The sequence below is a fragment of the Lytechinus variegatus genome, chromosome 1 (genome assembly GCF_018143015.1).
Source record: "Lytechinus variegatus isolate NC3 chromosome 1, Lvar_3.0, whole genome shotgun sequence".
NCBI classification, from domain to species: Eukaryota; Metazoa; Echinodermata; class Echinoidea; order Temnopleuroida; family Toxopneustidae; genus Lytechinus; species Lytechinus variegatus.
This window is the reverse complement of record NC_054740.1, coordinates 58,988,325-59,049,899: the sequence shown is the minus strand read 5'-3', so window position 1 is coordinate 59,049,899 and position 61,575 is coordinate 58,988,325. Positions and strand designations below refer to the sequence as shown.

At 35.8% G+C, this 61,575-nt stretch overlaps 2 protein-coding genes across 7 annotated transcripts; both read right to left on the bottom strand.

The window, feature by feature from the left end:
- Window positions 1–17,553: 17,553 nt before the first annotated feature.
- LOC121418346 lies at window positions 17,554–38,549 on the bottom strand. 6 transcript variants are annotated; one of them, XM_041612164.1, is made up of 5 exons: window positions 38,284–38,549; window positions 37,639–37,722; window positions 33,013–33,145; window positions 26,344–26,391; window positions 17,554–18,854 (listed from the first exon to the last, which is right to left on the bottom strand). In XM_041612164.1, exons 1-5 carry the CDS (start codon window positions 38,291–38,293, stop codon window positions 17,699–17,701), a joined length of 1,431 nt encoding a protein of 476 aa, XP_041468098.1. In that variant the 5' UTR covers window positions 38,294–38,549; the 3' UTR covers window positions 17,554–17,698. The 6 variants fall into 6 exon arrangements, 4 of the variants coding, with proteins under 4 accessions (XP_041468098.1, XP_041468107.1, XP_041468116.1 ...); XM_041612173.1 differs by lacking the exon at window positions 26,344–26,391 and having other exon boundaries at window positions 38,284–38,331; XM_041612182.1 differs by lacking the exon at window positions 37,639–37,722 and having other exon boundaries at window positions 38,284–38,308.
- A 1,148-nt stretch (window positions 38,550–39,697) lies between these two features.
- LOC121431211 lies at window positions 39,698–50,955 on the bottom strand. Its single transcript, XM_041628725.1, has 9 exons — window positions 50,662–50,955; window positions 47,313–47,425; window positions 44,511–44,596; window positions 43,674–43,994; window positions 43,222–43,446; window positions 43,034–43,111; window positions 41,416–41,652; window positions 40,228–40,434; window positions 39,698–39,768 (listed from the first exon to the last, which is right to left on the bottom strand). Exons 2-9 carry the CDS (start codon window positions 47,375–47,377, stop codon window positions 39,698–39,700), a joined length of 1,290 nt encoding a protein of 429 aa, XP_041484659.1. The 5' UTR covers window positions 47,378–47,425; window positions 50,662–50,955.
- Window positions 50,956–61,575: the final 10,620 nt, after the last annotated feature.

Genomic DNA, 61,575 nt, shown 5'->3' with positions numbered 1-61,575 from the left:
TCTGATGCTGCTATTATCCGCATAATAGCAGCATCGGGACAAGATTTTGAGTTTATGAACGCATTTCCAAATAATTTCCGGATAATTGCCATGGTGCGGTCACAAGGTCACCCTTTTCCAACACAACCGCATTGGAGGGGGCGTGTCCAGTTGTCATGGCGATTATCCCCCTTTTTCAGGACGGGCGTTCGTAAAAATAATGCGGCTTTATTTTCAGAGTTTATGAACGCAATTTTTATTGAATTATCCGCATTACTCTTAGGCGGCTAATTGAAGGATAGGTTTATGAAAAGGGTATAAAGGCGCCGCTTTTGCGACGGCGAGGGCAGCATCAACATGAAATCTTAACTGAAGGTTAAGTTTTGAAATGGCAGCATATCATAGAAAGTATATTAATTTAGTTCATGCAACTTAAACATAAGGTAAATCAAGTATTACTGAACATCCCGCCCGAGTTTCAGGTCACATGACCAAGGTCAAAGGTCATTTAGGGTAAATGAACTTAGACAACCATGTTGGGGAGTCAATATCAAAATCTTAACCTGAAGTTAAGTTTTTGAAATGTCATCATAACTTTGAAAGTATATGGACCTAGTTCATGAAACTTGGCAATGAGTGTAATCAAATATTACTGGACATCCTCCCTGAGTTTCAAGTCACATGACCAAAGTAATTTAGGGTCAATGAACTTTGGACAAGTGGGAGGTTTTTGTTGAATTACCATCAAAACATTGAAAGTTTATGGATCTGATTCATGAAACTTGGACAAAGAGTAATCAAGTATCACTGAAAATCCTGTGTGAGTTTCAGGTCACATGACCAAGGTCAAAGGTCATCTTAGGTCAATGAACTTTGGCCACAGGCATGTTGGAGATAATTATTAAAATGCTGTCATAACTTTCAAAGTTTATGGAGTCTATGAATTGTGGACATAGGGATAATCAAGTATCACTGACAAGTCTTAAGGTCACATGATTTAGGTCAAATTTTATTTAGGTTCAATGAATTTCATATTGTATGATATGAATGGTGTTTTTTGTGAATAATTATTTTATAGTAGCTTTCAAAGCCAGCACTGCTGCTATATCGAATTGCGTAATGCAGGTGAGACTGCCAGAGGTGCTCCACTTGTTCTTCCTTAGATGCACATTTGAAGTTATACTGTACAGATCTAATTAAGATTTTCCCTAAGATAATGAATGACCTTTTAATATTTGGAATAAAATCTTTCAAGGACGTAAATTATGGGGGCTTGTTAATTGAGACCATGATTATTTATCTTCTCACCTGCAGAGCAGAATGAAGACAAAGTGGTCTGCTTTTTCTTATGGCTGCAAAGGTGCAGTCAACATCACAATAAACCAAGAAGGTTAAGTTTGTGAAAATGTCAAAACTCTGATTACATCATGACATTTCTCTTGTCAAACCAGGACACAAAATTAGTCTATTATCACTGATTGTTTAGCATGAATTTGTGGTCACAATATCAAGGTATAAGGTCCTTTGAGGTAATAAACTTTGAGCACATATCTTTTTTTGACCATTGTGATTAATAGTTAAGATGTTTAATTTTCAAGATTTTAGATTACAACTTTCTTTTCCATGAAAATGAAATAATGTTATCGCATAAATATAAAGCAGATGGTGTAGTAGAATTTCAGGGTCAAAGGTCATTTGAGGTAACTGCCCCACCCCCCCCAAAAAAAATTAAATGAACAAAACACTTGTATTTTCCCAATTCTTTGCCTATGGCGAATTTGAGGACTAACATTGAAAAAAATCACTTGCTGGATTCTGTGTGAATAAAAACGGTTCTGACAATAGGTAAGGTGCCTTACAAGAGAAGGCCACCACACTTTACTCATAAAAAATCACATACAAGATGCTATCCTAGCATCAGGCATGCAAAAGAAATCACGTAAAATGGAAATAATAATGGAAAAGTGCAGAAATTTAGGGTGAATAAGAAGGATCACTGGAAAGGTTTACAAATTGGATGGTATTCTCAGAGAGGTCTGTGTAATAGAAGATGTATGATTTCAATCAGCTGGGGGTTACAGTTTTCTAATTTGTTTTTGCAAGCTTTGCAAAATCTGGTTTACAAATTGGGCAAATATTCAATTTCTGAAAGCATGCAAGCTGGCAGTACAGTTACAGAACATTCTATACATGTATGTGTACAATTATTGTACATGAATGTTTTTTTCCAAATTTTTTCATCAATTATGTTGCAGTCACATTTCTCCCTACAGTGACTGTACGGCGAAATCAAAAAGAGCTGTTTTATTCATTTTTATTCAAACAACCTATATGTCACTAGTACAAAAATGTTAAAAGTGCTGATTTCTACTAGCCGTATGGTCACCGTAAGACAAATGTGACTGCGCCATTACTCAGAACAGATGTATGTAATCCTTTGTATCTTTTTGTAGAATATATATTTTTGGGGTGCTCTTTTAAAAATGCATTATTGATAGTTTTTGTGTGTGGTGGGACATGAATGAAATCAGATAGAATGCACACAGAACAACATGAAAAGGAAAGCATGAGCTTCTATGCTACATACATTTAATAATACGTGTGAATTGGCAAATAAATTAATGAAAGAATTCAAAGAAATAACACCTTTTTACATCTATTTTCTCAATTATATTGATTTAACACTCCTTAAAATAGAGATAAAATAATATACATGCAGTTTATATTGAACATTGAATAAACTTGGTTTCATAGTTTCACCCTAGGCCATCTACCTGGTTTTACCAAGTTAATGCAATCCTGACTATGACCTACTGGACTACATCTACTCCTACTCTACTGTAAACTCATGCACCTGTCAAATATGCTTTTATCAACATCCATCACCACTGTCACCATCATTTTCTTCATCACCACATATTCTTCAAAAATGATCTCCATCAATTACAGTTGCAGAGTTAATCAAGATATTCTTATTGAAAAGTGGAGTAATAACTCAAAATGTAAATGCCTAATAGTTTTATCCTGTGAGAAAAATCCTGATAGCTTTGTAGAAAATTTCCAAACATTAACTTTTCTCAGTGACTGAGCATTAAAAAGACCTCATGTCAACCAGTGTAGAAAAACCTCCATGTCCATTACCTCCAGATATGTCACATGTTTCCCTTTGTAGAGGAAAGAGTTGGGAAATAACAAGAGGTGTATTTTTCAGCATATTGAGCGGTATTTATTTATGTAAAAATTGATTAAGATGTTTCCAGGATGCTGCTTATCATCCATACTTGTGCACACTTGCGTCCATCAGATATTTTTTTGTGAAATTCATGAATTCACTGAGATCAGTTTAGCTATTTAGCTAATCTTGGAAGCATGTCTTTATTTTGCAAATTATTCACAAAGTGATCGTATTATTTGTATAGATAATTATGTATGGTAATTTATGCCTTTTTTGTCAGTGTAATATATACATTTGTAAGTGTAAACACTTAAAACATATTTCTTTATCGTGATTTTGGAGATGTTCAAAGTGGGGAATAAAGAGAAATAGACACAAATGAAGCCTGTTTTTTGTTGTATTGTTTGAAAAGAAGTAGTAGTCTATTATTAGTCAATGTATGTACAGATGATAATGTTTATATGGTATTCCATCCAAGGCTATGACCCGGGGCTATGACATAGTTGGTCAGTTTTTCATTTCATTTATTTATTTATACAGGGAGCTCAGCTAAGCAGGGCCATGTTAATAGAAGCATGCAATTCAAAACAACCCATGTCCAACATAAAACAACATTGATGCTGCATTGGCAAATAATATACACACAAACTAATTTTAACGTGACAGAGGGATGAATAACTAAAACAGTTTCAAACAATAAAAACAATGCATATGTATAACATAAAAGAACATGACATAATGTATAAATAACAAAAATACTCAATACATGTGTGACAAAAAAATAATGGACAAAAAACAAAGAAGTAGGCCTACCTAAGAGATTTTTTTAAGGATAAAAATGACACATATATTCTGAAACAAGGAGCTTCGAAGCTCCTTGTATGAAACAACATAGATACTATGATCAAAACATAAAAGACAAACTAAAATGTGGAGGATCAAACAGGAAAAATTATATGCATCTACAGCTTCATTGAATTTATACAAGACTCGTTCATAAGCATAGTCAACATTGACAAATAATCAATAAATCAATCCAACTAATCTCAGAGAGCTCTTTTTTCAAAGCATTGATAGTTGTTTAGTTTATACATTTCATAGAATAATTTGACTGATGTGACCTAAGAGCATTCTCAATGCGTTTATTTTCAGTCATAGAAAAAAACGGATAGATGGTCAGTGATGTCATTAAATAGGATACCAGCTTTAACATTTTCATCACACACATTTTTAAAAATATCTATGAGAGTCATTGAGTTGATTCGAGAGGGTCTATTGATTAGGGGGCGAAAAGAGTTATAAACAATATTTACAAAGTCATATAAATTACAGTTAAAGAATTCATTAAATTAATGTTAAAGTCTCCCTTTATATAGGTTTCTTAACTATCATTTGTTATTGTACGTAAACATTCATTCAGAGCTATATTGAATTCATAATTGTTTGAATGTGGGTCTGACAGCAACTATGATATTCTTACATTTAAGTCTACTTATTTCAATAAAGAGAGATTCACAAAGGTTGAGAGATAAATGAAAATCTTGTCTCAATAACATCAAAGGTATTATCAAATATCTTTCAGTCAAATAGATTGATCAAGTATATGTAACATGGTCAATCTTGATAAACCATTTTATACATCATGTTTAGAGTTTATTTATAACTTCTAGAGTAACTATAAGGTATTGAAGGTATTTAGTGATTTGGTAGAATATTTGGAATTTCTTAGAATTTTGAGCTTTTCATATATTTTCTTTTTACTACAAACCACATCAAAATGATCCAATTAACTTTTTAACATTGTTTTTTAAAATACTATTGTAATATGTTGAGATATATTGTATCATGTATATAATCTCTTATTGTAAGTTTTGAAATGTTAAGTTTCCTAATGAAATCTTTTCTAAAAAATGTTCATTCCTATTAAAATCAATATGTATTTGTACGCCAAGATACATGCAAACTGTACACCTGATAATGTCATTTCTGTTTACAAAATGTTTTATCTTTATCAATTGTTCTAGATTCAATTAAAATAACCTCACATTCTAATAGTATTGAGAAACATTTATTTCATATCAACTACTTTGAGAGTGTATCATATCGGAATTGATTACATTTTCAATACTTTGTATTGTCTTAAAGGAGTAATATGTACAACTGTCGTCTTGATACAATGATATCCAGCATTTTGTTAATATACAAGCCAATATATCATTTATGAAATTGGCGAAAAGCAAGGGACCTAGATTGGCCCCTTGTGGATTCCACAGGATACATTTCATTTGTCTAATCTTACACCATTTACTACCATGCAATGCATTCTTTTAGAAAAATAGTTAAGGAATCGTGCACATGTCATTTTGTCCAGTCTGATCAGTCATGTCAGTTTGAACTTATTTCGGTGTATAGCATGGTCCAACGTGTTGAATGCTCTAAGATCGATTGCTATAATTTCTACAATTTTGCCTTCATGCATACTTCCTAACTAATCGTTTGAATCATTCAGAAGAGCAGTTGCAGTTGAATGCTGGGACCTGAAAGCAGAATTTTTCACATCAATGATTCTGTTAAACGATAGATGACTTTATATTACATAATTGGTTAAAGATAAGAACTATAAATAAGTTTCTCCATTTTTGTCTCACCTGCGAGGCAGAGTGAGACTATAGGCACCGCTTTTCCGACGGCGGCGGCGTCAACATCAAATCTTAACCTGAGGTTAAGTTTTTGAAATGACGTCATAACTTAGAAAGTATATGGACCTAGTTAATAAAACTTGGCCATAAGGTTAATCAAGTATTACTGAACATCCTATCAGAGTTTCATGTCACATGACCAAGGTCAAAGGTCATTTAGGGTCAATGAACTTAGACCATGTTGGAGGAATCAACATCGAAATCTTAACCTGAGGTGAAGTTTTTGAAATGTCATCATAACTTAGAAAATATATGGACCTAGTTCATGAAACTTGGACATAAGGTTAATCAAGTATCACTGAACATTCTGCATGAGTTTCAGGTCTCATGATTAAGGTCAAAGGTCATTTAGGGTCAATGAACTTTGGCCGAATCGGGGGTTTCTGTTGAATTACCATCATAACTTTGAAAGTTTATTGGTCTAGTTCATTAAACTTGGACATTAGAGTAATCAAGTATCACTGAACATCCTGTGCGCGTTTCAGGTCACATGACCAAGGTCAAAGGTCAATGAACTTTCTCCGAATTGGATGTATCTGTTGAATTACCATCATAACTTTGAAAGTTTATGGATCTGATTCATGAAACTTGTACATAAGAGTAATCAAGTATCACTGAACATCCTGTGCGAGTTTCAGGTCACATGATCAAGGTCAAAGGTCATGTAAGGTCAATGAACTTTGGCCCTGTTGGGGTTTTTTTGTTGAATAACCATCATATCTCTGTAAGTTTATTGGTCTAGTTCATAAAAAGTGGACATAAGAGTAACCATGTATCACTGAACATCTTGTGCGAGTTAGAGTAGTATTCAAAGTCAGCACTGCTGCTATATTGAACCGCGTGATGCAGGTGAGACGGCCAGAGGCATTCCACTTGTTAGGATTTAGATTGGTCGATTATAGCTTCCATTTTTTATTGTTGTCTTTTTGTCAACAGGTATGACTTTTGAACTTTCTAATCCAATTGGATTTATTACGGTTTCGAAACTTACTGATTAAAAATGTAATTTTTGATATTTGCATAATCGCGACTGATCACAAACCTGTGTGTTAACGGCCTTTCATACAAGCTACCAAACATTTCATGATACAAAAATTGCTTTCCCCTTTAAAATGTAATATAGAAATACAATGTATAAAATAATTTTAGATATGCTGCAATAAAGTACTTGTAACCAAATCAGTTCGAGTGATAGTAACTTCATGCTAAGATCGTCATCCTTAAAAATCAAATTACCACCAGTGAAAACCAACTGTGAGAAAAGGGGTCTTCAATATAGGGGAGTCAGAATCTGGGATGAACTAACTAATGATGTAAAAATAACAAGGTTTGACAAATTTAGATTGGACATGATTAATGTAAACCCCCTTAAATTATTTACTTTTATTGTCTCGCCCATTAGAGGTGAAGGCGAGACTTAGGGATCCAAATGTCGTCCGTCGTCCGTCCGTCACAAACCTGTAATGACACATAACTCCAGAACCTTAAGTCGCTTTCCAACCAAACTTGGATGGTGGATAGACTTGGGGGACCTGCATGTTATGCTGCAATTTGAGGTCACATGGTGAGGTCAAAGGTCACTTTCAGGTCAACGTCAAAGTTTACATGCAAGACTCCTATGACACCTAACTCCACAACCATAAGTTGCTTTTCAACCAAACTTGGATGGTAGATGGACTTTGGGGACCTGCATATTATGCTGCAGTCTGACATCATATGGTAAGGTCAAAGGTCATTTTGAGGTCAACGTTAAAGTTTACATGCAAGACTATCTTATGACACCTAACTCCGCAACCGTGTGTCGATTTTCAACCAAACTTGATTGGTAGATGGACTTGGGGACCTGCATCATATGCTGCAGTTGGAGGTCACATGGTAAGGTCAAAGGTCATTTTCAGGTCAACGTTAAAGTTTACATGCAAGACTCTTAACTCTGCAACCGTAAGTCGCTTTTCAACCAAACTTGGATGGTAGATGGACTTGGGGGACCTGCATGTTATGCTGCAGTCGGAGGTCACATGGTTAGGTCAAAGGTCATTTTGAGGTCAACGTTAAAGTTTACATGCAAGACTCTTTTATGACAACTAACTCCGCAACAGTAAGTCATTTTTCAACAAAACTTGGATGGTAAATGTACTTAGGTGACCTGCATGTTATGCTGCAGTCGGAGGTCACATGGTAAGGTCAGATGTCATTTTCAGGTCAACATTAAAGTTTACGTGCAAGGCTCTTATGACAAGTGTTATTCCATCCCAGACATTTCACAATGAAGTTTCGATATAATTCTCTTGCGTGCCCTCGCAAATCATGATATTTCTGGTTATTTTCATACGTGGGTGAGACACAAAATTGCTTTTGCCTTGTTTTTCCTTTTCTTGTTTGTTTTGCTTTCATTTCATTTTGAATTTTCTCTTTATTGTAGTATATTGATGTTAACCTGTACAGTACTCTGAATTGTATTATTTTGTATTGATTTCTTAATTGTATGTACATGTAATGTGGTTTTATTATACTCGGACGTTTTGAAAAACAGCTTTTGGCTGATGTTCTTGTACCTTGTGGAAATGAAATAAATGTTATATAGTACATTACATTACATAGTAATTGCATTACCTTACCCAACTGAATTGTCATCACTGTTTAACTCACTCTTTAATTTTAAGGCATAACGGTAAGTACTGGCAAAGCAAACAACTAATATTAAATCAAACCTTCATAACATGGACCATTCCTTATATTTTCCACACACTTCACTGATGCATGATTTGAAAGGCATCGAGTGAATCCAACTCAAAATTTACAATTTTTGAAGCTATTTCAAGATAGGGCTCGACACTAGCGCCGGTCCGACGGTCCCAGACCGGTAAAAATCACTGTCGGGCAAGTAGATTTTCAGAAATAGCAAGATTTACTGGTCCGACATGACCAGTAAAAATATCATTGTCGGCCAGTAATTTTCCCCAAAATAGGCAAGATTTATTATGGGTCCGACATGACCAGTAATAAAAACGATTGTTGGGCAAGTAATTCTTCCAGAAATGGTCAAATTCACTGGTTCAACATAAACATAAAAAATATTCCATGACTCAAATTGCAAACCATTTACCTCCCGTTAATTTCTGTCATTCACACACAATACACACAGTATGAATCGCATGCAATTTTAATAGGGTAAATTACAGTGTACATGTACCTAGCAAGGCACACAGAGCCCACATGGTAAATTTCTACTGACTGCACGAATGAAGCTTGGCTATCCTCTGCCAGAAATCTCTCACAGAACTCAAAATTCACATTTTACACTAATGAAAAGGTCTTAGAATGTCCATATATCCTAAAAATTGGGGGTAACTGTGTCATGTGTAAGCAGTAAAAGGAGAAATTTTTACTTCTGTTTTATTTCAAACAGATCAGATTCGAGTGATGTCTTTTTCTTACCTTCTTTCTTTTCAATCTTTATTTCTTCCCTCTCGTTTTTTGTTACTGTCATTCTTTTTTTTTATTTTCCTTTGTCTTTTGTTCTTTCTGTCCTTCAAAAAAAAAATCTCTACGTCTTTTTTCGCTTTCTTTTTCTTATTTCTTTCTTTAATTCTTGACTCCATCCATCCTATATTTATATCTTCTTTCTTTCTTCCTTTTCTTCTTTTTACCATTACTTTCCGTAATTCTTTGTTTCTTCCTTTCATTTATCCTTTCTGTACCATTTTGTTTTTTTCTTTGTTTTTCAGTCTTCTTTTTTTCTTCCTTTTATCTATTTTTTTACCTTGTCTTTCTTTTTGATATTGCTTGCTTGCTTTCTTTCTTCCTTCTTTTTCCTTCTTTCAATCCCTCCGTTCTTGTTTTTCTTTATTTCTTTCTTTATTGCTTGTTACATTTCTTTCTTTGCTTTTCTTTCTTTCCTTCATTCCTTCAATCCTTTTTTCCCTTTCTTCTATCCATCTCTCCTTTTGCCCTTTCTTTTTGATTTCTTCTAACCTTTATTTCCATTACTTTCTGTCTTTTGTTCTTTCTTTATTGCTTGCTTCATTTCTTTCTTTCCTTCCTCCATTCCTTTATTTCTTTTGTCCTTTTTTCCTTATTTTGTTCTTTATTTCCTTCCTTCCTTTCATTATTTCTTTAGTTCTTTCTTTTTTCCTTCACATCTATCCTTTCTTTACCTTTTCCTTTTCTTTCTTCCTTCCTTTCTTTTATTCTTTTTTTTCTTTCTTTCTGTCTTGCTTTCTTTTTGTCTTTCATTCCTTCATTTTTTTTTTTTGGGGGGGGGGGGGTAACATGAAAGGACAGCAGAATAAACTCGCGCCTTTATTATGTTTTTATTTTTTGGGGCCAGTAGATTTAGATTCGGACCAGTAAAAAATGGAAAAACTGGGTATCTACTGGTCCGACATGAATTGGTTGACCAGTAGAAAAAAGGGTTGGTGTGGAGTGACTCACTCAGAATTTCATGGTTATGTTGCTCAAAATTTTTTTATATTTTACTTCACAATCATCTAGAAGTCAGAAAGCAATTAGGGAATGACAATTATTGATAGCACCAACTCCTTTACGGTCATTACACATGAGATTAAAGGGATGGTCCGAGCTAAAAGTATTTATAGCTTAATAAATAAAGTAGAATTCACCGAGCAAAATACCAAAAATTTCATCAAAATCGGATAACAAATAACAAAGTTATTGAATTTTAAAATTAGGCAATATTTTGTGAAAATAGTCGTCATGAGGTGGACTGATGATGTCACATCCCCACTTGTTCTTTTGTATTTTATTATATGAAATTAGGTTTATTCATTTTTTTTCCTCCAAGAAATAGAAAACTTGGATTGACAACTGATTTAGTACATTATATTTATTGCTGCAACTTAATTCATTATGAGGGAGACTTATTATTCACACAAGTATGAAATAATGAAAAAAATTATGGTTTATGTAATTACATAAGGAAACGGAAAGTGGGGATGTGACATCATCAGCCCACCTCATGAATATTCATGACGACTGTTTTCACAAAATATTGCTAAACTTGAAACTTCAATAACTTTATCATTTGTTATCCAATTTTGATGAAATTTTCAGCATTTTGCTCAGTGAATTCTACTCTATGTATTAACATATAAATATTTTTCAGCTCGGACCATCCCTTTAACTACAGGAAGCACAAGACATTCTTTGTGATATTCAGTTGGTTTCCTCAGTAGGTTTGGTCGGTATTGATTGTCCTGAGTACTAAAAATGTGAATATTTCTTTTGGCAAGATGTCATAGGAACATAAAGAACATTGTCAATCATCCTGTCTGTGTCTGTCAAGTCAGTATTTCCATGGACTCTACTACGAATAGTATTGCCCTGTGAATTTGTGCTGATTGGTGCACTGTGTGGCAGGTGGCCTTCTCCCAAATATAGACCTTGGTTATCTTGCCCTAGGCTCCTTGCTCGTTCATCTTTTTCGAGAGTATGGTAGAAAGGGGTCATATCTTGGCCCATCCCTTCTTTTTCTTGTTGATGTTTTTTGGGTATGTGGCGTAATCCTTTTGAAACTAATGAGCATGCTTGGGGAAAATTGTTGTTTACTGTGTCCATGGTACTTTCCCTCTGTTTCATAGGAAAATGTGTTGGGCCTCGTGATGATTTTCTAGGAGGCAGAGTTGGCCCTTCGTTGCAGTTAGCAGAGGATGGTCTATGTGGCAAAGGGCGGTATGCCATAGATATACCTCCAGATAGAACTGCTGTTGAGTGTTCATGATCATCAAATGTACCTTCATATTCATGATTAGCCATTTCTATAGCAGACGGTACTTGATAGGCTTCTTCATAACTCAGTGTGCTACCACCACCTACTTCCATTTTTGCGGAGCTAGTGGCATAATGGTATGGATTGACATTTTCCAGCATTATATTTGAATGTACATCATCAGTTGTACCTTCGTATGCGTTATTATAAATCTCCACAGAAGATGGTTCTTGATAAGCGGCTTCCAATCTTACAAAATCAACTGAGTTTTCGGGACTAGACGCGTAGTGATATGGATTGGGGGCACTGGGGGAGGACACATAATGATTAATGCTTCTTTGGTTATTTTGATGAAGCGACGGCAACGTCTGGCTTGACGCATTGCTACCGGTAAGGCGTAGAAAAGGTGGGGCATCTGTATGTAGTGGTTCAGATGTATTCTCTGGTACTGCAAATTGTGTCACATTGCTCAGAGCAATTGTTGTAATGGTGGGGTTTATGTTGGAACTGGGTGACCTGTCAATACTTCCCACTGCATTTTGTCTGGTTGAACCACCCGTGATTCTTCCAGAGATTGCAGAGGTTCCTCCTCGATCGTGTGTTGAAGTGGAGATTGGGCTGTCTGCCTCGGACTCCCGTCTGATTCCTTTCCTGTAGAAAAACGTCATTAGACATTTCAGTTAGAATCCAAAAATGATTATCATGTGGACTATCGATAAGAAATGTACCACTTGAAAATTCACAATTTAAACTTCTGGTGATCCAATTTAAACATTAAAGAGTCTTCTGCCGTCTAGATTCTATGACCTTTGAAATTGGAAGTTATTTACTGAGTTTATCCCCAAATCATTTATATCGTTCGAAAATGTCATATGATAAACTGCTGGCAAATCAATTTAACCCAGTGACCAATATAAAGAACCTTTCCTAAACAGTTAAATCATGATTTAAATCAGGATCCATTTTGAGATTTTGGATAGTGGATAACCAATACAGTGTGCTACATGCTGCCACATATCAAAAGAGTTATAGTATCCAATTTAATGCCAAGATCATAAATACACTGGGTCAATGTACCTGGCGGCTTGTAGTAGATTTTAGAGGGCATATGGGTTCTTATACCATGTTTCCAATTTCTACGGCTTGAATGGTCCAACATTGGATACCATCGCGGTGGCGGGAGTAAATTAGTGTAAGGACTTCTCATTAATTTGCCATGGAATCTACAGTGTCCAGTTTCGGGCTCCATCCGAAAAAATAGCCTACCATAGGGCACCCGTGAAATTATGTGTCAATGAAGCCTAAATCACATTACTGAACCAGTACCGCACCTACAAACAGCTGTATTATTGAAATGACTAACAATTCATAAACATATTTATTTCTCTCTTATTAGGCTCCTAAAGACAAAAAAAAATAAAGAATAAAAATTGTATTTCAATGAAAACGTTTTGGATTGGACATCTGTCCAGCTTATGCAGATCATTGCAGTAATACACATAATCTCGAGCATTGGTAACAATTACATGCTTCAGGTACCTTCAGAAGAGTTCTAACATGCCCGAATCATGGCTGAGGGTAATTGGACCGTTTCAAATATAACAGTGGTGTGTAATTATTCATAATAAATGAAAAATGGTGAGTATATGCATGGAAAGTCTGGGTACTGTATTTGTGAAATACGAATTAGTTCACTGATACATGCCTAGCATATTATTTAGGACATCAATAATAGATCAAATTGACTATTTCGAAGGCCAATTCTACCCTTGAAATCCTCAAAATTGGATGTGGTTGGAACTTGATGATTCTATCATTTGTCATTTGATTGTGAGGTACGAACATATGTATAATTTGTAGATTTATTACGGTTTCGAAACTTACTGATTAAACATGTAATTCTTTATATTTGCATAATCGCGACTGATCACAAACCTGTGTGTTAACGGCCTTTCATACAAGCTACCAAACATTTCATGATACAAAAATTGCTTTCCCCTTTAAAATGTAATATAGAAATACAATGTATAAAATAATTTCAGATATGCTGCAATAAAGTACTTGTAACCAAATCAGTTTGAGTGATAGTCACTTCATGCTAAGATCTTCATCCTTAAAAATCAAATTACCACCAGTGAAAACCAACTATGAGAAAAGGGGTCTTCAATATAGGGGAGTCAGAATCTGGGATGAACTAACTAATGATGTAAAAATAACAAGGTTTGACAAATTTAGATTGGACATGATTAATGTAAACCCCCTTAAATTATTTACTTTTATTGTCTCGCCCATTAGAGGTGAAGGCGAGACTTAGGGATCCAAATGTCGTCCGTCGTCCGTCCGTCACAAACCTGTAATGACACATAACTCCAGAACCTTAAGTCGCTTTCCAACCAAACTTGGATGGTGGATAGACTTGGGGGACCTGCATGTTATGCTGCAATTTGAGGTCACATGGTGAGGTCAAAGGTCACTTTCAGGTCAACGTCAAAGTTTACATGCAAGACTCCTATGACACCTAACTCCACAACCATAAGTTGCTTTTCAACCAAACTTGGATGGTAGATGGACTTTGGGGACCTGCATATTATGCTGCAGTCTGACATCATATGGTAAGGTCAAAGGTCATTTTGAGGTCAACGTTAAAGTTTACATGCAAGACTATCTTATGACACCTAACTCCGCAACCGTGTGTCGATTTTCAACCAAACTTGATTGGTAGATGGACTTGGGGACCTGCATCATATGCTGCAGTTGGAGGTCACATGGTAAGGTCAAAGGTCATTTTCAGGTCAACGTTAAAGTTTACATGCAAGACTCTTAACTCTGCAACCGTAAGTCGCATTTCAACCAAACTTGTGTGGTAGATGGACTTGGGGTACCTGCATGTTTTGCTGCAGTCGGAGGTCACATGGTTAGGTCAAAGGTCATTTTGAGGTCAATGTTAAAGTTTACATGCAAGACTCTTTTATGACAACTAACTCCGCAACAGTAAGTCATTTTTCAACAAAACTTGGATGGTAAATGTACTTAGGTGACCTGCATGTTATGCTGCAGTCGGAGGTCACATGGTAAGGTCAGATGTCATTTTCAGGTCAACATTAAAGTTTACGTGCAAGGCTCTTATGACAAGTGTTATTCCATCCCAGACATTTCACAATGAAGTTTCGATATAATTCTCTTGCGTGCCCTCGCAAATCATGATATTTCTGGTTATTTTCATACGTGGGTGAGACACAAAATTGCTTTTGCCTTGTTTTTCCTTTTCTTGTTTGTTTTGCTTTCATTTCATTTTGAATTTTCTCTTTATTGTAGTATATTGATGTTAACCTGTACAGTACTCTGAATTGTATTATTTTGTATTGATTTCTTAATTGTATGTACATGTAATGTGGTTTTATTATACTCGGACGTTTTGAAAAACAGCTTTTGGCTGATGTTCTTGTACCTTGTGGAAATGAAATAAATGTTATATAGTACATTACATTACATAGTAATTGCATTACCTTACCCAACTGAATTGTCATCACTGTTTAACTCACTCTTTAATTTTAAGGCATAACGGTAAGTACTGGCAAAGCAAACAACTAATATTAAATCAAACCTTCATAACATGGACCATTCCTTATATTTTCCACACACTTCACTGATGCATGATTTGAAAGGCATCGAGTGAATCCAACTCAAAATTTACAATTTTTGAAGCTATTTCAAGATAGGGCTCGACACTAGCGCCGGTCCGACGGTCCCAGACCGGTAAAAATCACTGTCGGGCAAGTAGATTTTCAGAAATAGCAAGATTTACTGGTCCGACATGACCAGTAAAAATATCATTGTCGGCCAGTAATTTTCCCCAAAATAGGCAAGATTTATTATGGGTCCGACATGACCAGTAATAAAAACGATTGTTGGGCAAGTAATTCTTCCAGAAATGGTCAAATTCACTGGTTCAACATAAACATAAAAAATATTCCATGACTCAAATTGCAAACCATTTACCTCCCGTTAATTTCTGTCATTCACACACAATACACACAGTATGAATCGCATGCAATTTTAATAGGGTAAATTACAGTGTACATGTACCTAGCAAGGCACACAGAGCCCACATGGTAAATTTCTACTGACTGCACGAATGAAGCTTGGCTATCCTCTGCCAGAAATCTCTCACAGAACTCAAAATTCACATTTTACACTAATGAAAAGGTCTTAGAATGTCCATATATCCTAAAAATTGGGGGTAACTGTGTCATGTGTAAGCAGTAAAAGGAGAAATTTTTACTTCTGTTTTATTTCAAACAGATCAGATTCGAGTGATGTCTTTTTCTTACCTTCTTTCTTTTCAATCTTTATTTCTTCCCTCTCGTTTTTTGTTACTGTCATTCTTTTTTTTTATTTTCCTTTGTCTTTTGTTCTTTCTGTCCTTCAAAAAAAAAATCTCTACGTCTTTTTTCGCTTTCTTTTTCTTATTTCTTTCTTTAATTCTTGACTCCATCCATCCTATATTTATATCTTCTTTCTTTCTTCCTTTTCTTCTTTTTACCATTACTTTCCGTAATTCTTTGTTTCTTCCTTTCATTTATCCTTTCTGTACCATTTTGTTTTTTTCTTTGTTTTTCAGTCTTCTTTTTTTCTTCCTTTTATCTATTTTTTTACCTTGTCTTTCTTTTTGATATTGCTTGCTTGCTTTCTTTCTTCCTTCTTTTTCCTTCTTTCAATCCCTCCGTTCTTGTTTTTCTTTATTTCTTTCTTTATTGCTTGTTACATTTCTTTCTTTGCTTTTCTTTCTTTCCTTCATTCCTTCAATCCTTTTTTCCCTTTCTTCTATCCATCTCTCCTTTTGCCCTTTCTTTTTGATTTCTTCTAACCTTTATTTCCATTACTTTCTGTCTTTTGTTCTTTCTTTATTGCTTGCTTCATTTCTTTCTTTCCTTCCTCCATTCCTTTATTTCTTTTGTCCTTTTTTCCTTATTTTGTTCTTTATTTCCTTCCTTCCTTTCATTATTTCTTTAGTTCTTTCTTTTTTCCTTCACATCTATCCTTTCTTTACCTTTTCCTTTTCTTTCTTCCTTCCTTTCTTTTATTCTTTTTTTTTCTTTCTTTCTGTCTTGCTTTCTTTTTGTCTTTCATTCCTTCATTTTTTTTTTTTGGGGGGGGGGGGGTAACATGAAAGGACAGCAGAATAAACTCGCGCCTTTATTATGTTTTTATTTTTTGGGGCCAGTAGATTTAGATTCGGACCAGTAAAAAATGGAAAAACTGGGTATCTACTGGTCCGACATGAATTGGTTGACCAGTAGAAAAAAGGGTTGGTGTGGAGTGACTCACTCAGAATTTCATGGTTATGTTGCTCAAAATTTTTTTATATTTTACTTCACAATCATCTAGAAGTCAGAAAGCAATTAGGGAATGACAATTATTGATAGCACCAACTCCTTTACGGTCATTACACATGAGATTAAAGGGATGGTCCGAGCTAAAAGTATTTATAGCTTAATAAATAAAGTAGAATTCACCGAGCAAAATACCAAAAATTTCATCAAAATCGGATAACAAATAACAAAGTTATTGAATTTTAAAATTAGGCAATATTTTGTGAAAATAGTCGTCATGAGGTGGACTGATGATGTCACATCCCCACTTGTTCTTTTGTATTTTATTATATGAAATTAGGTTTATTCATTTTTTTTCCTCCAAGAAATAGAAAACTTGGATTGACAACTGATTTAGTACATTATATTTATTGCTGCAACTTAATTCATTATGAGGGAGACTTATTATTCACACAAGTATGAAATAATGAAAAAAATTATGGTTTATGTAATTACATAAGGAAACGGAAAGTGGGGATGTGACATCATCAGCCCACCTCATGAATATTCATGACGACTGTTTTCACAAAATATTGCTAAACTTGAAACTTCAATAACTTTATCATTTGTTATCCAATTTTGATGAAATTTTCAGCATTTTGCTCAGTGAATTCTACTCTATGTATTAACATATAAATATTTTTCAGCTCGGACCATCCCTTTAACTACAGGAAGCACAAGACATTCTTTGTGATATTCAGTTGGTTTCCTCAGTAGGTTTGGTCGGTATTGATTGTCCTGAGTACTAAAAATGTGAATATTTCTTTTGGCAAGATGTCATAGGAACATAAAGAACATTGTCAATCATCCTGTCTGTGTCTGTCAAGTCAGTATTTCCATGGACTCTACTACGAATAGTATTGCCCTGTGAATTTGTGCTGATTGGTGCACTGTGTGGCAGGTGGCCTTCTCCCAAATATAGACCTTGGTTATCTTGCCCTAGGCTCCTTGCTCGTTCATCTTTTTCGAGAGTATGGTAGAAAGGGGTCATATCTTGGCCCATCCCTTCTTTTTCTTGTTGATGTTTTTTGGGTATGTGGCGTAATCCTTTTGAAACTAATGAGCATGCTTGGGGAAAATTGTTGTTTACTGTGTCCATGGTACTTTCCCTCTGTTTCATAGGAAAATGTGTTGGGCCTCGTGATGATTTTCTAGGAGGCAGAGTTGGCCCTTCGTTGCAGTTAGCAGAGGATGGTCTATGTGGCAAAGGGCGGTATGCCATAGATATACCTCCAGATAGAACTGCTGTTGAGTGTTCATGATCATCAAATGTACCTTCATATTCATGATTAGCCATTTCTATAGCAGACGGTACTTGATAGGCTTCTTCATAACTCAGTGTGCTACCACCACCTACTTCCATTTTTGCGGAGCTAGTGGCATAATGGTATGGATTGACATTTTCCAGCATTATATTTGAATGTACATCATCAGTTGTACCTTCGTATGCGTTATTATAAATCTCCACAGAAGATGGTTCTTGATAAGCGGCTTCCAATCTTACAAAATCAACTGAGTTATCGGGACTAGACGCGTAGTGATATGGATTGGGGGCACTGGGGGAGGACACATAATGATTAATGCTTCTTTGGTTATTTTGATGAAGCGACGGCAACGTCTGGCTTGACGCATTGCTACCGGTAAGGCGTAGAAAAGGTGGGGCATCTGTATGTAGTGGTTCAGATGTATTCTCTGGTACTGCAAATTGTGTCACATTGCTCAGAGCAATTGTTGTAATGGTGGGGTTTATGTTGGAACTGGGTGACCTGTCAATACTTCCCACTGCATTTTGTCTGGTTGAACCACCCGTGATTCTTCCAGAGATTGCAGAGGTTCCTCCTCGATCGTGTGTTGAAGTGGAGATTGGGCTGTCTGCCTCGGACTCCCGTCTGATTCCTTTCCTGTAGAAAAACGTCATTAGACATTTCAGTTAGAATCCAAAAATGATTATCATGTGGACTATCGATAAGAAATGTACCACTTGAAAATTCACAATTTAAACTTCTGGTGATCCAATTTAAACATTAAAGAGTCTTCTGCCGTCTAGATTCTATGACCTTTGAAATTGGAAGTTATTTACTGAGTTTATCCCCAAATCATTTATATCGTTCGAAAATGTCATATGATAAACTGCTGGCAAATCAATTTAACCCAGTGACCAATATAAAGAACCTTTCCTAAACAGTTAAATCATGATTTAAATCAGGATCCATTTTGAGATTTTGGATAGTGGATAACCAATACAGTGTGCTACATGCTGCCACATATCAAAAGAGTTATAGTATCCAATTTAATGCCAAGATCATAAATACACTGGGTCAATGTACCTGGCGGCTTGTAGTAGATTTTAGAGGGCATATGGGTTCTTATACCATGTTTCCAATTTCTACGGCTTGAATGGTCCAACATTGGATACCATCGCGGTGGCGGGAGTAAATTAGTGTAAGGACTTCTCATTAATTTGCCATGGAATCTACAGTGTCCAGTTTCGGGCTCCATCCGAAAAAATAGCCTACCATAGGGCACCCGTGAAATTATGTGTCAATGAAGCCTAAATCACATTACTGAACCAGTACCGCACCTACAAACAGCTGTATTATTGAAATGACTAACAATTCATAAACATATTTATTTCTCTCTTATTAGGCTCCTAAAGACAAAAAAAAATAAAGAATAAAAATTGTATTTCAATGAAAACGTTTTGGATTGGACATCTGTCCAGCTTATGCAGATCATTGCAGTAATACACATAATCTCGAGCATTGGTAACAATTACATGCTTCAGGTACCTTCAGAAGAGTTCTAACATGCCCGAATCATGGCTGAGGGTAATTGGACCGTTTCAAATATAACAGTGGTGTGTAATTATTCATAATAAATGAAAAATGGTGAGTATATGCATGGAAAGTCTGGGTACTGTATTTGTGAAATACGAATTAGTTCACTGATACATGCCTAGCATATTATTTAGGACATCAATAATAGATCAAATTGACTATTTCGAAGGCCAATTCTACCCTTGAAATCCTCAAAATTGGATGTGGTTGGAACTTGATGATTCTATCATTTGTCATTTGATTGTGAGGTACGAACATATGTATAATTTGTAGACATTTTCACGCCAGTGCGTGAGAATATAAAATCATTATTTCAAATTACAATCCTATCGAGGATTACATCTAGTTCTGACATAACTTTTTCAAGAATTTATTCTAGTCAATATGATGCTTGGGTAGACTTGGCCTTTGAATATGATGTATCAAAACAACCAAGGTGTAGGAAAGACATAGACACAATTGCACAAATATGCTTCTAGTGAAAAGACATGCAAGGACAATTTGAGGAAAGGGTATTGGGAGGCATGCGAACGAAGAATTTCTCGTACAACTTGCAATAGATAATGCTGATTGTTGACTAACCAAAAAGAATTACAAGTGGAATGCCTCTAGTTGTCTCACCTGCATCACACAATTCAATATAGCAGCATTGCTGACTTTGAAAACTACTATGAAATAATTATTCACAAAAACACCATTCATATAATGATACAATACTACATTCATTGACATTTGACCTTGAAGATGTGACCTTAAACTTGTCAGTGATACTTGATTACCCCTATATCCACATTTTATTCACTGTATCTATAAACTTTGAAAGTTATGACAGCAATCTAATAATTAAATCTAAAATGGCCAAAGTTCAATGAACTTTAATGACCTTTGACTTTGGTCATGTGATCTGAAACTCGCATGAGATGTTCAGTGATACTAAAAGACTCTTATGGCCAAGCTTCATGAATCAGATCCATAAACTTTAAAAGTTATGATGGTAATTCAACAGATACCCCCCCAAAAACATGACCAAAGTTCATTGACCTTTGACCTTGGTCATGTTACCTGAAATGCGCACAAGATGTTCAGTGATACTTGATTACTCTTATGACAAAGTTTTATGAACTAGACCAATAAACTTTCAAAGTTATGATGGTAATTCAACAAATACCCCCATTCGGCCAAAGTTCATTGACCATAAATGACCTTTGACCTTAATCATGTAACCTAGCACAGGATTTTCAGTGATACTTGATAACTATTATGTCCAGGTTTCAAGAATCAGATCCATAAACTAAAAGTTGTGGCAATTCAACGTATACCCCCAATTTGGCCAAAGTTCATTCACCCTAAACATGCTAAATGACCTTTGTCCACGTGACGTGAAACTCGAGTAGGATGTTTAGTAATACTTGATAAATCTTATGTCCTAGTTTCATGAACTAGGTCCATATATTTTCTAAGTTATGATGTCATTTCGAAAACTTAACCTTAGATTAAGATTTGGTGTAGACCTTGCCTCCGCCGTCGGAAAAGCGGCGCCTCTAGTCTCACTCTGCTATGCAGGTGAGATAAAAATTGAAGTAAAACATTTCTCAATAGCTTTGGATAACATTTCATGTAGTTCCAATTTTCTGCACACCCTCTCCACAATTTTGTTCCTTGTTCTAATTTGGGTTTTAGGATTTGAAACATTGCAGACAGAAAGCAGTGGAAAGGAAACCTTGTATTTTACTGTCAATTATGGCTGTTTAGTATTAGATATTATGATTGATATATTCGTATCTAATTGGTATCTGATTGGAAAATTTGGCTACGAGAGTAGATTGAAAATGCATGCAACGAGCTTTTGATATTTTTTTTCAAAATTAGCAAGCATACATCAATCAATACGAACAAAAACACCAACCTTTACTACCTGAATACTTGTTTTTGCCACCAGGAACTACACGGGGCTATTGATAATTGAACACAATTATGGATAGAATCATGATTATGGTGACTACATACGATAGTATTTTCAATGCACACGTGCCTCCATATCATGCGTCACTCTATAGCTGCAACAGTTCCATCGTGATCCCGACCCACAACCATGACAACTATCATGACTATGAAATATGAATACAGCAATGATAGAAAGCAGTGAGGACTTTAATTTAAAAAGAATATACAAGAAATTCTAATGAATCGTCGGAAAGACATATGAATTCATGCTAAACATCTATTCGCAATCTTTTAATATTTCACATGCTGCATGTTGGTTCATTTGTGGCGATCGTACAAGGCTACATGATTATAGTACAAGACGAAACCACATAAAGCCTGATGGCCGGGCCTGATGGTATGAATGTGAGAAACGTATTGGCTGCATGTGTCATAGTGAACTAAATGTGAATCCTTCGACCGAAGTCTCTAACTCCATACCCAAAATACATGCAAGGATAAGCCTGCTTCTAGATTAATTCATGCACTAATTGCATTTTAAACACCAAACTTACATCATTGTGTTCATTATACTGAACAAAAATATGCCAATATGTGGATTAAAACTGCAACATTGTAAAAATTGCAACTCTTTTTCTGTTCAGGGTGGTGTTTCACAAGGATTTAAGTATGACTGATGAGTTGCAATTAAATGCCGAGTTGCGTACGGTATAAAAGGCTTGACCGCATTGGTCAGATTATGTCATGAGGACGCGCACTACCCTACAGAAATTTCAAGCTTGCGGCAAGCGTGCGACTAGCTTGCGCAAGCTTGCGGCATGCTAGTAACTAGCATGCGGCTAGCTTAAAGAGAAATGCCAGTAGTTGCAGTAAACACTGATTTCATAAGAAAGTCTGTAAAACCACGCTTAATTGTCAGTATGTCATCGAGGATCTAGATCTGGTAAAGTTACATAAACTGAACTTTGTGAAATCTTGAAATCTACGCTAAAAAATATTCACACTGAAGATCACCAACACAGATAGGCACACGTGGGACAGTGTATTATTATTGCTGGAATAAAGACCCGACGGAAGTGACCGAATCAGCGCTTATTTTGCTTATTTCTCAGCAATTACACAATTTCTTCCAGAATCCTTTGGCACATATTTTTTATTCATGCAAACAGACACTTGGGTGGTCATTATATTAGATTCTGTAAAAAGTCATTTTGAGATCGTTACCAATACCGGAATTTATCTTTAATAAGCGTGTAATATGCGTGCAGAGTAATAATTAAGCGATCTTTTAGCGAGCAGGGACTGTTCGCTAGCATGCACTCGCTTTTTAAGCGAGCGCCCTGCTAGTCGCATGCTAGTTACTAGCAAGCGGCACGCTTAAATTTCTGTAGGGGTACTGCTGTCTATCAATAATATCGCTCGTTGCATATCATCTACGCGTCGGCATTTAAGTGCGACTTAGGTCATACTTAAATCTTTGTGAAACGCCCCCGGAATAGTAGTCAAGGTGATGAGATGTGACTTGACGTCTTGACAAAATAACAACGAAACTGTTTGTATTTCATAACTTATATGTATAAGAAACAATAGGTAGTGATACTCTGATATTTACTCGATCACAGAGCTTTAAAAGATGACTTCGAAGACCATCTTTATAAATCGACAAATTCTACCCCTGTTAGTAACTCTCGCTTAAAAAAGTACCAATTTTTTAACAAATCTGATTTGGCAGGAGTGTTGTTGCATTGATTGACTTACCCCCGTGTGACGGTTTTCATTTTTAAGTTATCACTCACCATTGAGTCAATGAAAAGGACAAACAACGTCACCTTTTTTGTCACAAGGGTCATTATTTTGGGAGACTTGTGTAAAGTTGACGAATTATATAGTCCTGTGAGCTCAGGCCAGTCATACCGGTCTTGTGGAAACTTGAGAACTGTTTGAGCATTCAAGAATGACAATTTCGGGGACCACGTTTTCATAGAAAAAAATGGTCACAAAGAATCTCGCGATAAATTAAGAACCATTACATTTAGGATTAACTTTAAACTTGGTTCATGTGTGCATTTTGGAAGGACGATTGATTGCATGTTGGGGATCATGAAGTTAAGATTAGTGGTCACGTATCAAAATAACCGTTTGATTTGCCATTATTAAAGTAGGCACATGCATATGGGAGGGAGAATGATCTGAATAGACTTGGTGGTCAAGAGGTCAAAGTTCGCATTGATTATCAATACTTCAAAAATGTTAATTCCTTGAAAAAATACATGGCAGTTATTCGAAGAAACATATCCTCTATCAGGATACTCCACGATATGTCCTAAATTGTTAAGAAAATGAAGTAAAACTATAACGGGGATACACTAGACAAATTAGAGGCTTTGTGTTAATCACTACCATACTTATCAATGTTATTAGTACTCTAAGTGGTACCAGAAGTAGCACCATCATCATCGCCCTCTCAAATTCAAATGAATAAAAGAAGTGAAAAATCTTTTCTCGTTCCACTATCTACCAGAAGTAACCAGTTTAAGAAAATGCGCCGAAAGAAAAACTTACCCGAATGATAAGATTGTGTAGTTCTTGAACTTAGCCAATTTTGATTTTGAAATGAAGTTGAGGAATTGAAAAAAGGAGAAAATTGTTGAGTTTTGCTCAGATAGTTTTCAGTAATTTCGATCTGTCACGTCAGGTATCAGTTCTTCAGAAATGCACCCCTTACACTCTCTATATTTTCAATTTCGTAGACCCTTCAAAGCCTGTTTTAAAGGGATGATCCGGGCTGAAAATATTTATATCTAGAGTAAAATTCACAGAACAAAATGCTGAAAATTTCATCAAAATTGGGTAACAACTAAATAAGTTATTGAATTTTAAAATTTATCAATATTTTGTGAAAACATTTACATGCACATCGTCATGAATATTCATTAGATGGGCTGATGATGTCACATCTCCACTTTCCTTTTCTTTTGTTATGACATGAAATCATAAATTTTCATATTTTCATACATGTGTAAATGGTGTGTCTATATTAAATAAGTTGCGGCAATAAATAACTAATGCACTTAATCATTTGTTAATCCAATTGTTTTAGTTCTTGGTATTTTTTTTAAATAAACCAAATTTCATATAATAAGATACAAAAGAAAAAGTGGGGATATGAAATCATCAGCCCACCTAATGAATATTCATAAAGACATGCCTAGAACTGTTTCACCGGAATAATGCAAATCTTTAAAATTCAGTAAGTTCGTTATTTGTTATCCGATTTTGATCAAATTTTCAGCATTTTGCTTTGTGAATTTTACTTTATTGAGATATAGATATCTACAGCCAGGACCATCCCTTTAATGGAACGTTTAGGTCAGGTCCTTTGGAGTATGGCAAAAGGATGAAAAAAATCAGAAAGTATTGAGTTTAACTTATTAATACACAAAAACGTACAGTATGTTATATTTGTAACTTGATAGTAGTTGTGTTAGTAGCAATCATGCCCTCGAAATCTGCGGTATACAGAGTCCTTGGCGTTCCCAGAATAATTAATCCCAAAATATTTGAGGGCGCTGAAAAGGTTTTTTTTTTTAAAGAATTGATTTTTTCTGGACATTTCATACCTGTGGAATACCCACTATCTATATCTCCATATAAGTACTGTATAGTTGGTTACCACAACGAAAATGGGAATCTTTGTTTCTTGTCTGTTAAAGATTAAGTTATGGAAATGTTAGCTGATGTTAAACTACTAACATGAACTTAAATACCCTAGCCCATGTAAGCAGTGGAAGTAGTATAGTAAATAGAATTAAAGGCGTACTGTATATGTACTTGAATAGACCAGTTCGTAGTTACTTCATGGGCAATTTTGGTCAAATGACCTTTCATTTCTTTCATCATGATAGGCAGATTTCAAAGCAAGATATTATGTAAGCTTGCCTTACATAGCAGGATGAAGAAATTTAATAGACCAGGTGACTAGAATAGCACACCTATGAACACTTAATGAAGGTATTTGTTGCATTCCTACTTTGAATGCATATCTTAGCATGTTGCACAATGTACTTGACAAACTGTGAAATACCAGTCGTTCGTGGAAGCATTGTTGTTTTTTGTGGATGTAAATGAAAACGACAATTCAAAAGAATATATGAATAATCAAGACATCAAAGTTGGTGCTTATCTCATTAGATTTTAAAGCACCATGTCACTTTAGTACAAATGACCTTCTTCTGATCATGAGTAGAATCTTTTGATCATGCGCAGAAAGGAACTACGAACTGGCTTATATTTATCGTTTTCCAATCTCTCCAGTTTATTGAAGCCAGTGCAACGTCAACTCATTTACTGGTGATTACGGTAGTTGAAGTCATTGACAATAATAAACATCCCATCACCTGATTCGTATTTGCATGACTTTTTGAATAGTATCAAATAAAAAATAAAAAACATGTTGAAATAATGACTGAGAATAGACAACTCTTAATTGGACAGTTATACGTAACCAAAAACGATTCGTTGCATTGCTTTTAACTCAGGAATGCTTATTGGCAATTCGATTATAAATGCAGTCTGATTTGAAATAGATGATGATTTACCCCACACTTACCTGCCATATGTTATTGTCCCAACGAGTGGTTGATAATTGGTAAATGAACTTTATCAAAAGTTTCAGGTAGGAAATATGAAATAAGTTTTAAATTTTTTCAAAATAATAAGAAAACTTGAATACCACGAGGATATAACAAATAATGTTTCTTAGACAAGCCTTTTTTTTACATGTATGCTAAGTAACATGTCATGAAGAGCATATCAAATCTTCGTTTTCCACTCTCTTCCGATTTAAAGTCCACCCCAACAAAAACTTGATTTTAATAAAAAGAGAAAAATTCAACAAGCATAACACTGAAAATTTCATCAAAATCGGATGTAAAATAAGAAAGATATAGCATTTTAAAGTTTCGCTTCATTTCACAAAACAGTTATATGCACATCTCGGTCGGTATGCAAATGAAAAACTGATGACATCACTCACCATTTCTTTTATATTTTATTATATGAAATATGAAATATTTTTATTTTCTCGTCATTGTCATGTGAAATGAAGTTTCATACCTCCCTGAACACGTGGAATTCCATTATTTTAACATTTTGTGCTTCAGGCAAGGAGGTTTCTAATCGTCAAATTCGTAAAAATTGAAATACCGTATATTTCAAATAAAAAAAAAACAAAAGAAATAGTGAGTGAGTGACATCATCGACTCTCATTTGGATGTAACTGTCTCGTTCATATAGCTATTTTGTTAAACATAAGCGAAACTCTGAAATGCCATACTTTCTTATTTTACATCCGATTTTGATGAAATTTTCAGCAGTGTGCCTGTCTGATTTTTCTCTTTTGATTCAAATCAACATTTTTCTGAGGTGGACTTGACCTTTAATAAAAAAAAAACATATGAGAGAATGTAAGCTCACTTGGAGTGTTAATTAAGAAAATGTCAAATTAATTTTGGAAAAATGTAGTAAACATAAGAAAACTATCATCACCGGGAGACGACCTTGAATATAATGTAAGGGCAACATTCTCAGATTTTTCATAAAGTTTCATTCCATCTGGATTCACCCAGTGGTTGCAACTGACCCTCTCAGTTTTTGTTGTAAATTGGTACTCATAAAATTCACCATGGCTCACGCACAAAAAAAATTGTCTCGTGCTACGGCCCGCCCTTTTCTCCTTGTTTTGACAAAAATGGGCGTGACCATCAACTTTCAATGGCCATTGCGTCGTACTGTTCACCAATTTTCACGAAACTGGTACCATTTCAAAGGAAATTCAGAGAGGAATCCAAAACATGCATTAAATAATGTATTGGAGCGATTTACCAGGTCATGACCTTTGACCTTTACTTTGACCTAGAGTTTGACCCCCTGACAAATACTTTTTTACTTGATTTTCGTGTATGTTAATTATTAGTATGATATTGACAAAATATATTAAAACCAACGATGATATTTTATTTCTTCACCTTTTAAAACTCTTCCAAAGATAGCAATTATCTGATCTGAAATTTCACTCCAGTCCCACATACTGATATTCATGTTAGTAAAATGTTTACCAGTCCGTTGATATACTATTTCGTCCAATCTTAAGTTACAGTATGCAAACAGATGAAAATGAATTAAGGTCATCAGTTGATAAATGAAAAAATGTATGCTGAGGAATCCATGTAGGTACTTGTTTAGGCATTTTGATATTGGACAATATATAATAACTCAAAATCTGCTGGGAACTGCAATATCCTGCTTTCTAGTCAGCTGTACTCCCCCAAAGTGAAAACATCCTTGAGATTCTTGAAGCATCAGCATTGGATACATTCTTTATAATTATGATGCTAGAGATGGATGATCAATTTGACAGATAATATTGTATCTAGCTTCCAAGCAGGTATCCTTTTCACTGCCTCACCATTGAAAAAAAAAACAGTATCTACATGTACATTTTGCACAAGTTGATATACTATGCATTTTGTGTTTTTCCAAATCTGCTCAAAACTATTTTATTTCTTGGTATTCTTTAATCATCAAATTGTTGCGTATATGCTTATTTAAGGCTACCAAAACCAATATTTTTATTTTAGACATTGCAGAAATGTACCGTAGATAGGCCTACTCTGGAAAAGTCGAAGCGTATGCTTGGTTTCTCCATGGAAAGACGCGGTGTTATTCAGTTTTATTATCACTTGCTTCATTAACCATGAAATAATTTGTCATTGGTTTTACGCGCGTAAAACATTCCCATAGACTTGTGTGTTACAATGGTGCTTTTGAAAAATTCCTAAAAAAATAAATGTGAAATTAGAGGATGGAATGTTTACTACCATTGGATAGGATATATATCTGGCATTCCATATCTGACCATGAAAGGGTACCGTAGCCAGCTCATTTTAAAAATGAATCGCCATTTATGAAGATAACTATGAATGGATCAAATTCATCAGCTGAAACAGTAAAATAGCCCTAATTAGTCCGCCAGTCAAAAAATAGTTCCAAGTCACTTATTTATCTTCCCAATTCGGGCAAAGGAAGTTCAGTAGTTACCATTTCTATAATCAGTATTAGATTTTGAATCATATTCATACATTTTTGTCAATCAGCAACATCAAATTGAAAAAAATTCAAATGGGTTGGGTCGAACGAATATCTTTAGCCCTCCTGATGTAATTAGGCTCATGGCACCTATATTATATGACCTATGAATTTTATTCTTTTAAATAGCCACTTTGTTATTCTTTTATACCTGTACACTTACACTAGAACAAAGAAATGCAATGAAAATGCTTATTTTCTATGCAATGACCCATTTTAATGTGCTCCTCATACATGTTATATTCACTATATGTATGTATACATAGGGGAAGGTGGGGTAAGTTGTGACACTTTTTGCATTTTGCATGTTAGAATTGATATGACTAGTACTATTGTAGAAATAAGTACCTTGCCTTTAAATTTGATTCTTGGGAAATGTTTTTCACCGACATATAACTTTCTACCCCCACACTGAAAGTCATCGTGACCTTTGAAAAAAACGATGTCAAATGGCTCAACTTGCCCCATATATGGGGTAAGTTGTGCCACCGTCTGGGGTAAGTTTAGCCACAAAAACTACGTACAAAATATATGGGGGGAGTACCAGCATGTCAATTTTTTGTTTAAAGTCTTTTCACTTGCTAATTCTCTATAAATACTAACATCCTTTAAAAGGAAAAGAGCAGTCATGTAAATTTGCTTCTTTCAGCCTGCATTTCAATCGATTTTCATGGTTTGTTTGTTTTTAAAGATACATTACCATAAGAATTACCATGGCTCAACTTGCCCCATGCTGTTTGGCTCAACTTACCCCAGTCCGAACTTAGTGCGATAATTTTGTATCCACACATTTATTATGCATCTATCATATAAAAGACTATGACAAGAATGAAGATCCATACCTGGACTAACAATGTTGTTATCATGTCTTTACTATATTTAAAGACGTGTGTGTGAATAAAGTTCTTATCTATTTCACACTCTTTTTTACTTTTTTAGCTGATATTCATACTCCCTCTAAAAAACTACTTTTTGTTTCAAAGTGGAAAACAATGTGATGGGGTTAGGGGTTATGCTATGGGTCATCAATACATGACACCACCACAATGACTGACTCATTCATCATTGGCCTGTGGCTGGTGGCTCAACTTGCCCCTATGCTCAACTTACCCCGCCTTCCCCTATCCTTTCTGCATATAGCCCAACAGTGACTGCAATGACAATATAGGCCCCTATTCTCCTTGTAATATAAAGGTGTATGTAAATTTTGTGTAGATATCAGGATACCAGAACTGCCCCAAACATAATTACCAGATACACATGAGATTGACTGAGGAAACAATAAAAGAATGAGAACATACTATATTACTTAAGTACATTTGCATTTGAAATATATCAAAATCTTCCTCGGGTTATTGCCTATCAGATGTAAGAAGGAAGAGATACATAAATATGTAGAAAGAGAGAGACAGAAAGAAAGATAATTTCATAGATTGGAGCACACAGCCACCCCCTCCCTCCTTAGTTGATACAGAAAGATCTTAAATTCTGCAGATGTCAACGGGTCATCAGCAGCACACCAGGGATCACAGGTGTTTCGGCCATTTGAGTGCTGTACACCTCCCCCTGGCTTACCTTACCTTAGTCTGTGCCTTTTTCTAAATACCTTCTTGAAGGTACCACTCTAGTCCTCTTTAGTAAAGTTCCTCAAAGTTCTATCTCCTCTCTACCCCTTCCTTTAACATGAGCAATTTGTAAAGGTCTTTCTAACATTAAGTAGGCGATGTACACTAACACAAAACAATGATGAATCAGAACATAAAGAGGCATAGACTCTCTATACATTGACCAGTCTACATACATTCCTAGGCTTACATATACACAGACCTACTAACTTTAGCTGATATGGCCTTGCTAGCCATTAAATCAATTTTTTGCACCACTCGATGACTAAACATATTGATATCAGTGAGAAATTGTTTGCTATTGAAGAGTTTGGCCAGGAATTCCATCCACTACTAGGGATTTCCCATATTACTTAAATAGGTGTCACGCGCGTAAAACATTCCCCATAGACTTGTGTGTTAAAATGGCACTTTTGAAAAATTCATAAAAAATAAATGTGAAATTAGAGGATGGAATGTTTACTACCATTGGATAGGATATATATCTGGCATTCCATATCTGACCAGGAAAGGGTACCGTAGCCATAACTATGAATGGATCAAATTCATCAGCCGAAACAGTAAAATAGCCCTAATTAGTTCGCCAGTCAAAAAATAGTTCCAAGTCACTTATTTATCTTCCCAATTCGGGCAAAGGAAGTTCAGTAGTTACCATTTCTAGAATCAGTGTTAGATTTTGAATCATATTCATACATTTTTGTCAATCAGCAACATCAAATTGAAAAAAAATCAAATGGGTTGGGTCGAACGAATATCTTTAGCCCTCCTGATGTAATTAGGCTCATGGCACCCATTGTGAATTTAAAGGGGAAAATAATACCTTAGACAGAGGGCGCCCTGATATAATTAAGTGTAAATAACATGTTCTTCATCTGTGGGTAATGCATTTTTCCATGGGAAACTGATTATTTGCTTAAAATCTACATTTACACCAATACCTCAACACATAAAGAAAAATTTGTATCTTTGGCCTGAAATAGGCATTTACAATTTGATGTGAATAATTGAGAAATAAAATAATATGGATCGACTTATGAAAAAAATGTTAATGCTTAATATCTTGTGCATAATTTAGAACCTGGTTTTTGCCTAAAGCTGCTTTTCAGAAAGCAATTGAGAAACCTGGATGTGTCATGTGCAAAAAAAGTAGCTTACTGACTACTTTTCAGAAAAAAGATGTCAGACGCTGCCTTTTTCCATAGGGGTGCAGTGTAAAGATGGATAAATGTACTTGCTGGGTAGTTAGAAACAATATTATTTATCCAGTGGATCATCCATCTCTAACATCATCATCATCAAGAATGTATGATGCTTCAAGGATCTGAATGATGTATCCACTTTGGGGGAGTGCAGCTTACTAGAAAGCAGGATATTGCCGTTCCCATCAGTTTTCTGATAATGAATTATCTGCCCAACATCAAAATGCATGAAACAGATACCTATTCATGAGCCTAAATGTTTAATGTTTCATTTGTCAACTGATGAGATTAATTTCTTTTCATGTGTTTGCATACTGTAACTTAAGATTGGAAGAAATCATTATTATTTGTGTTAGGTCCATGATTGTATGAACAGTTAAGCATGTTGAACATGTTATTTTTTAAATTCTTTTTATTTTTTGACAAAATGTATTGCGACTGACCGTCATAGCCTTTCTTTTTATCAAAGATACTTGAAGTGGTTCACTGAATGTAATAAAAGTTTTGCAGATATTTTTTATTGAATAATTTGAATTGAAAGATTTAAAGAGTGATAGTTTTTTTCATGTTCTTTATTTTGTGTAATGTATGCATGGGATGTCATGGTGTTTACGGTATAGGCCTACAGTGTACATCCTTTTCCAACTAAATTGTGTTAAAGCTTTGTCAAATTGAATTCACAGTATAAACCTATGAGAAAACTGACTCATGTAAACTTTACATCAAAATAGTTGACACGTGAAAGTGTAATACAAGTGATTGTGGACTCGCCCAAAATTAATATCAATTGATGAATTCGCTCGCTTTTCAAAACATCCTGCATCTTAATGTTCAAATGAGCGCATCAACTAAAAGAATTAGTTCCATCATAAGAAAAGTACGTTACAATCATAACAAATTTGATTCATATCAATATCATTATGTTCTCATAATGTATTATAATGTAATGACGAATACATGGAATATGAATTCATATTCTGGCGTTTTGCTTTATGTCCAAAACATTTCTTTCTACAGTATTAGATGGTGGAGAATCAGAACTTTTCAATTAGAGAACTATCCAAACCATTTTTAAATGATTCTTCATCAAAAATCTTTATTATATCATTTTAAACTCTGTTCTTCGAAAAGTACTAGTATCTCAAATTTAAAATTTTGACAGAAACATTCTATCAAGAAATGATTTGGATAGTCTTCAATGAGAAAAGTTTTATTTTTCCTGAAAAATGTTTCTATACATTTCAAATTGCGAATGAGTTTGTGTTTGTAGAACTGCGTCTCAAAGAAATGATAAATACATATACATACCAATTTCTCAGTTTCCCGCGATAGGTTCTATAACCATAACCAGCAAGCACAATGCAGATTGCAAGAACAACAAGGGATATGCCTATCCATAGTATCGACATCCTTCCATTACTGTCAGATGAATGTGTGATATCTGTATAGTAATAAAACAATACGCATCATTATTTGGATAGTCGTAAATAAAGTAAAGTGTGTACCAAATATATATATATTTACTTGGTCCACTCAAAATTAGCCCCTTTCTCTGATTGTGTATAATTCACTATCGACCCTAACTCTACGATCAATGTGGTATAATTACCGTTTGGTCATTACTATTCTTTGTCTCATACACATTTGAGGCATTTATTATCATTTAGTATTATTGTCAATTCGCCATGTTATTTTCCATCTTTATAGCCTGGAAACAATTTACATGTTTCCTGTGACTTGTTTGTCTAAGGGACGATTTTCTGCCTTATCTGTTTTTACTTTGTATTTTCACTATTAAGCTACGTACATGCTCTATACAGTGCATCCCCGGAAAAGGGGGATGAAGAAGAGCGGTTTTTGCAAAATGTTTTATCATATCCAAACCTCAAATATTCATAAATAATTGTAATTTCCGCTGCCTGCATACATGTAGCTCACCGCGAATTAGTCTGATTTTCATTTGGTCTTATTACCACAAGTTTATTTTCACTTCGATTCCATCAATACAAGAAGAACAAGTTTTATACGACATTACATTTCGTGGATATAAATATTAAATAAGACCAAATTGTTCTTAGACCAACTGTCAATTAAACTAAATGATTATTTGCAAACATAGTTATTACGCGAACCAATAAATTACCTTCGTGGGTATTAGACAAAAAGGATGTAGGGCAAAATTATAATAGACATGGAAATATAAATAGACAGATGTAATAGATAATCTGAACATTATATAAACTGATGACATACTTTATGATAAAGACACTAATATTAGACCAAGTACGTTATATGCCATATAAAAGTTGATGGGTTTAGGGGAAATAAATCCAATCGTTTATAGATGAACTGATTGTAGACAAAATATGTCAATAACCTATAAATGTCCATGTAATCTATTAAAGGCGCCCCAAAATATTCTTCTGTAAATATAATACTTATATTTCACAAGACTTACGATGATTTTTTTATCAAGATATTGATTAATAAAATCGTCTACTTCTAGCTCCGTGATGGTTCACATCAAAGCCTCTTCAGCATATGGATGAGAGTTTATGATGCGGTGCTTCAAACAGTGGATACATTTTTGTGATTTAAAAGTACACTTTTCCATAAATTTTGCTGATGATGAAACGAAAGAATAAGAAGAAAAATGAAGTAACGAGAGAAAATATAAATGAAGGTGGCAGCAGCTTCCCTATACAATTTCATTCAATGCAAATTGGTTTTTGATAACATATATATATTTTTATAGAAGCGTGTAAGAAATAGTGAGGGTGATAATTTTTATCGAATCCCAAACAACATTTCAAAGAAATGGCTATTCATGGGGATTGAAAATTGTTATGAAGAGCTGCTTGCATAATGATGTAAACGAGAATGGTTGTTATATGATGCAAGCAAGAATGGTGTACGTCTTTTTTTATAGAAAAAACATTCATTTCTCAGCAATATTATTGATGCGTTGTATCCTAAAATCATAAATATTGGCTACACTAATGCATTTTGCATAGGTAACAGATTCAAGGGTGTACTTAAGATGATACGATGAATCATGCTTCTTTTCATGGAGATCTTTCGCTGTAAAAATTCTGGTGTTAAAACTGACACCCCCAGTCGGTGTTAAAAGAGGACCACACCCTAGGTGTTAAAATTACGTCCAGAGATTGAATATAACACCAAAGAATGTAAATGTAACAACTAAAGGTTAAATAACAACTATAGGTGGAACACTGTCAATTTAACACCGGTGTAAAATAATGGTGTGGTCTTCTATGAACGCCGGTTAACACCACAGTCTTTGCTGTGTTAACATCTTGCAATTGCCGGTAGTCAAAACCTTTATCAATTTTTCAGCCCAGTCTTCTGTTCTGTCAAGGTCTTGAAACATTTAATATGCATTCTGACAATTATTGTAATGTAGAATTTTTGCTTCTAACCATCCTCATCTTCAAATACGCGATCAGTATATGTTATACAATTTTTGCGAGTCATTGTATCGATAATAGAAACAGACAGGGTCCCAGATCAAACCCTTGTAGCACCCCTGATTCTGTTATTAATGACTTGTAACAATCTGGAAGCTATGGATCCACCAAAGATTATTCCCTTTAACGTCAGTGCAGTACAATTTGTTATATAATTGAAGTTGTCCACCCTTGTGGAAAACTTTTGAAGAGTTCCAGATTATGTCTTTCTTTGTCCTAATTCATGTGAAGGTCGCTTGTGAATCCTAATGAAAAGGATGACAGTGACTGCACACAAAGCTAAAAAAAATCCTCCCCTGGCACCACCAAACGGTCACATTTAGATGGAGGAAATCAATGTTTAACGCTTTTCTGACATAATATGATCCTGATCAAATAGTCCTCTTAGTTTTCACTTAGTCACTACCATAATTTTGGAGTGACATTAAAAAGAAGTTCCAAGTCTCATGTCTAGTGAATAATTTTTTTCCCAAAATGTCGGGTTATTTTGGCAGGGTTGGGCGGTAAATACCGGTAGCGGTAATTACCGGTGGTAAATACCGTCCGGTAAATATGTAAAAAACGGGATATATGATTTATAATTTGTTTTTTTCAATAATTTTAGTTGTTTCTAACCTTAACAAATGAAAATAGTGTTCTGAAATAATTAGAATCACAAAATTCAAAGTAGAAACACACAAATAGATGAAATCCATACTCCATACGTGTATATACCCAACACACATAGCATCTAAGTCCACACATACGTACACAAACTCAAACTATGTTCCTGGAAATTGAATAATCATATTAAAACATAAACAAATATTTCTCCCGGAGTTTAACTTTTTACATGCCATTGTACCTCATTACAATATGATTTTTTTAAGTGTGAATAAGCTCAGTATTCTACTGTATGTAAGGAGTTTTAGTGTGTACATGTATCAGTGTGTAGTAGTGGTTGCTGGTTTTGAATTTTGATATTACAGAAAAGATCCTTTTGTAGCCTAAAAAATTAGACAACTCGGATTATGCCAGTTTTAATGTTGCAATTCTTTTAATATAATTTTTAAAAGAAGTTTAACCAACAAAGCAAACACAAAAATTAAAAAGCATAACTTATGTACACAACAGTGGAAAGAGGTGTCAAAAGTTGTTTCCTTTAAGAAATATAAAATGAATACAATAACAACATAACTGACATACTTTAGCTACTGAATGTTTCATGGGAAATGTAAAATGAATAACTTATACAGTTTTTCATATTCACATTGATTGAAAGCTATTGTAAACAAATCAATCTTTGAGCACGATCCATTGTTTTCCTTTACAATAGCTTCTCTAATCAGTGATAGTGAGATCAACAAAATTTCAAAAGAACGCCTGGTGCACATTGAGACAAGGATATCCTCGATATACATGTTTATTTATGACGAAGAGATAGTGACATTAATGATGATGACCGAGAAATTGAAGAATCTAAATTAGATGTATATTTGGGATCTTTTTAGTATTTTATTGTGTTTTTCCAGCATTTCATGATAACAGACATAGATAACACCCAAACACAAATATAAACACACACACACACACAAACAAACACACCCACACTCACACAAATGGTACACACCAGAGCGACCATACTCACCACCTTTGTTTTTATGTTCAAAATTTGACAATCCCTATAGAAAAGTGAGTGGAAAATGATATTTCCCGGTATTCCCCCGGTGAAAAGTGGTAAATTCCAGAAAAAAGCGGAAAATACCGGTAATTACCGCTTATTTCCCGGCGTCCGGTAAAGAAGCCTCCGAATCGGGAAATATGCCAACCCTGTATTTTGGTATTGATCATGGCAAAGCCAATGACAATGTGTTCATTATTTTACCTGTCATATAGGATCAAGTTTGATTTCTAAATTCCTTCCCTCACTGCTCCACAAAGCCCAATGCATAATTGCACACAATGTGCACTCTATGGTCGTGTATTTCAGCTGTGTGTATTGTGCGAAAATTATACTACAGAGCTTATTTGGGGATTTTCTTTTGAAATTCATTTGATTATTATTAAAAAAAAAACGATTCATTAATTTCTTTGACATTTGGTACGGTAGAATTCTATTTTGAACTATTTGTATCAAGATCTGTGAAAATCATAGATGAAGTGTTTTCTTAAGTTTTAGATATCTTGAGGTCTCCTTTTTTGTTGTTGACTTTTTTGCCATTAATTGGTTAACTATGCAGTATGCTTGTATGTGCGTATGTTATTTGCGATGCAATATCGAGTAAGTCAACAATTATGAGATTCTCCACTTTAAGAGGTTATTAGTAATATTGTGCAAGCAAAAGTGTTAACCCTTGGGATAGTATGTTGTTAGTGGTAATAAAACTTGCGAATTTCAATTAAGAGCTTAGCAATTAATTGAAGAGCATCCTGAAGTGACTATGAATAAAAGGTTTATCATTCTCACTGGTTGTAGCAGATACAGTACTTATTGTAGTTTGAACAGATTGTTTTAGCTCTGTAGTTCTCCACATAGATTTTCCTGTTGTAGCTATTTGATAATGAAGTGATAAATGCAATTACAGGTCGTTGTTGTCGCAGTACATTTACATCTCTATATCAAAAAATATCACGAACTTATATGATTTTATACGTTGTCCTATTTTGTTTCCCACTGATTACAGGACGAATTTTGATCCGAAAATGTTATTGCTTCTCACCTATCCAATTCCCACCGGACGCTAGGCTGTGGTGGGATTCGAACACACGATCCTCTCATTACATGTTTACGCAGCTATGATATAAATGTGCATTTCCAATTGATTCAAATAATACTAGCTTTGATTATTGGATGTGATGTATACTTCCACATCTGTTGATTTAATAGACATTTATTAAAGCCTTAAAATGCTGAATGAAATACCAACATTACAAAAGTTATATTTTCCTAGAAACGGATGGTAAGCCTCAAGTTGAACTATGTACGTTTCATTAAAAACTGAACGAAATTCCCATCTTGCTAATGGTGTAATGCGAAAATATAGAAATTAATAGACGGATTACATATATCAAGAGTATATATTGTAAAGATTGTAAAGAGTATTTCATATACCTTCAGCCATTGTTGAAGGAATTTCTGTGAGAAAAAAAATTGTTACTAAGTCAATTTAGGATATTTAATATCATATAGAGGATACAAGCAATAATCATCAGCAATAAATTAGTATACAAGCTTTTTACCAAAGTTGGGAGTCACAACATTTGATTCCACCTTATTTTTTCATGGGTACTCAAGTGAGGATGTCGCAAGTTTGCATTTTAATGTTTTGGATTACATCTTTCGGTGAGAATCAGTTCACGTTGGCCCATGATCTGGCGATATGAATGCCAAATTCATGTTGCTACTTTGTCTCCCTTAAAGGTCAAGTCCACCCCAGAAAACTGTTGATTTGAATTAATAGAAGAAAATCAAACTAGCATGAAGATGAAAATTTCATCAAAATCGGATGTAAAATACGAAAGTTATGCCATTTGAAGTTTCGCTTTTTTTTTCACAAAATAGTTATATGCACATTTCAGTGATATTCAAATGAGTCAGTCGATGTTGTCCATCGGTCACTATTTCTTTTGTTTTTTATTGTTTGAATTATACAATATTTCATTTTTTACATATTTGACAAGAGGGTCCAACTTGACTGAAACATACAGCATTAAACAATGCTAATTCCACATGTACTTAATCATTGTTTCACTTGACAATGAGGGGAAAATTAGAACATTTCGTATTTCATATACGCTTTTTAGCAGCCTCCTCCATTTCCAACCTGATTTGTAATACTCTTGAATATAATTTTCTGTACAGGAATATTTGAAATATGTTTTGTTATTTATATATGTCAACATGTGATTGTTGAAAATGGAAATAAACGAATGAAATGAAATATAATAAAATACAAAAGTGAATTGATGACGTCATCAGTCTCATTTGTATACAGACCAGGATGTGTTTTGTGAAATTAAGCGAATTTTTCAATGTCATAACTTTCTTATTTTATATCCGATATTGATGAAATTTTCAGTGTTGTGCTTGTTGGATTTTTCTCTTTTTATTAAAATAAACCTTTTGTTGACTTGTCATTCAAAGATCCAGTGACTTGCTTGAGATTTGCCCCAATCCCACTTATGGAGAGCTGCATTCGATAAGCAAACAGGAGGGGGAGCCATGAATTGGTCACATTTCCCCTCTTTCGGCGATACCCAATGTATGAAGAAAGTGACGTCATGGCCGGGGTCATGGCAGGCGACTTACATATTATATACATTACTTTCTTCTTTCCAACGTATTTCTGATTTGTCCGATTTATTTTTTTCTTCATACATATGCATTAAATTTTTTCGTACAAAAAACTGACGTCATATCATTGGCGATAATAATAAAAAAACATCATCTATAGGCAGTGGATGTTTCACATCCGCAATTCGTAGTCTTTGTCACATCATAAGTATCGTTTGCGTTCAGCATAACATCAAAGACAATAACTGCAACCTCCGCCTAGATTATAGGCTAGGATACAGGTTGTTCCTTTACCACCTGATCCTGAGAAAGAAAAGGTCCATCGTTACAATATTACAGGGTCGATGGGTGTTTTTTCTTCTTCTAGTAATCAAGTGGTATTGCAATAGCCATGGTTTAGTTAAACCTGGGTTAACTTTGACCATACTCTTATGGAGTGGCAGTTGGCAACTGATTCACCAATTGAAAATTATTATTGTTTTGCTGTTAAAAATGGACAAAGTTGTCAAAAAAAATAATCGAGTCGTAAAATGAGAAGAATTGGAAAATACAAAACTGTTGCGAATTTTTAATGAATTAATGCCTTATTATTGCCACGAACACGGAATAAAATTATGAAACTCAGTATTCCATAGAAGTGTGGTTCTATTTTAGACCAGAGTTAAACCTAGGTTTAATTAGCAGAATACTGCCCATTGTGTTCAACATAGGTAACAAATGAACTGGTAAATATGTAATATTTCATAGTCTGACATGATTTACCTATACCGTTGGGTTTGCAATCTGGAATCGGTTCGTTCCATACTGGATAGTATGGAGTTACTTCTGGTACACACTGGATGGTTCCATTGCCTTTCAGGATATATCCATCCATACAGGTAAGATGAACGATAGAACCAAACCATGTGATGTTAGAATCCCAAGATCCACCAATCGTGTCGTTCAGCTCTTCACAGAAACCTACAGAGGCTATAAAGAAAGTGCAACATAGAGAGTGATGATGATACTTAAATTCTCGAATATTTCAGAGAAAATCTTTTCATGGATATTGCTTTCCGAGCATGCATACGATTTTAATTTCGTTGGGGACCTCTAAGGGATGAATTCAGCTCTATGTCGGCGCTATAATATGAAGCTGAACATCACATTTGATCTTAGGAAACAAGGAATTCAGGGTATATGTTAAATGAAATTATTTAGTTCTACGATATGAAGATGATTCATTAAAAGCAATTTATGTATTATGCAGGGACCGCGGAACGGTTTTCAAAGTGGGAGGGGGGGGGGGCTGATCATGCAAAAAATCACAATCATGTTGTCGTTTTTACGTTTTTGTACATGGTTTTAGAAAAAACGGGGCTACAGCCCCCTCCCAGCCCCCCTCCCCGCTTCCACGGCCCGTTAAGTCTAATTAAATCTGGACTAAAGTAAGTTACTTTAACCTACACTTTGTGTTCTTGTAATGATTTCATACATTTTCAAAGAAAACCTCTTAATTGTTAAAAATGATTGTCATAATCCCATGACGTATACTTCCACTTAGATATTTTTACGCTTGACATAAAACAATATGCATTATGACCACAGGGACATTGCCAAACAGGGGGTGGCGGCAGGATAGAGGGTGGTGGTGGGGGGGGGGTGGTGACCAGACGACCCAAAGGTGACGTCATCTTTTCTAATGACTTCTAAAGTGGTATGTTAATATGCACATCCCAGACCTCTCTTCTTGATACGTTTCCTTTCTTTTTTCATTTAAAAATGCATGAGGACTGTTTCCTTTTTGGTTCCTGTAACCCCGACCACGTAGTCAAGCAATACCAAAATAATTACGTATTCTCATTTGTATCAAGAGTTGGCATGGTAGGAGAATTGAATGAAAATTACATTTATGTAAGTTCTGAAAAAAGATGTGCAGCATGATATTGTGTAATGTATGGAAACACATACCATCATAAATTGAAAATTTTGCTGAGGGTATTGAATGGTCATCGCACGTGGACAAGTCGTCAAAATTGACCTCAGCAGATGAGGAACAGAAACATTCATTTTCATTCATAAGAGCGAGAGTTTGAATTTCATGTGATTTACACAAGTATATACATTGTGACGCCGTTGAAAACGCAAATTTTGAACTGTTCTGTAACTGTTGAGTTTGAAGCTCATAGCATCCTCTGTACCCGGGCTCTACAGTAACACAAGAAAAATAATGCATTAAAACACTTATCACTTGATAACTTACGAATCCAAATGAGGGGATAGATTAACCTAACGATGGTCATCAGTAGGGGGAAGGCGGGGTAAGTTGTGACACTTTTTGCATTTTGCATGTTAGAATTGATATGACTAATAATATTGTATTAAGTACCTTGCCTTGTAATTTGATTCTTGAGAATATAATTCACCTTTATATTACTTTCAACCCCACACCGGAAGTCATTGTGACCTTTGAAAAAGACGATGTCAAATGCTCAACTTGCCCCATATGTGGGGTAAGTTCAGCCACCAAAAATATGTACGAAATGTATGCAGGAAGAACCAGCATGTCAATTTTTTATATAAAGTCTTCACTTGCTAATTCTCTATAAATACTAGCATCCTCTAAAAGTAAAAGAACTGTTCTGTGAATTTGATTCTTTCTGGCTGCATATCAATAGCCTTATAAGGTTTTTTAATTTTCATTATACAACCATAGCTTAACTCGCCCCATGTTGGCTGGCACAAATTACCCCAGTCCGAACTTAATGCGGTATTCACATCCACACATTTCTTATGCATTCATCATGTAAAAGATTATGACAAGAATTATAATCCATACATGGAATAACAATATTATTATTTCTTTATAATAATATTGAAAGACGTGTGTGGGTAAAAAGCACTGATCTATTTCACACTTTTTTAAAAAACTTTTTTGGTTGAAATTTGTATTTTCCCTCTTAAAAGTACTTCTTGTTTCAAAGTTGAAAACAATATGGCGGGATTAAGGGCTATGTAATGGGCCATCCGTGCATGACACCACCGCAATGGCTGACTCCTTATTGGCCTGGGGATGGTGCACGGCTCAACTTGCCCCTATGCTCAACTTATCCCACCTTCCCCTATAGAGTATTTGTTTTTCTTTACTCTTATCTGCAAAAGCATGGTCTTCAAACCGAGGACGCCCTTGGTTTACCGTGTGTCCTCATCGTGCTCATTAAATTAAGTTCGTGTGCCAGCTATAGAGCGGTAAGTGCACCCATACACACCCACCCACGCACACATACATATATAATCTTCACACGTACAGATATAATCTAATCTCATTCTTTTTCTGTCATGGAACCGTTTAAAGAGTTTATGACAACTCGGGCCCAAAACAACATTACGTTTACAATGAACAATATTTTCCCCTTATGAAATATATGACACTAATTATATTCAGTATTTTAAAACAGGCAAATATGACATGTATGAGGTAACTGTAACCCCGCCCCTTAAAAAATATAATGTACATGTAAAAACACACACACCCTCACATGCAAAGTCCGATCTTAAATTAAGATGATAACAAGATAAATCGTCTCACCATGACATATTATTTTCACAACCTGGGCAGATTCGCAACTTGAATTCCCGGCCGTGCAATCCACCAAACGATACGTATCTGTGCAATAAATTTATGAAAGAAAACTCTTTATATTTCACTACAAACAGCATTGAGAGTTGTTTTATTGAAAAAAACAGAGGAGAAAGGGGTACGGTACGGGTACTTACCATCTCCGCAACTTGGAGCTCTCGTACAGTTTTGTGTATTCACATTCACAAAGGTGGTATCTTTGACGCCTGGATAGCCAAGCTCTCCACAGATGACTTCTGCCACCCTCTCCGTGAAGCTCTCTTTACAGACTCTCATCCATTCACCTGATGATCCCGAAAGTTCGATGAATCCTTCTGATGGTTTAACACCTCCCATTAAACGAACTGAAATATTGTCACGTGCTTTGAAATAACAAGATCAGAACAGAGCAGTGTAACGGTCATAAAGGGGGAAAGAGTACGAAGATAATATTAACAAAGGATACAAAATAAACTAAACATTGTATTTACTTGTACTTCCCGTTAACCCGACAATTAAAGTACAAATTAGAACATTTTGTAATTGACTTATTTAACCTCACTTCTGGATTATGGTATGCCAACTGATATTCTCTCCCCGCCATACTTACTTGGTGGCTCATGACAGGCCACTGAAACATTGAAACCTTTCCTTCTACCTAGTGGAGATGAAGCAAAATCTATGTGGAGAGTGTGCCCCGTCGCCAGATATGGAGGAAATTGCATATTCTCCCCTGTGTAAATTTTATTTTCCACGTCTATGATATCTATGTAATCCTTGTATTGTTCCAGACTAAAGTAATGGAAAGTGACCAGGATCCTTTTATCACGAGGTGCATCGATGTACCATTTTTTGAAGATATTATTTTCGTATCGGGAAGGATATCCGGGAGATGTAATCGGGATTCGTATTGTGCAATCCAATGTCAGATCTGTGTACGGAATTATTATAAAAAATTTAGACACACTGAACGAAAATAGTTCATAATGACACTGGAAATCATAACAGATAACATAAGTTATGTTAATATTTTTTTAACTTTACAAGCTCTATAACAGTTGATATGAGAAATTAACTTTCCCTTTAATCAGGGGTTCGTTTAGCATATGATATTTATATCGAACAAAATAGGTAAATGAAAGTCCCCAAAGCAAATGGAGCCCGTTCAAAATTAAGAGTATAAAACAAACGGAAAAAGCTATTCACTGGAAATATGAATCTTTTCACGAGTGTATGTAAAGCCGTCAAAGAGGGACGCATCATCCGAAAATAAAATTCATGAATGCTGCCCCCGAGTCCACATACAACATCGTCCCTAGAAAGTGTAAAGAATCACGGAATTGCTTTGAGATAGATGTATCTGTCCTAGTTATTCCGGAAGGTTATAGTTTGATGTATTTTGATAGCATCATGTCAAAACTATTCTAACAAGATACTAAAAACTTACTAGTGACCGTTTCCATGGTTGCAGTAGTCGACGTCACAATGTAGGTGATCCAGGTGCAAAATAGATATAGGAAATATGATTTTAACCTTGGTAGGAGTGATAGAGGATGAGAGAGAGAGAGAGTATCATTATACTCATCACTTGATAAAGACACATCAAGTGGAATGTATTTTCGTTAATATATATATATATATATATATATATATATTTTGCTACCTGATTGTAAGCAATGCATTTTTTAAAGAAAGGCATTTGTGTGAAACATCTTTTTAGAACATTGTTATTTACCATGGCTAAAGACTATTTTTGTCAAATCTCACTATGATTACGAAACTACATGGAGGGATTAAGGTTATATTTCACAAGTTATTTTCTCCCTTGAATGTTTATAATATTAACCTGAGAGCCTTGTGCCTTTTGAATAATTTTTAATACACTCTAGTCAATGTCAATTACATGCCGACGATATTTTCTGTATGTCAGTGTACATTGAAAATCCATAAATAGCAAACAATTAATCTGATATTCAATCACGGGATGTTTAACACCGTTTTCAAACGTGTTTACATGAATTTCCATAAATGGTAATTGTTATAAATGAAATAGTAAACATCGGTTCAACACTGTCTCACTCATATCCTTTTTAAATTTTATTATATTTGCAACCTGAATCAATGCAATTACAGTAATAAACACAGTCATGATAATAAATTCTAGAATTACATGATTAATGAAATAAAATAAAAGTACAGCCTCTGATAACAATCTTACCTAAAAAGGTGTGTACAAAATGGTCTAATGCATTTTCTTATGTATTGACACATTAAATATAGAATATTCATTGAAAACACACACGATGAAAAAAATTGAATTTAGATTTTGATTTCCTCTTTATTACAGGAAATGATTAACAAATATAAATAAATGATAACGCTCTTTCATATATTTTTCCCTTGTAAATGAGTGCTTCATTTCATGTCTATTCCGAAAAAATAACTTTTTTACATATCTTGACGTCTTGATTATAGTTCACAGTTATGATAGTCCAGTATATAATCCAAATAAGATCCAAGTTGGTTGTCGAAGATTCCGTAAATTAAAGTTCACAATGATGGCGATGATGAAACTGGGGAGCGTTTCATGAAGGGACTTGTCGGACGTTTTATCCGACAAGTCCTATTTTATCCGACAGTTACTATAGTAACAGTACCTCTCAGCCAATCAGAATCAAGGAAAGATGTCAGATCTGACAACTTGTCAGGCAAAAATGTTGATGAAACAGTCCCCAGATGTTGAAGCACGATGAATAAGATAAGTCACTGTACCGAGTTGAAATGTCCGTGAAGACGATGTTGATGATGATTAACAGACAATTTCAGCAATCCATGGGTTGTAGAGTGTTCATTAAACAGGTTGATGATCTTGATGAGAACTGAGAATTCCTCTCTCAAAATAACTGCAAACCGTTCATTGATGGCGTCAAATGATTCCACAGAAGATAAGTATTCCAGGTGGAAATAAACTTGGCTCTGACATAAAGTCTGGCGTGAAACTCTTAATTCTGATCTGATATGATAATGTCCTTGAAGAAACTGCCAGTTTATATATACAAATTATTCACTATTCTAGAGGTTTCTAGTATTGGAAGCTTCTGGTATTGTCTTTAAAAGAACATTTTCCTTCTTTCAGGAGCAGTCAAATTCCAGAAGACTTTTGAATGACCTCAGTGAAATCAACAATCTCAACAAAATAGCTAAGCCTATTGTTCTTTTCCACTGTCGAGGAAGCTCTATTGTCTGCCTTAAATAACAAAATTCCTCAGCATATTGTGTAGCCTTCTCGTGTATCTTTGCAAATTGCAGAAATAACAGTAATTACTTTATCTCATTAAATATATTGCCGAATAAAGCTTTACTGCCAGGACATTGTGGAATATTCTTAAAGAGAAGATGACTTGAAAAGAAGGAAAGTGGAAACATATCACAGAGATAAGGATGGCCGTTCATAAATGAACACATTGAATCACATAAAACTTATGAATTGGAATTATTAAACAAATATACTTCATTTAGGTCTACCAGTCTGCGACAGGCATCATTTTATATAAAAAGATATTTAACTCTACAGGAGTAGACATTATCTCAATTACTGACGGAAAGTAATATGATTTATGGGCACTCTGACAATGACGAATTATAGACTTGGCAGCCTGATTGTACTGATTTGCACTTTTTTCATTTTTTTTCAATCTCAAACGCTGTTTTTAGAAACAATTACATTGGTAATTCTCCTCAGCTAACGTATTCTTGTTTAAGTGATTAGGCCTACCACTATAAAAAATAGCAATACGTTGCTGCTATGAGCCCTCGCAGCCCATTCTCGGCAAAAAAAAAAGAAAAAAAAATCAGCTGGTTTGTAGAAAGTAACCCAAAAATATTTTAACAGAATACAATGTATTTCTTATAATGTCTTTAAAATTTACCCACAATTCTGTATTAGTATTTTTTTTCAAGCATAAAAAAGTGATATCGAAATGCAGGCAAAGCCGATCGATTGCCAATAAAGAAATATTTTTCCAGCTGCGTCAGACACGTACTTCATAAAACAGATCAACAACTCAATCCTTTTTTTTATATAAAGGATTGAGTAAAACAAACTTCCAAAATGTGAAGTTAGCACTTACTGTTAAAATTTAATGTATGTATATTTCCAAATATTGAGTTATATTTAATATGCAACAATTACGTAATACTATATTATCAACACCAACAGCAATTGCCGTTGTACAGATATGTATTTTACCTGATCCTTCGCTCTCGGTTAATCATTGTGAGAAGATCATTTGTAGAAGGCTGCTCCCAGATCATTAATCATTTCAGTTCCTCTGCCATATCAAAACAATGTCGGATTAGTTTCTAGATACAGAAAAGAGAGGAAATACAGTCAACTATGATACTAACTAGATCGAAAAAATGTACTTCCTTCTTTAATTTACTCCCTCTCTTTCTCCCCTTCCTTCTTTTCCTTCCTTTTCTTTTCCCTCTCCCTTTCATTCCCCTTTTCTCTCCCTTTCCTTTTTCTTTTCCCTTTATCCCTTGCATGCTTCTTCTTCATCAACTTTTTTTAAAATTTAATGTAGGGCTTCTTCATTCAATCTTTGTCATTCTCATTTCCTCTTAGTTTATTCTTCGCTTTATTCCTTCCCATCCGCTCGCATTTCTCATTTACATTTAAGAAATAAATATATGGCCTACCCTTCTGAAGATTAGACCAAGTGATATTAGACCAACCGTCAGTAAACCGAGACAACGCATCATTTGCATTTGAAATGGCGATTTGATACATGACTTACAAGATATAACCTGATTTTCACATTCGTTTAACATGTACAGTATGTAACCGTAAGTTACTTTTCAACCAAACTTGGATGGTAGATGGACTTGTGGAGCCTGCATGTTTTGCTGCAGTCAGGAGTCACGTGATAAGGTCAAAGGTCATTTTCAGGTCAACGTTAAAGTTTACATGCAAGACTCTTATGAGACCTATATCCGCAACCGTAGAGTCACTTTTAACCATACTTGGATGGTAGATGGACTGGGGTGGGGGGGGGGGGAATCTGCATCTTCTGCTGCAGTCGGAGGTCACACGGTAAGGTCAAAGGTCATTTTCAGGAGGTCAATGTTAAAGTTTACATGGAAGACTCTCTTATGACATCCAACTCCGCAACCTTAAGTCACTTTTCAATCAAACTTAGATGATAAATGGATTTTGGGGACCTGCACGTTAAGCTGCAGTTGGAGGTCACATGGTTAGGTCAAAGGTCATTTTCAGATCAACGTTATAGTTTACTTGCAAGACTCTCTTATGACACATACCTCTGCAACCATATCTCACTTTTCACCCAAACTTAGATTGTAGATGTACTTAGGAAACCTGCATGTTATACTGCTGTCGGAGGTCACACGGTAAGGTCAAAGGTCATTTTCAGGAGGTCAATGTTAAAGTTTACATGCAAGACTCTCTTATGACATCCAACTCCGCAACCTTAAGTCACTTTTCAATCAAACTTGGATGATAAATGGATTTTGGGGACCTGCACGTTATACTGCAGTCGGAGGTAACATGGTAAGGTCAAAGGTCATTTTCAGTTCAACGTTAAAGTTTACATGCAAAACTCTGTTATGACACCTAACTCTGCAACAATAAGTCACTTTTCGACCAAAGTTGGATGGTAGATGTACGCGGGGACCTTCATGTTATGCTGCAGTGGGAGGCCACAGGGTAAGGTCAAAGGTCATTTTCAGATCAACGTAATACCTTACGCGCAAGACTCTCTTATAACACATACCTCTGCAACCATAACTCACTTTTCACCCAAACTGCATGTTATGCTGCAGTCAAATCGAAACCAGATTTAAAATTAAAACGATATTCTTTCTACGTAAACATACACATAATAATTTGTATAGGATTCCTGTGTTCAGTGACGTGCTTTTTACCCAAATAAAAAAGTTCTCAAATACTCCCCTTTTTAACCTACGGGAATCATCCGTGATACGAAGTTTCTCAGTGATCTTTTTAGGGAATTTCCAAGTCTATTATCTTTATAATCCCACTTTTCATGAGCGCATGATTAATGCAGGGCCCCCGTAACATTGAAGCCATGCAATTAATCGTTTGGCTGAGTTCTACCATTGATCGCGTTGGTTATTATATATGATCAGTCGTAAACAACAGTCCCATGATCAATCACTAAGCTATATGTTACATGCCTCGTGTGTTTTTCGTTGAGTAAATACATCCAGGTGTTCAGCCATGAACAGTGAACAATACAGTATTCATAAATGATGAATATGAGTATGATAATGGTATGTACACAGTTATGCACGAGTACTACACCGATAACACACAACATGCATTAGTGCATGATAATGTAGATGCAGGGTCTTACAAGCTGGGGTGGGGGTTGTCGGATTTGAGAAGGGAAATGTTACCCATGGTTTCTTTATCTGGCTCAACCCTCTCAATCTACGTTATTGATTAATTACCATTTTCGAAAATTTGTTCACGTACACAGACAAAAAACACGCTGATGATTTCAACACTATTTATTTTCCAAGTTTATTTTCCAAGCTACATGTATGATTTTTCACACGTTAATCATGATGATTACACTGTTACACCAATAAAGACGATTCTAATAAATTCGGAACAAATATGAATTTCCAAACATTACAAACTTTTCGTTTTCCAGCTTTTCTTAATAATCAACATACAGTAGGCCGAGGCAAGACCAAATATTTCACACGGCAATGTGTGACTTCGTGAATGTAATAGATTTTCGCATTTATTGATTCTTAAAAATTTATGTTACGATTTTACGATTTCTTTTATATACATTAACCTAAGAATTACCATGGCTCAACTTGCCCCGTGTTGGTTTGCTCAACTTACCCCAGTCCTAACTTAATGCGACATTTTCGCATCCACACATTTCTTATGCATCCATCATGTAAACAACTACGACAAGAATGAAGATTCATACTTGGACTTACAACGTTGTTCTTATGTCTTTATTATATTTAAAGACATGGTCCTATAAAAAAGCACTCGTCTATTTCACACCCTTTTTTACTTTTTTGGCTGAAATTTGTATTTTTCCCTCAAAAAAAAACTTTTTGTTTAAAAAAAAAATGTGGTTGGGTTACGGCAGTAGCGGACCGTGACCCGGAGGAGACAAAGCATTGGGGGGGGGGCACTGCATTGTCTGTGAACAATGCTGTGCCCCCCCCCAATGCTTTGTCTCCTCCATCAATACATGACACCACCACAATGTCTGACTCATTCATTATTGGACTCCCTGAGGGTGGTGGCTCAACTGGCCCCTATGCTCAACTTACCGTGCCTTCCACTACAGGTTAAACTCTGTAAACAAAGAAACCAAAGGCATAAGTATTGTTCAAAATGGTGTGGCACTGCCTTAACACCGATTGTCGACAACGCAATATATGATTGTTATTCCTATCCCACCTTTCAAACCGGATCAACATGTAATACTGAAGTTTGGCGGTTTGTGTGTTGTATTTCACTATATGTATTTAGATTGAATCTAAAATACTATTAAAATATATAACCATAGTATGATACGTACCGATGAGTACTTGTGCTAACCAGTGTACACGAAGGACTTGATCGTCCATATTGACTTGCAGCCTTGATTCATCATGGCGGGGCTTTTACAACTGGAACTATTTCTGTACAAATTGAAGGCTAATAAAAGTGGATTTAATTCCAATTCCTGATTTCTAAATCCAAAAAAGTTGTTAGGTTTATCATTTTTCAACAGCTGATGTAGATTTATTTCATTTCTGTAAATGAGTGTATGTTTCTACACAATTATTCATGGACGTGAATATTTTAGCAGAAATGAATATATAGTAATTAGCCTGCAATTCATTACTTCTTAGCATCTTTAAACTCAAATGTTTAAGCACTAAGAATAACTACAGGAGGTATGATTGACATTTTTTTAATGCAGCCTTCATGGTAAATTCAAAATAAGACAAATTCAGTATTCAATTCAATTCAATTCGGTTTATTATGAGAAGACATTGTAAAACAGTCCGAAGACTGACACATACAAAGTTAACAGAAAAAAGGAAAAATACATTTAATTATTCTTCATGGACATGAATATTTTATCTTACCGAAAATGAATGAATAGTGATTAGCCTGCAATTCTTTACTTCTTAGCATCTTTAAACTCAAATGTTTAGGTACCAAGAATAACTACAGAAGGTAAGATTAACATTTTTGAAATGTGGTCTTCGAGGTAAATTCAAGGTAAGAAAAATTCAATTAAGGATATTTACATTATCTAGCGTTGAAATAATGGCGAGTTGACATTTTATATGAGTGGTCACTCGCAGTCCTTTAAATACATGATGATACATAACCTTGTAGGGTCCATGATACACACTTCGGAGATGACCCCTTATACAACTCAGCCTATCTTTACAGCTAAGTTCATCTTAGATCTGACCCTTGTATGTTTTTTGTTGTTGATAGAAATAACATCACAGAGTTTATGATCAGGGAAGTGGGAGATAATTTCTCTGCCATGACTATACATGGATCTTAATGTACTGAATGGTTTAGCGACTATTGTGTCGGATATGGCGGCTTCCAATGAACAACGAGATTTAGCACATTTTGTGTTATGCAAAAAAGCCAGGTACGTTGTTATGTCATTGCATAACCCCTTTTTGGGGTGGGAGGAGACCTATTTAAACCCCTCCCTTTAAAGTTGAAAATGTTACCATAAATGGTACCCTAATTGGTTTATAGCCTTCCTGTTGTATGAAGATGATAATGATTTTTATCCATCCCCATTCGCGTTTTAGCCTCATCACATGAGTAACCTTCCGCCATGTGAATTAAGGTCCCTTAAAATAATGTTTAGTCTAAGCTAAGCGAGTTGAAAAGGGTTTCCAATGTTCACGTAATTCAAACAACTAATTTAAATCATACTGAAAACAATATGCTGCTCTAAAACCAGGACTTTGTCAACATTCAGTATTAAAACAATAAATTGAACATAAGCAACGTACACACTTTCTGTCGGCCTGAGATCACTGCCACTCTGACGTCATTACTCCACCCATCTGGATATGCTCAGGCAATGGCATAGCCAGGGCTTAATATACAGTACGTAGGCTACGTTATTATGTATCTTACTGTTCTCCCCAAATTGAGTGGCAATCTTCCTTTCGCAGAATACTCGATCTTATTTATTTCAATCGGACATTGGCCAAAATATATCATAATTATGATCTATAATGAGGGAGAAATGTTGATGGTGCAGGCATGCCTTTCAGCAGAAAAGTCTGAGAATACAGACTAGACGGTGACGTCATGATCCATGTACCAGCATCGTCTAGGATTTCCATGAATGGTTTGTGATCACATCTCGTACCCTGAGAATGACCTCACTTCAGGTTCATGGCCTACATTGTGAATGTGTTATTATCGCTCTTGGTCTTGAAGCTCATGCCATGGGACGGTATCTAATAGAAATGGGAAACAACAAAACGGTTAAACCTGGCAAAGTAATGAACTCAGATTTCGTTGTTGATGTTTGGAAGCCAATTCTGTATCCGCAGAGCAAATTTAAAAAATCCAGATGAAGTAACGCATGCCCATGTTCTTTAGTAAAATGTATTTAATCTGTAGTTTGAGGTAAAAAAGAACCAACAATAGTCAAATCGGGTTTTTTTTGAAAATTTGTCTTCAAACAACAATTAGTCGAAATCGACATGAAATGTGTATTGACCAACTGTAAAGTCTTGATATGAAACACAAATACACACTATTGTCATCTACAAATACTACCTATTTGATTAACTTTTTAGAAATTTTACAGTCCTTTTCATATAAAAACAAAAATGGCCCTACTGAACCTTTGGGCACTCAACATCTTACAATGTCCTATTAAAAATGAATTTATCTAATGAGACATATTGCTTACGATTATCTTACTGACTTTTGAATTTAATAGTATGCAGCGCTTACATTTGTATCAAGCGCTATATAAATGTTGCATATTATTATCATCATTATTAAGTCATTCCATTCCAATACTAGTAAATATATATAAACATTTTCCATTCCAATAAAACTGTATGACAAATAGAATACACTGCTAAAACTCCGTGTTGATTTAACACCAGCCCGGAATCTATATGTCCACACCAGAGAAGTATTGAAACAACACGATTGTGGAATCAAACAGATGCTGTTTTCAAACTAATTGATGTAGTATAAATACTTATCTGGTGTTAGACCAAAACAAAATTATTGTTGTTTAACAACCCCAGAGTTTTTGCTGTATAAACCAAAGAATAATCCAATCATTATTTTTTTAATCTGAGGTATATCATAATTTATGTTTAAATTCAGAAATAACAGAAGATGTGAAGCGTCACGCATCCAAACCAAAAAGTATGGGAGAAACAATATTGCATTTATTCAATAATATATATGCACGCAGATATGATTCCACCCCCCCTTTAATATGCCTAGGCTTGAAACGAAATTTGTTTCATCGGGGTATTTTGAAGGATGGTGTTGGTGTTGAGGCACAAAATAAACTCAGTCACAACACTCAATTTGACGCGAAAGCGGTGTTAGCTAAATGATAAAGTTTGCAGCTACCTCATTGGTACATTATGTCCAATGGTCATTTCATTTCTTCTGAGGATAGGCACATAGTTCAGCAGGTCTGGCATAGCAGGATATAGATATTGCATAAACCAGGTGACTAGAATAGCGCATCATATGCGCAGAATGGGACAACGAATCGACCCATTTGGTCAGATGCATAAAAGAAGCAATTGCTTTTGCTAGGCTTTTGCTTGATTCTCTATGTATAAAAATGAGCGAGCAAATGCTTTTGCTCCTTAGTTCAAGTAATCGTCAGTAGAATCCAATTGTCAATGGAAGTGCCCCTCCCCGGGCGGCCCCTTGAGCTCTTGGAGGAACCAAACTGTGGCTCTGGAGTCTCGTCGTAAATAGGATATATCGCTGTATAGTCGACTGACATTTTCTGAACCTAGAAATGTTCTTTCCGATGAAGTTTTTTTTTATCCATGTTTTTATGGGGTCCTAGAACAAATTCAGCTTGGTTGCCCAAACGGCAACTTTTGGCAATTTTGCTAATTTGCATAAATCGAAAATGGCCGCCACATGCTATCTTGAAACTTAAGTTTTGAACCCCTTGGCCCAGAATGATGAGTAATACCTTTCTTTCGGGTTTTGGGATGTGTAGAATCCATTTCTGGTATCTTTTTTTGCAATATAATGTTATCTTCAGGTCAAATCCAAGATGGCCTTCATATTGACGCCATCTTGAAATATTAACTTTTGAACCCTTTGCCCCAGAATCATGAACATTAACTCTATTGGTGAGTCATGGGGTATCTTGCTTCAAATTATGTTGTAATTTTGCATAAAGGATAATCTTGAGATCAAATCCAAGATGGCTGCCAAACGCCATCTTGAAAAAACTACTTTCCGAGAGAGCTCATGTAAAGGGATTTTAGTAAGAATACTCATTTCTTTTATTAATTCTAAAGTTTTAGGTCGAGGTGAAGTCACATCTGAGATATAAGATTTCGACCTTAACTGCTCACCTTAGAATGAATCCTCTTTAGGTTTTGGCTATGATCCATTTCGTGTATTTTGTATTTGTTTTAATGTCCATCCATACTTTTTACTGAATAGGCTTTTGGAGTCTTATTTAAATTCAAAGTGTTTTCTCCATATTTTTCCTATATCAATGTGTCCAATGATTGGTAGGCATCAGTTCGTTTTAAAAAACGATGGTGTGGCGCTATGTCTTACATTTTCGAGAGTGGTTGTAAAACTCAGCTCTAGAGTGGCAGTCTCTAGAGCAAATTTGTTCTGGTGGAGGATGGCGCTGAGACAGGTATAGAAATACTGCCCTTACCTTCCTCCTAGGTCTTTGGTCTGCCAATTTACCATTCCGATTATTTTCTGACGTCTTGACCCCTGTACTTATTAGCTCTCCCTAGAATGGCGACTATCATATATTTCTTCATAAGTGTTGGTGTCTATGCCGGCAAGTTTTATGTCACGTTTTCAGGTGTCTTCATAACGAAGGTGTGATCTACAAATGGGGTGAGACCAAGCACACAGCTTGCCTTATCTTGACGAATCCCTTCTGGGATTCGCCAAGGTTTTCATACGGCGAACATGACTTTGACTATAAAGGAGTGAGAATAAGCTGGGGTTGCACGTACGCTGAAGGGCCTCTGTAATTTTAACTTTGTCCTGCCATTTGATATGCATGATACGTCCGAGGCAGCTGATATGGAAGGTGTTTATCCATTTTTCTTAGTTGGTGTACATTTTCCAGGACTTACTTCCGTACAGGAGATTTGCCATGACTGTGTCAGATTTTTCTTTCCTGGTGCTTATCTCCTTGTTCAGTGAAAGGTGGCTAGACAGATAGGTGATCCAAGGTAGGTGAGGAGTCCACCACAACCAGACGAGTGCGTGCTGTTGATAGAGATATCTGGAGGACAGTCAGTGTCTTGAGTCGATCAGGATTTCTGTTTCACAGGCTGATAGGTGATCCAAACTCCCTACATGCACATGACAGGCGGCTGTATGACTAGGTCTTGTACTCCTACTTCTTGAGAGGCAGGGGCGACATCGTTTCCGTGCAATATCTCACGAATGAGAACCATCCTGACCATTGTTTTGGCAGGTAGTCGATCGATGTTCAGTTCCGGCCCATCTGCGTTGGTACGGATATAGAAGCCTTCTGTGCATTCGCCAAATGCACACTTGGGAAGCTTGGAGAAGAAGATCCCAAAGAATGACGGGGCCAGGCGCAGCCTTGCTTCATGCCCCTGCACACACACACAGGAACTGAGGAAAGGTGCCAGGTGTTCCAGTGTTGTAGCAGCAAACTGTGCTCATGGAATGATAATGACCAGGGAACGGTCTTGGGGGTTATCTTCTGCAGGAGGCTAAATAGTGCACTCCTGCTGACCAAGTCAATGGCTCTTGTCAGGACAAAAGGTCCAATGATAGTTATAAAGGAAGGTACTAACTTAACTATTTTTCTGTTAAATAGGCCTGCGGAAAATTCTCTATTTAATTCAATAATAGAAGTCCTTTCAATAAAAAAAAGTACGGTTGGACATAAGGCCCCCATCTCACTAGGATGGCGATCATGGAGACCTTGGCGACCATGGCGATCTGTCTAAATCCCGCAAAGCGTAGCAGAATCGTCCTCGAATTCTATTTTTAGCCCTGCGAGGCGATTGCATTACACCTTCACTGCGACGGACCTGCGCTGAAGGCGATGGTAATACGCTGGGAGTACGACGCTGCCACTCTCTTGCCACGATTTGAGGCAGATGTGATGCGCTGCTTCTGCGATCAAAGCGACCGTACAACGAGCCCATACGCTAATTAGGACCTCGGTACGGTGGTGCTACGAATGGAACGATTGTGTTACGTTCATGATGGGCTCTTGAAACGATTTCAAGCAATCGGCATATTGATCGCGGCACATGAGACATTTTTCAGTCGATTGCCAACCTCCAACCAAGATGGATGTCCAGAATTTGGTTGGACTTATACATCTTAGCATTATACAACAACTTCAATTAGAAGTTGAATACGAGGACCTGATACGAGGACAGTAGAAGGAGGAGGCCAAAAAGATACTGGGTCCGATCCTGGCTGTCACTTAAGTCATAATATACAATATATATTAAAATTTCACTCAAAAGATGTCGATGAGCCTAATAGTTAATATGAGGGATGCATCCAGAATTTCATAAAAGAGCATAAAAATGTTTTATATTTTGTTTATTTTTTTCCACAAAAGTTTGTCACTCAAAATTGTTAGGTAAATTCCTTTCAAATTTGCTTTCAAGAAGTAGTCTACTGATGTGAGAGCACTCATAAGGGGGGGGGGGGGCACAATGCCAGAATCCCCATAAAGTGTGCTTTCCCAATCAATACATCAGTGATCGAATCATTAAAATTTTAATATTGTTTACTGTCACTGTAGTTAGAATTCATTCTATTTTTAAAACATATTCAATTTATATATTTTTGCGGAGGTAATCATTTCGTCATCAAGACATGGGAGCGTCCTTTTTTTTCTCTTTCAAGCTGGCTCAGCAGTTAGATTTTCATCCTCCTACTATACCTCCTCCTCCTCCTCTTCCTCCTCCTCCTCTACCACCACCATAACCTCTTGTTCGCTTCCTCTTGGACCGCCGGCATAACAGATTGGGCAGCTTCCCTCTTTGGTCCTTTTTCTGGGAAGTATATTTGAAAACGTCGTGGTGTCGCCTCGTAATCTGTTGAAAATGTGATAATCCGCTACCATCGGCACGTTGTTTCATAGCAGCGCAGACGGTCGCTGCTCAATCGCTGGCCAGTCATCAGCGGCGCAGCAAAAGCGCAACGCGAATGCCTGCAGCGGGCTGAGAACGTGTGCCACGTGCCACCCAAAGGAAAGCGTCGTGGTGGAAACGGTGTGAAGCGTGTCGAGCGCAAGGCAGTCGCCTCGTAAACGAAAGCAGCGTAGCAGAATTGTCTTGGAAACGGGCGATCGGTGCCGCTTTTAATGCGCTTCTACTACGCTTTGTGCGTTGGAGCTTCGTTACAGCTACGAATATGTCGTTTGTAATACGCTCTTGACTCGATTATGATGCGCTTTAGCACCTCCGCGATCTCGCTACGTAAGTTTTGAACATGTTCAAAATTTTGTGGCGACCAGGAAGATGGTGGCGATCCTTGCCGCTTCAGAAAAGATCAAGGTTGACGATCGCAGCGGAATCGCTATCTAGTGAGATGGGAGTATAAAAAACAAGAATTATTTCTCCCGAAATAGATCGTAGCCAAAACCTTGAATGGCTTTATTGTAAAGTGAGTGATTAATGACGAAATCTATCAACCATCTGACCATCTTAGACATGATTTGACCTCGAACTAAAAATGAAGTAATTAAAAGAAATGAATCATTCTCATTGAAATTCCCTTACATGATCTCCTACACATAATACTAACCTCTTCAGGACAGCGTGTACGCGTTAGGGAGAGTACTTCTTCAAGGTTCAATAGTCACGGGAAGTAGTTCTTTTTATAATATTGCGTTTAGCGGCCATCTTGGACATGTTAGATTTGTTCTGAAGATGATCCAATATTGTAAAATTATTAACAGAAACTCACGGAAATAGGTATCAATCATGATTCTGGGACAAAGGGTTCAGAAGTTTATTTTTCAAAATGGCCGCATAAGGCATCTTCTTGCGGCCATCTTGGATTTGACCTGAAGATGACATTATATTGCAAAATAGATAGCAGAAAGAGATTCTACACACCCCTAAACCCCAAAACAGAGGTATAACTCCTTTTTCTGGGGCAAGGGGATCAAGAGTCAATTTTTTCAGAATGGCTTCTGGCGGCCATCTTGGATTTTACCTGAAGATGATCTTATAATGCAAAAATGATAATAGAAATCTGTTCTACAAACCCCAAACCCATAAGAAAGGGTCATTACTCATCATTTTGGGTCAAGGGGTTCAAAAGTTAGGTTTCAAGATGTTATCTGGCGGCCATTTTGGATTTATGCAAATTAGAAAAATTGCCCAAACGGCACCTTTGGGCAACCAAGCTGAATTTGTTCTAGGACCCCATAGGAACACGAATCAAGAAAAAAACTTCATCGGAAAGAACATTTCTAGGTTCTTGTATTGAGCCTATGGAACTGTCAAATCAACTAGTAATACCATAGTTGCAACCAGAATTTTGCACACGAAACACTGATTGAATGTTTCCGTTGCGGATGTCACACAACTTGCCTTGCAGGGCAGTGTTTTGCGACGGGCCCAAAAGTCTCTTCCAAAATCAATATACCGTCCTAAAGTCCGTCGGCGTTGTACAGCGAAAAGTGGGGATTATAATTTTAAAACGTGAATGTCACGATCAAGCAAACGCTCTAGCTGCTCTGACGTAGCTTGAAAAAACCCCAAGCAAATGCTTAAACTCAAAAGCAAAATGTTCGCTTTATGCATTCGCATTTTAGCAATAGCCTAATCGTCAAGCAAGTGCTACCAGGCAGTTAATGATTTCGCTGTTTAGCAAAAACGCTGTTTAACATTTCAAGCAAGTTGTTCAAGCTCATCACTGTAACAACTATTGTTTAATTTTTTTAAACAAGTTGTTTTAAGAGTTTAAACTTGTTAGAGTGACAGGCTGAAACAATGTTATATTTCCTATACTGTGTGTATATTTTAATTTGAATATGTACTGTTACTTCGGTTATAATTTGTTTATTTTGTTTAACGGAAATGAATAATCCAATATAAAAATCTGCCCGCGCTTCGCTTGCTACATGTATTTAGTGAGATCCATATCCTCTCTATAATTTTCCTTCTCGTTGGGCGGTGCTTAAAAGGTTCCCTTTCGAGGGAAATAAATCTAATATTTCAGCTCGCGTTTCGCGCTCGCATTATGTTTATTGAGATACACAGCTTATTGAATTACAGACGCGGAATCTGAATTGGTTAGTTCTTTATATAGTGGAGCGTTGTGGCCCAGTGGATTAGTCTCCGGACTCTGAAACAGAGGGTCATGGCGTAATTTCCTTCAGCAAGAAATTGATCCACAATGTGCTGCACTCAACCCAGGTGAGGTAAATGGGTACCTGGCAGGAATTTATTCCTTGAAACGCAGCGCGCGTAACAGCTGCACTGCTAAAGCCAGGGTAATTATGCTGCATATACTGCCATACTGTAGAGCGCTTAGAGACTTCTGACAAAGTAAGTATTAAGCGCTATATAAGCAAGTATAATTATGTATATAAGAAACTGTAAAAATGTATGATTTTCAAGTCAAAATATCAACAAATTTTAGCTCGTGCTTCGCATTCGCAATTTAGGATTGGTAGGACATTCTACACTCTAAAAAATGAAGTGCTAATTTAGCTCTTAAAGAGCGTGTATAGTGACTGCACTTCGGAGTGCTGATTTGTCTAGTTCAAATTTGAACTAGACAAATCAGCCCTCCGAAATGCAGTCACTATACACGCTCTTTAAATGCTAAATTAGCACTTCATTTTTTAAGAGTGTAGATGCATGATAGATACATCTATCACTTTTGTTAACTCAGATTCATCCCCACCGCTATGATCTTGTACTCGAAATCATCCGTCGTATTCTACACCACCTCGAATTGGAAATATACAATGGGAAAGAAAATTACGCGATATTCTATAATTAATAAAAATTGAACTGTACTCACCTTCATCGCATCCATCATCTGCAACAGCGAATATTCCTGTTAGTCATGTTTATTGCATCCGCGGCTCCGTCATGAACATGCCAATGCTACCTTGGATACCATTTGATTACTGGTTTCTAAGACACGTCATAAGCAGATCCAGGGGACCGAAGCAGCATTAAGATTCGCACCAATGCTCGCGCACAATCATTCAAAATCATGTTCACATCATAATAAAACCGGAAATGTGTTGTCTCTTGCCCCCTATCTAGCTACCGACCCCTGTTTCCCCCTGCCCATAATAACGGCTAAAAAGGGGGAAAGAAAAAAGTAGGAGAGAAGACAAAACCCCCAAAAGATAAGAGATCGAAGAAGGATGGATGAAATAAGGCGAGGATAACAATTGGAAAATGAAAAACTTTCAGGTCATTATTTAACAAGTGAAACGCCTCTTGCTCTCTCGCCTGCATTACGCGATCCAATATAGCAGCAGTGATGACTTCGAAAACAGCTATTGAATAATTGTTCACAAAAGAAAACACTCATATGATAGTAAAATACTATGTCCATTGACCCAATATGACCTTTGACTATGATCATGTGACCTAGGACGTGTGCAAAACAATGACAATTCCATAAATACCCCCCACATGATCAAAGTTCGTTGACTCTAACTCTAAGTGAGCTTTGATCTTGGTCATGTGACTTAAAACTCGGGCAGGATTCTCAGTGATACACTATCACCCTTATGTCCAAGTTTCATGAACTAGATTCAAATACTAAGTTATGATGACATTTTAAAATCTTGACCTTGGTTAAGATATCGACATTGATTCCCCCAACATGGTCTAAATTCATTGACCCTTAATGACCTTTGACCTTGTTCATGTGATCAAAAACTCAAGCAGGATATTTAGTAATACTTGATTACCTTTATGTCCAAGTTTCATGAAGAAGGTCCATATATTTTTTAAGATATGAGGACATTTCAAAAACTTAACCATGGTTAAGACTTCAATGTTGACGACGCCGTCGCCGTCGGAAAATGATATTAGTGTTGCTCTGCTCTGCAGGCGAGACAAACTTTAAATTTCCCTCGCGCATTGTTTGTTTTGAGAGATAGTAATCTGCACAAAAGGATAATTTGGAACTTAAATATCCCGTTTTACGCTGAATATGCACATTTATTCTGCTGACGATTCGAGTTTTCATTATTTTGATTTAAGGGAGATGT

Coding starts and splice junctions, on each gene's coding strand:
- LOC121418346 (XM_041612164.1), bottom strand. Junction 33,146..37,638: donor TACTGTATCTGCTACAACCA/GTGAGAATGATA, acceptor ATTACTATACAG/ATATCACACATTCATCTGAC. Junction 18,855..26,343: donor GGGACAATAACATATGGCAG/GTAAGTGTGGGG, acceptor GTTTTTCTACAG/GAAAGGAATCAGACGGGAGT.
- LOC121431211 (XM_041628725.1), bottom strand. CDS start 47,377: ATGATCTGGGAGCAGCCTTCTACAAATGATCTTCTCACAATGATTAAC. Junction 44,597..47,312: donor AACCGAGAGCGAAGGATCAG/GTAAAATACATA, acceptor ACTCCTACCAAG/GTTAAAATCATATTTCCTAT. Junction 40,435..41,415: donor AAAATTTTCAATTTATGATG/GTATGTGTTTCC, acceptor CTTTCTTTATAG/CCTCTGTAGGTTTCTGTGAA.